Source organism: Ranitomeya imitator, chromosome 4 (assembly GCF_032444005.1).
Source record: "Ranitomeya imitator isolate aRanImi1 chromosome 4, aRanImi1.pri, whole genome shotgun sequence".
Classification (NCBI taxonomy): Eukaryota; Metazoa; Chordata; class Amphibia; order Anura; family Dendrobatidae; genus Ranitomeya; species Ranitomeya imitator.
This window is the reverse complement of record NC_091285.1, coordinates 394,167,136-394,239,224: the sequence shown is the minus strand read 5'-3', so window position 1 is coordinate 394,239,224 and position 72,089 is coordinate 394,167,136.

Sequence of the window (72,089 nt, the reverse complement as noted above, 5' to 3'; positions counted from 1 at the left end):
AACCCTATACATATGCGAGAATTACGCCCCCGCTCAACTTTGGCTGACCCTATATCTCCTACATGCGCCCTAGTTTAGTGTCTCATTTGGACCATCAGATATGCATGACCGTAAAGTTAGATAGGGAATTATAAAAGCCGATATTGACTGAAGGTTAGATTGTGACAGGGTGAAAGACACGGACAAAAACAAAGTGCAAAAAAGTGCTCGTGAATAAAAACAACCTCACTAACTCTGTTCCCTGCTGATAACAAAGCCTGCCTAACTGTGGGGGTTGGAGCCCTACTTGTCAGCGGATTTGGCACCCCCACTCAACGGCGGCTGACCCTTAGAGACCCTATAGATATTAATTTACTCAAACATGTTTCAATGATAAGCTGACATTTGGTAGCCACATCATAAATGTAAGACAGGAAAAAATCAACAGCAATATTCAACCCTAGTTATTGGCTGATATTACACTTGAATGGCGTTTAGAAATCTGCCTCTACTGGTTGTTGAAGGCACCGCCCCCGTATTTAAGCCAATATGTATATAAGGGGACATGTTCTGATTCCATGCAGCATCCACATATCATTGCCTCCTGATGATCCGTAGAAGTGAAACACGTTGAGGTGCAATAATCAGCATATACGATGAGTATCGATCCTCACTCTCTGTTATCATTTATATATATTGTAGCGTGGCTAAAGGTCATGTGATTAATGGAGGTATGTATCACAGAGAAGGCTTGTTGCTGTGATGTGACCCAGAGTGTTTTCTGTAATGCACATAAAGCAATAAGAAATTGTTTAGTATGTTTGGGTCCGGGTTACGGGTAGCTATGAGAGATGGGAGGGTCGGGCTACCCATATACCTCACCCCTGGGTAAGGGGCATAACCATGCCTATCTATGTTTGGTTCAGGACCTGTGGTGATGTCACAACCACATGTCTAATCATGTGATGGGTTCCTGGGTGTGGTTACACCTATGTAAAGAGGTGTGTGTAGCACATGGAGTGTGAGTGTGTTTGGGAGTCTGCAAGAGTGGACAGACTTCCATGTGTCCTGGCTGGACACTGCAGAGTGGCCTGTGTGTTGGACGGTTCCACGTGGGGACAGGCGTCCTGAACAGCACACAGAGACCATGTTTAGGCTGGAGAGCCTACGTGCTAGACATAGCACAGCCTGTGTGCCTACAGGTCTGAGAGAGAGCGGAGCTCTACTATGGACACTGAGGACTTTTCTGTCTGATGTAAGACTGTTTACCCTTGTGTTGCTGACTTAAATGGTTTATGGAGTGAATAAACCTACATGAACGCTGAAGAGAATGTGCCTCCTGTTTCCTCCTATGCATCCGAGCGAGTACAATCCCTACAATTGGTGTTTCGAATGCGGGCAACGATCCAAGGAGCACATGTTGCAGCGATGGCTGGTCTGAGCCAGAAGAGTGGACGGTCTTGACAACCGTGAGTAATACTGACCGGGGTCAGTGAGAACTGCAGTTTATGGATACCTCTGAGGACAAGAGGGATCCGGGAACCTGTGTGGCCGGCAGGTAACAGACAGGTGTCTGTGGTATTCTGACCGGGGTCAGTAAGAATTGTTGTTTATGGGATACCTCTGAGGAGACGGGGGATCCGGGAACCTGTGTGGCCGGCACCAACAGGTAACAGACAGATGTCCGTGTGTACTGACCGGGGTCAGAGTGGAAGAAAACAGAGACAGTGCGTCTGGGCATCTCTGAGGCTGAGGGGTGTCCAGAAATCCGTGAAGTTGCCAACGGGTGATGGTCTGAAAACCGTGTATTGTACTGAACGGGGTCAGTGAAAAAAACTGTTTTGGGCTATGTTAAAGCCGGGTGTGTAACAGACCATAGTCTGTGCTATGCTGACCAGAGGTCACTGAGAGACTGTGTTTTTTTTTCTATAAGCACATGTGCAAGTGCTTGCTGTCCATGTATTTCTTTTTTTTTCTTCTGTGATCGACTTGCTGTGGCTCGGTGGGGCCACGAAGACTGAAGGCGTCTGGCGGTAACTCGGCGGGGTTACGAAGTTTTGCTGTGGATCGGCGGGTCCACGAAGTCCGCGGTGCAGAGCCTTGTGAAGTGCAGTTGCAGCAAAAGAGAAAAAAAAAGACATTGCTGGTTTAGAGTTTGCAGACTCTTAAAGGGCCAGAGTCACATTGGTGTGCTGTGCAAACTGGGGCCTGAGAGTACTGTGGGAAGTCCACAGGGTGTATCCCAGAGTGGGGTGGTGTCCCTAAAAAGTGGGTGGAGTTCCAAAAAACGGAGCGGTGCCCAAATAATTATGGTTGGCCAAAAAGGGTCTGCGCCTCAAAAGGGGGTAGTTGCCCAAAAGGGGGTGGAGTCCCTAAAAGGGGCGGTGGCCCTAAAGGAGAAAATGGTCCACAAGGGGGCGGTAACCCAAAAGGGGTGGAGTCCCTAAAAGGGGCGGTGGCCCTAAAGGAGAAAATGGTCCACAAGGGGGCGGTAACCCAAAAGGGCTAGAGTCAAAAAGGGGGCGGCGACCCAAATAGGGGTGGTTGCCCAAAAAGTGGTGGCGGTGAATGCACTGATGGACTGTTGCCGGGTTCAGTGTTCGAACAGCACATGTTCAGAATATTGTACTGACTTTTCATCTGGCAAGATGACACAGAGCTGTTCTGTAGAAGTCAATGGAGTGTGCGTGACTGGATCTCTGGACTCGGGGAGCCTGGTGAGCGCCACACTCCCTGTCTATCTGATTCCCGGAAGGAAGATGGAAGTCCACTGCGTTTATGGGGTCGCTAGGGATTATCCGGTGTCCAGGGTAATCATTGAGACGCCCACTATTATTGCCAGCCATGATGTACCTGTAGTCCCAGACTTGCCATTCCCTGTTGTAATAGGCCAGGACTTTGAAAGGTTTTGGGACTTGTGGGAGGAAAGGGGAGTGTCTGGTTGCTCAAAAAGGATCCAGAATGACCCTAAGGGAGCCCCACCACAACGGCTCCCTTGGCGGCTGTAGTGATTCCGAGTGGTGAGATGTGTGAAAAGGAGATAGCGACACCTAAGGTCGATAGTCCAGAGTTCTGGGTGACTGGAAGAAAGTGTGGGTCTGACACGTATTTAAATGGGGAATTGCTGTTCCAGGATGACAGGGTGAGAGGGGGTGACTCCTATCCAGACTGTGACTCGAGCACAAAGGGAAAGGAGTGCAGTAAGGAGGAGCCGAGTAAAAATCACAGATCTTCATCACGTCGCGGGGGCCGCAGAAAGGCGGGACAAGTTATACCCTCTGAGAAGAAAGATGATGAGGAAGAGACAGGGTCAGGTGCAGATAACGTTATTGTCCTTGATGAGGGGGTCACTTTATCTCTGACAACCCTAGCACTGAGGTGGTTAGTGACGGGCTGGGGTTAGAACAGACCTGTAGTAGACCCACATCTGCAATGCCCGCAAAGAGTGAAGTGGCTCAGTATGATGAAGTACCTGATGCGGAAGAAACAGGTGGAACTCTGAAGAGGCAGAGTGTGGGTAGGCAAGAGACGCCATCTGAAAATCTAATTAAAGAGGTGATGGTGCGACATGTGCTGGCCAAAAGAGAGCAGGACCATGAGATAGATCTGCTTAAAGAAATAGTTGAGCGAGAAAGGGTCCTGAGAGAGGTGATTGAGCACAGAGTGGGTGAGCTGGAAAAGGAAGTCGCTGAGCTCAGAGGTCACCTGTCAGCATGTCAAACCATAAATAAGGCCGTATTAAAAGATATGGAGGTGCTCAGAGAGGCCCAAGAGAAGAATCAGCAGGAGCTTCTCCAGAGAGAGGATGAGCATCGCTGCTTGGTAGAAGAGCAAGATAAAGTTCTCCAAGAACTCAAGACAAAGGAGACTAATCAACAGCTCCAGAAATCCACAGATGACCAGGAAATTGAACTGTTGCGCTCTCCCGATCTGATCGCGGTTTATGAGAGTAAGCTGGAGAGGCTGACCAAAGAACAGGCCTCCAAGGAGGAAGAAATCCAGCAAGGGAAGTGCCAAGCAGATGGCCGAACAAAGGACATCGAGGTCTTGGAAAACTGCGCTGACGCTAAGGACGAGGAGGTCCAACGATATGACCAAGAAGGTGAGACTTCGATTTTCAAGTGCGTAATAGACGTACCCAAAAACATGCAAGAAGCGTGTGCCAGTGAGGAGGTGCATGAAGTGTTTAAAAAGGCGGTCGACGCGTGTAGGGTGCACTGGGCACCTGAGACCCATCAACTGGTCATACTGTCCACTAAGGAAGTCACAGTGAAGCGGGTGGCTGTCCTGAGAGAGATGCATCTACAATGCCTCCGCACAAAACAAATGATCATGTTGAAGAATAAGGAAGCCGCTGGACGTCTGGAGCTAGCAAGAGAAGCTCAAAGTCGGTTGGGTATTGTAGAAGATGTCGTGCAAGTGCCCAGAGGTCTGGTGGGGAAAGTCATTGGAAGATTTGGCAAGGTGATGCAAGAGATGGTGGATAGGTCCGGTGTTATGAGAGTGAGCATTCCGGCTGATGATGAAGCCCAGGTCGTGGGTGAAGATGGGATGGTTCCATTCCTTGTCATCGGATCCATGGAGAACCTTGGGAATATCCAAATGCTACTGGCGTATCATGTGGCATACCTGAAACAGATAGAGCAGCTAAGACGTGAGAGGGAGCAGATCAATATAGAGCTGCAAGGATTGGCAAACAGGTTGCCACCACCTTCAACTCGTGGTCTAGAGAGGCAAAGAGGTTCTCTAAAGACTGGAAGTCCTCAAGCAGAAGTTAACAGAGGATATAGAGGTAAAGTGAAGAGCTGCTCTCCGAAGAAAGACAATAGGAGAGATCAAGAACCGAGAGCGAACCGAAGGTGGTCAGATGGAAGAGTTAGAAGTAGTGACTTCTCAGTTAGTTCAGGGCTCAGTGACCTAAGTGGGAGATCCTATAGCAGACGAGATGACAAGGGGTCATCGTTGTCAAAGGATGTGATGGAAAGGGATGACGAATGCCGACGAAAGGGTTCAATAACAGGCCCTGACTTAGACAGACGGTTTGACTGTCAGGGACGACTGAGAGGGGTCTCTAGTCGGTTTAGGACAAGTGCCAAGGCATTTGGTGGGAGGTATGTAGCGTGGCTAAAGGTCATGTGATTAATGGAGGTATGTATCACAGAGAAGGCTTGTTGCTGTGATGTGACCCGGAGTGTTTTCTGTAATGCACATAAAGCAATAAGAAATTGTTTAGTATGTTTGGGTCCGGGTTACGGGTAGCTATGAGAGATGGGAGGGTCTGGCTACCCATATACTTACCCCTGGGTAAGGGGCATAACCATGCCTATCTATGTTTGGTTGTCACAAGACTGTTTACCCTTGTGTTGCTGACTTAAATGGTTTATGGAGTGAATAAACCTACATGAACGCTGAAGAGAATGTGCCTCCTGTTTCCTCCTATGCATCCGAGCGAGTACAATCCCTACAATATGTAATATCAGCCAATAACTAGGGCTGAATATTGCTGTTGATTTTTTCCTGTCTTACATTTATGATGTGGCTACCAAATGTGAGCTTATCATTGAAACATGTTTGAGTAAATTAATATCTATAGGGTCTCCAAGGGTCAGCCGCAGTTGAGTGGGGCAGCCATATCCACTGACAAGTAGGGCACCAACCCCCACAGTTAAGGCCCCGTCACACATAGCGAGATCGCTAGCGAGATCGCTGCTGAGTCACAAGTTTTGTGACGCAATAGCGATCTCAGTAGCGATCTCGCTATGTGTGACACGTAGCAGCGATCAGGCCCCTGCTGTGAGATCGCTAGTCGTGTCGGAATGGCCTGGGCCATTTTTTGATCGTTGAGGTCCCGCTGACATCGCTGTGTGACGCCGATTCAGCGATGTCTTCGCTGGTAACCAGGGTAAACATCAGGTTACTAAGCGCAGGGCCGCGCTTAGTAACCCGATGTTTACCCTGGTTACCATCGTTAAAGTAAAAAAAACAAACGCTACATACTTACCTACCGCTGTCTGTCCCCGGCGCTGGGCTTCTCTGCTCTGGCTGTGAGCGCCGGGCAGCCGGAAAGCAGAGCGGTGACGTCACCGCTCTGCTTTCCGGCCGCTGTGCTCACAGCCAGAGCAGAGAAGCCCAGCGCCGGGGACAGACAGCGGTAGGTAAGTATGTAGCGTTTGTTTTTTTTACTTTAACGATGGTAACCAGGGTAAACATCGGGTTACTAAGCGCGGCCCTGCGCTTAGTAACCCGATGTTTACCCTGGTTACCCGGGGACTTCGGCATCGTTGAAGACAGTTTCAACGATGCCGAAGTCTTTCCCCTGATCGTTGGTCGCTGGAGAGCTGTCTGTGTGACAGCTCTCCAGCGACCAAACAGTGACGCTGCAGCGATCCGGATCGTTGTCGGTATCGCTGCAGCGTCGCTAGGTGTGACGGTACCTTTAGGCAGGCTTTGTTATCAGCAGGGAGCAGAGTTAGTGAGGTTGCTTTTACAAGCACTTTTTGGCACTTTGTTTTTGTTCCTGTCTTTCACCCTGTCACAATCTAACCTTCAGTCAATATCGGCTTTTATAATTCCATATCTAACTTTCCGGTCATGCATATCTGATGGTCCAAATGAGACACTAAACTAGGGCGCATGTAGGAGATATAGAGTCAGCAGGATTTCTCAGGTTGCTGTGGTAGGGATTATCTAGACTGCACGGTTGTGTGTTTTTGTTGTTTGTGTAATGTTGTTTGTGGTTGTTACATGGTTTTAAAATAATAATTAAAGGTGGATTTTTATCCAGGTTACCAAAGGTTTACAAGGTTATTTGGTTTTTCTGCTAGAGTTGGGATTTAGTTAAAGGTACAGTTGGAAGAAAGGAGAAGGCCCACTCCTCCACCATGTCTTTTTGCAGGTCGAGGAGTGTGGGTGAAGTGGAGGCCGCCATAACATAGCACAGCAGGGGAGGCTGTGTCAGAGGGTGTCAGCCTTGTTTTGGTGAGGAAGGAAAGATTACAAGAGGTAAAGAGGTCGTGAATCATGAGGAGTTTATTGCAGATGGATTGGGCATTCCAGAGTGATCCAGAGAGAGGGTGTAGGGTGGTGGGTGTCAAGGGCACGGATTTGAGGTGAGCATAATTTCGAGTGTTTATATTGGGTTGGGAGCAATAGAAGGAGGCAATAATGGGAGGTATGAGCTGTTGGGGTCCAGTATTGGGAGATATGTCACCAGCAGTGAGGATAAGCAGTGAGAGACAGAGCAGGTGGGAGAAGGAGAGTGGGCGGCTTGTTTTGTGTTTATTTAGAAGAGATCTGAGGTTGAGGAGCAGGTCAGAGGAGGAGGTCAGGTGGGAGGCAAGAGGGAAGGAGAGATTATACTTGGTTAAAGGGAATGTGACTGGAAGTATTTAAATTGCATATTTGTGGTCACATAACTGCCTGGTCCTTGCACCTGAGATTCCTGACAGCTCACTATGCGCACTGTAAGGATTCACAAGTCTGCAGTCACATTGACTGCAGACTTGAGCCCCCAGAATGGCAAACCCCTTTAAGTCACTTGAGCAAGCGATGCTTAAAAAGTGGTTGGAGGTTACATTGTAGTATTTACTCCCCCAAAATTGTGTGAGTTACAAACCTTACAGTATTCATCTAAATAGAAGCATTATGTCGGCCAGTTTTAGCATGGAATTTCTTTGGCTATGAATGGTGGAAAGGTTCATAAACAGAATAATTTTTCAGCTTTTTTAAGCAATAAAAACACAGTCTGGAAAAAAGATGTATGTGAATGTAGAATAAATGTGCCATTGGAAGTCTGTAGGGTTGATAAAAGTGTTTATTGCCAGCAGTTAAAAGTGCCTATAAACTAAATCTTTACTTTAATTTAAAAACTTTCCCTTGAAATTGTTTACTTCAATTTATGTAGAAGGAAATTACAATCTCACAAAGGTTTCTTTGAATGGCTTGTATAACTATACTAGAAAAATGAAAGTTTTCCAAGCTTTCTGCTACTATTTTCAATTGCTTAGAGGTCACACCATCAACACTTTAGGTCTGTATTTCTTGCAAACTGGTTTGCTGTGTTGATAAGCTTTCTTACAAAAATGATTGTTATTTTAAATCCCAACAGCACAGTAATAATTCAAGTAATGTTGTAAGAAAAAGTTACATCTATTTCAACTACTGATTTAACAATTAGGTGAATAATATAATACACCATTAACCCCTTCCTATACTCCACTGCACCATCCTAATAGTGCATATCAGATTCCATAAGCACATGAAAAAACAGAGCATCTTCTTGGGCTCATGGTCCTGGGGTTCCCTCTAACAGCGCTCACCCCCACTGCTAGCACAGTTTCAGCACTTTGCAGTGACTCAATTAAAGGAAATCTGTCAGCATGTAATCAGAGGACAGCATGCTGTAGGGGTTAACACACTGAATTCAATGATGTGTCACATGTCAAGTTGTTGTATTGTTGTTTACTTTCACTGAAGGTTTTATCACTAGGACATTATCATTGCTGTGACTAGATGGCGCACTAGCACACATCTGACTCTGCCCTTTCCTGCGATAAGAAGCTCACTGTCTATAGACTATGTACATACAGAGCCTGTTGTGGGAGGCGTTAGGTTTCTCAGCTCTGCTGTAATCTAGTAATCTAAATGATACATAGTTGAATTCAGTTTTTTTTTGTCTACAATATGCTGCTCTCAGTTGAGGTAGCAAAAACCTGCTGACAGATTCCATTTAACACCTTACATGCTGAAGTTAATGGTAATCCCCACGTTTGGAGCATGACATAGAGAAATTGTTCCCTTTGTCAATCCATCACTCCATTAGCCATTTGATTTCTATGGCAACCGGAAGCCGAACAATGTCTTCCGAGCCTGTAACAGATCAAACCCTAAAAATCATGCAAGTGGTATGACCTACTACAGGGGTGGGGAACTCCATCCTGCAGGACCTTTTATCCAGCCTCCGGGCAGATTCCTGGGGACCGCAGTGCTTGGGCAAGCTGCAGTATTTACTACTGAATGCTGAGGCGCATGCAATGAAAGATTAAGATCTGACACCAGCAACAGGACATAGTTTGTGGGAGGAGTTAGATCCATTAGATCGTCTGTCAGTATAAAACTAACAGAATGGAAAATGCACTGCACTACATGAGTAGTGCAGAGTATTAACTATGCAATCAAAGGATCACATATTAAAAAACATTTGTGGGACTAATAAATATTATAAAAAAATGTACATTAAAAACAAGCCCTCCAACAGCTTGATAATAAAAAATGAAATAATTATGACTCAGTATTTGATGCAGAAAAAAACACATTTTTTAAAAAAAGTGATTTACTTGAGCAATAGTAGAAAAAGAAAGTTACAAATTTGGTATCACTGTAGTCATATCAACCCTTAGTATAAAACTATAGAATTATTAATCCCACTTTGTGAATGTTCTTGTTTATCCCTGTTAAAAAAGAGGGAATAAATTCTAATCACAAATAACCAAAAAATGTACCAGTGAAACTATAGCATACCCCACAAAAAAATAAGCCCTCATACAATTTTTTCAATGGAAAAATAAATAGTTATGGTGACCAAAAATAAATATTGTTTAAGCAAAAATAGTAAAATATTAAAAAAGCTAAATAAATTTAGCATTGTCTTTATTGTATCAATCTACATAAATAATAATAATAATCTTTATTTTTATATAGCGCTAACTTATTTCGCAGCGCTTTACAGTTTGCACACATTATCATCACTGTCCCCGATGGGGCTCACAATCTAAATTCCCTATCAGTATGTCTTTGGAATGTGGGAGGAAACTGGAGTACCCGGAGGAAACCCACGCAAATACGGAGAGAACATACAAACTCTTTGCAGATGTTGCATACATAAAAAAATGCATGTCAATTACTGTATATGTTCATTCCACTTCCCAAAAAGGGTAATAATAAAATGTGATACAAAAAATCATATGTGATTCAAAATGAAACTATTGGAAATTACATTTCGCCATGCAAAACTATAGCTCCATTAACAGAAAACTATTTCATTTATTACTCTCAAGATACTGAAAAGAAATTATTTTTCTTCAGTGTATTTATTAGTTAATATTAATAAAACATAAATAAAACTACATCAAGTTGGAAACACCGTAATAGTGCTGATCCAGAGGATAAAGTTAACACTTCACTGAACCCTGGCTGGATGACAGCTATGATTGGGTGACAAATGTAGAGGGTTACAAATCATTTAAAAAGGACAGGAAAGACAATAGAGCGGTAACGGATAAATCCAACTTAAGACCTATGCTCAATGACCACATTGTTTGGACCTATGACAATGTAGTCAATATGGGTAATTTACATGGGCATGGCAATAACGTAAGCTACTAATTGGAGTTTGCTATAAGCCACTTAATATATCTAGACAGGTATAGGATGAAATGCTGCAACAAATGGAAAAGTCAGCAAATAATGGGGTTCTAATTATGGGGGATTTTTAACTATCCAGGCATTCAATGGGGCATAAAATCTTCTGGTCGTGCTAAAAGCTGCAAGTTCTTATTCACAATTTTTGGCAATTACCTGCCAATTACATTGGTATGGGTATGTGGTGAGTGGCTGTCTATTTAGTATTTTGCACATGTGTTGCCAACATCTTGCTATTTTGGTTGGTTGCATCCTGTAGTGCATTTGTTCAAAGACCTGGGCAGGTAAGCATTATAAGAGATGGCCTACAAAAATATATTGCAGAGAATAATATAATAGCTAACAACCATCACGGGTTAATAAAAGATAAGTTGTGCCTAACCAACATGTTGGTTTTCTAAGAGGAGGCAAGTTCAAATCTGGATGTTGGTAATGCGGCTGATATATAGAGTGTCATGCGAAAGTATTCGGCTCCCTGGAACTTTGCAACCTTTTCCCACATATCATGCTTCAAACATAAAGATACCAAATGTAAATTTTTGGTGAAGAATCAGCAACAAATGGAACACAATTGTGAAGTTGAACTAAATGTATTGGTTATTTAAAATTTTTGTGGAAATTATAAAACTGAAAAGTGGGGCGTGCAATATTATTCGGCCCCTTTACTTTTAGTGCAGCAAACTCACTCCAGAAGGTCATTGTGGATCTCTGAATGATGCAATGTTGTCCTAAATGCCTAATGATGATAAATATAATCCACCTGTGTGTAATCAAATCTCCGTATAAATGCACCTGCTCTGTGATAGTCTCAGGGTTCTGTTTGAAGCAGAGAGCATCATGAAGGCCAATGAACCCAACAGGCAGGTCCATGATACTGTTGTGGAGAAGTTTAAAGCCGGATTTGGATAGAAAATGATTTCCAAAACTTTAAACATCCCAAGGAGCACTGTGCAAGCGATCATATTGAAATGGAAGGAGTATTATACCACTGCAAATCTACCAATACCCAGCCGTCCCTCTAAACTTTCATCACAAACAAGGAGAAGACTGATCAGATGATCAGAGATGCAGTCAAGTGGCCCATGATCACTCTGGATGAACTGCAGAGATCTACAGCTGAGGTGGGACAGTCTGTCCATAGGACAACAATCAGTCGTACACTGCACAAATCTGGCCTTTATGGAAGAGTGGCAAGAAGAAAGCCATTTCATAAAGATATCCATAAAAAGTGGTGTTTAAAATTTGCAACAAGCCACCTGGGAGACACACCAAACATGTGGAAGAAGGTGCTCTGGTCAGATGAAACCAAAATTGAACTTTTTGGCAACAATGCCAAACGATGTGTTTGGCGCAAATGCAACACAGCTCATCACCCTGAACACACCATCCCCACTGTCAAACATGGTGGTGGTGGCATCATGGTTTGGGCTTGCTTTTCTTCAGCAGGGGTAGGGAAGATGGTTAAAATTGATGGAAGATGGATGGAGCCAAATACAGGACCATTCTTGAAGATAACCTGCAAAAGACCTGAGACTGGGACAGAGATTTGTCTTCCAACAAGACAATGATCCCAAACATAAAACAAAATCTACAATGGAATGGTTCACAAATAAATGTATCCAGGTGTTAGAAATGCCAAGTCAAAGTCCAGACCTCAATCCAATTGAGAGTCTGTGGAAAGAGCTGAAAACTGCTGTTCACAAACGATCTCCATCAAATCTTAATGAGCTTGAGCTGTTTGCCAAGGAAGAATGGGCAAGAATTTCAGTCTCTCGATGTACAAAATTGATAGAGACATACCCCAAGCGACTTGCAGCTGTAATCGTAGCAAAAGGTGGCGCAACAAAGTATTAAGTTAAAAGGGCCAAATAATATTGCACACCCCACTTTTCAGTTTTTGATTTTCCACAAAAATTTTAAATAACCAATAAATTTCGTTCCACTTCACAATTGTGTTCCACTTGTTGTTGATTCTTCATCAAAAATTTACATTTGGTATCTTTATGTTTGAAGCATGATATGTGGGAAAAGGTTGAAAAGTTTCAGGGAGCCGAATACTTTCGCAAGGCACTGTATGTGGACTTTCCAAAGGCATATGATACTGTACTACACAGCAGACTAGTACTGAAGCTCCAGAAGCAGGATCAAGGGGACACTATATGCCCATGGGTAAAAAATTTATTACAGGACAGGAAACAGAGTTGTTGTAATTGCACCTTCTCTAAATGGGATAAAGTCAGCTGGAGGGACCACAAGGAACTGTGCTAGGACCATTTATTTAAATATCTTTACTAATGTGAATGGGATTCAAAATAAAGTGTCATTTGGATGAGATGTTTACATGGGAAAACACTTGGCAGATGAGATTTAATGTTGATAAATGTAGAATAATTCACCATGGTGGACAGAGTTATTGTTAGGGTTGGCAGATCACACTAAATAAAAATAACTAAAATTGAGTTCACAATCCAGGGTCCACCACGCAGAGATGACAACTTTCTGCTAGTGAGTAATGGTGGAAGCATGCGGCGTGCTACCTAGAAAACCCATGGGGTTAAACGTCACCCTGTGTGGACTGAAACTAGTCACCCAACTCTGATAGCCTCTTGGAGGGTTGTATTTAGAGATAAAGCTGCACTTAGATAGAACGGTGCAGCTAGATGCCAAGCTAGTAGATATGGTGCTAGATTTAATCCCCTGTTCACTTCACAGGAGGATGCAGCCCTCACACGGGGCTAGGAGACAGGCAGTGGACACAAATGCAGTGTATGCACACACACGAACACCTCTCTAGAGGTGCCGGAATTCTAAAGGCTAAATACCTGCCCTGAATTCAACTCAACTCCTCTCAGGAGGTGCCAGAATTCTAATGGCTTTACACCGACCCTGAGCACACGCTAACAAGCTCAAACTGCCGTAAAGTTCTACACACATGCATGACATAAATTATCTAAGCACGCCGGCGTGCACTCCAGAGATCCTTTTATACATTCCGCTTAAGTCCAGTCAGACAGGACCTTGCTCGAGGACCAATCCGGATCTGCCACATCACCCAAGCAGCTGACGACCGACCACCAATGAGACATCACCTCCTCACGAGCATGCTCAGTAAAGTGATTTCTGGACTTAGTCTCAAGAGCGTCTGTTTGCTGCTGCTTATTACTGATTACCGTAGTTCTGGCTGGAAGGCCAGCAGTAACCAAGCAAACAGCCCGACTCTGAGCAAGACGCTGAGACTGACTTCTTTGCTGAGCAGCCCCTACTGCAAAGAAGGCTTTGGATCTACCCCGTGCAGAGGGAGAATGCCGTTGCCTAACATTACCCCCACTAGGCTCCTCCCTGGTGACATTCATCAAGCTCAAAAGCCACAATGAGCTGGGGGCACGAATGTGATCAATTGGCTCCCAGGTCCTCCTATCATCTGGCCCATGACCTTTCCAGTCCACCAAAAAGAATTTATTACCATGCACCACCTTGGATCTGACAATGGCATTGACCTCAAGATCTTCTGCGGATGTATCCGAGCTTCCTGCAGGAGTCCCAGTCAACTGAGTCATATAAACGGGTTTTAATAGAGAGACATGGAAGGTGTCAGCGATATTCAGATGTGGAGGAAGGCTGAGGTGATATACTACAGAATTCACCTGTTTCAGGACCTTGAAAGGACCCAAATAGCGAGGAGCAAATTTAGTGGACTCTACACGCAGCCTGATATTCCAAGTAGAGAGCCACATAAACTCGCCAGGGGCAAAGACCGGAGTGGGACGGAGATGCGCATCTGTGGAAACCCTCATCCTCTCCTTAGAGGCCTTAGTGGCATCCTGCATGCAACCCCAGATGTCGTGTGCTTCCACTGCCCAATCCACTACCCTAGGGTCAGAGGATGAGAAGGGCATGGGCACAGGTACCCACGGATGCTGACCGTAATTAAGAAGAAATGGCGTCTGCCCAGCGGAATCAGACATAGAGTTGTTTAAGGCAAACTCTGCCAAGGGCAGCAAAGATGTCCAGTCATCATGTCTGGCTGAGACAAAATGCCATATGCCCTCTCCGCCAGTCCATTCGTCTTGGAATGGTACGCCGAAGGTAGATTGAGCCCTATACTGAGAAGCCGACAAAGCTCCCTCCAGAACTAAGATGTGAACTGAGATGAAAGCAAATAATATGCTTAATAAAAAGCACCGCCAAGGCCCATGCCGAAGGCAAGCGTGAAAGAGGGACCAGATGTACTATTTTGGAAAAATGGTTGGTAACCATAACCACCCAAATAACCCAGTTGTTGCCAGACTTGGGCAAGTCCACAATAAACTCTATTTCAACCATCTCCCAAGGCCTATCTGCCACCGGCTAAAGATATTACAAGCCCACGGGTCTCTGCTGAGAAGACTGATTCCGGGCACATGACACGCAAGCCTGAAAGTAATCCCTTACATCCCGCACCATTTGAGACCACCAATAACTTCTTGCCAACAGCTCAGTGGTCCTTTTGATGCCGAAATGTCCTCCCAACCTGGAGGAGTGAGCCCAAGCGAGGACCTCTGGGTGCAAGTTAGGTGGTACATAGGATTTGCCCAGAGGCACCTGCTCCAGAGACACTGGAGCCGCCGTTCAGAAACTCTCTGATGGAACAATAAGCCACGGCTTGTCTCCCTCCTCAGATGAGACAATGGAACGGGATTGGGCATCGGCACGTAAATTCTTCACCCCGGAGAGAAAGTGAAGAGTAAAGTAAAACCGGGAGAAGAATAAGGACCACCTGGTTTGGCAAGGATTCAGCCCCTGGGCCGTCTGCAAATAAACCAGATTTTTATGGTCAGTAAAGACTTGAAAGGGATACCGGCTCCCTCTAGGAGATGTCTCCACTCAGAGAAGGTTAACTTCATGGTCAGCAACTCTCTGTCCCAGATGGAATAATTCCTCTCCGCCGGTGTGAAGGTCTTTGAAAAGAAGAAACATGGGTATTTCCGACCTTGAGCATCCTTCTGATATGGGACTGCCCCTGCACCGGCGGAAGAGGCATCCACCTACAAAATGAAGGGCTTGTCCACATCAGGCCAATCTAAGCTGGGAGCCCTGGTAAAGTGGGACTTCACAGGAGAAAAAGCCCTGGAGACCTCCTCTGACCACTGTTTAGGGTTAGCTCCCTTCTTGGTGAGGGCTACCAGAGGAGCTACTAGGGTAGAGAAGTGCAGGATGAACTGCCGATAATAGTTGATAAATCCAATAAAGCGCTGCACCGCTTTAAGGGAACACGGCTCTTGCCAGTTCATCACAGCCTCCGGTTTGGCAGGATCCATGGCCAGCCCCTTGGACGAGATAATATACCCAAGAAAAGGCAAAGATTCCTGCTCATCCACACACTTCTCTAATTTAGCGAAAAGGGAACTAGCGCATAGAAGCTCGAAGACTTTACAGACATCTTTTCGGTGGGTATCAATATCTGGAGAGTAAATAAGTATATCATCCAGATATACAACTACCGAGGTGGATAGTAACTCCCGAAAGATGTCATTATTACAAAGTCTTGGAGGATGGCGGGAGTGTTACAGATCCCGAACGGCATTACCAGATACTTATAATGGCCATTTTGAGTGTTAAACGCGGTCTTCCATTCATCCACTTGTAAAATACCCTAGCCCCTCGCTGTCTGTGGGAGAGGACAAAGATGAGTGGAAATGGGTATTTATTTTTGATGGAGATAGCATTTAACCCCCTATAGTCAATGCATGGACAAAGTACCCCGTTCTTCTTCGGAACAAAGAAGAACCCAGCTCCAGCAGGTGACACTTCCTAATAAACCCCCTAGCCAAATTCTCCTTGATATATTGGGACATAGCCTCGGTCTCCTGGAGAGACAGACGATAGACACGACCATGGGGAGGCTCAGAACCTGGAATGCGGCCTATAGGACAGTCATAAGGGGGATGTGGAGGAAGAGTCTCCGTGCCTTTTTTTGGAAAAGACATCTGCATATTGCCAATAATGTTTGGGCAGGGGTGTTAGATCTGTTGTTACCTCAGATGATCCGACCTGAACTTGAGCCCTCAGACATCTTTCCTCAAATGACCTACTCCATCCCAGTATGCTCCCAGTAGCCCAGTCAATATTAGGTGAATGGTGGCATAACCAAGGTATGCCTAATAGTACTTCGTCAATTCCCTCAGGGATGACCAGCAGAGAAGCTATCTCTTGATGTCTTGGAGAAATTTCAAGAAAAACGGGAATGGTCTGATGTGTGATCTGAGAGGATAGTGCGGACCCATTTACCACCCGGATGATGATCAGCTTGAAAAGCATCACTAGAGGTATTGCGTGCTGTTGAGCAAAGGCAGAAGACATATAATTACCCTCAGACCCAGAATCCTTGCAAGCCTCTGTAGGGTGTGTGATCAATCCATAGGACAGTGTGACATTAAAAGGATAGTTTTGAGGACACATCTGATGAATCTAGAGAGCCCCCTCCAATACCCATAAGAGGCAACAATTCTCCCTGACACCTGGGATACCTATGGGCATAATGACCCTCCTGGCCACAAACAAAACAAGTTGGTGGAGAACCTATGGAGCGGGATTTAACCTCCACCCGATAACCCACCATGGGTTTCACCAGTTCGTTAGTCCGAGTCGGAGACCACAAAGGATTGGAAAAATTTGGTGCTAACCGAATCCTTTGTCTACACTGGGCTCGCTGCAATCTTAGTTCAGCATACCAAAGATCGATACAATTGGATATGGATATTAAATCCTCCAGTGTAGCTGGGATCTCCTGGGTGGACAAAGCATCCTTAACTTGTTCTGCTGGACCCCTCCAGAACACCAGAAATAAGACCTTATCTGGCCACTCCAGCTCTGAAGCTATCATCTGGAACCAGATAGAAAACTAGCTGGTCGGAGAAGAGCCCTGAGTCTATGCCAGGAGTAGGAGTGCGGCATCATGTGTAACCTGTGGTCAATGAAAAACTTGTTCCAGGGCGCTCCAAAAATGAGAGGCGCTCCGAACCATCAGGTCCTTACATTCCCATAATGGAGTAGGCCACTCCAATGCCATGTCTGTCAAAAGGGACACCACAAAACCCTCTTTGGCCCATTCAGACGAGAAACATGAACTTAGTAGCTCCAGCTGGATTGAGCACTGATTCATGAATCCCCTGCAAGCCTTGCTATCCCCAGAATACTTATTGGGGAGTGGGAAGTGTGGAAAAAACAACAGGAGTCACAGCTGAAACCCTAGTAGTGGCTTCACTGGCTGCCTGTGCCACTACTGAGGATAGATCCACAGCTGAAGCTGCCCACTCTAAAGCAGACAGCCTGCCCTCCAGGTTCTGGAATTTCCATGGGAGCTTCTGCTCATTCGCCATTACTAGCCAGACCCTGATGCTAAGATACTGTTAGGCTTGGCGGATCGCCATAAATGAAAATAATTTAATAAAGTGTGATTGCAACCTGGGGTCGCAGCCCTCACACAGGACAAGGAGACAAGCAGTGGACACAAATGCAGCGTATGCACACACACGAACTCCTCTCCGGAGGTGCCGGAATTCTAAAGGCTAAATGCCTGCCCCGAATTCAACCTAACTCCTCTCCGGAGGTGCCAGAATTATAACAGCTTTCCGCCAACCCTGAACACATGCTGACAAGTTCACACTGCCGTAAAGTTTCACACAGACACATGACATAAATTATCTTAGTGCACGGTGTACGCTCTGAACCTTTTTATACATTCCGCTTAAGTCCTGTCAGACAGGACCTTGCTCGAGGACCAATACGGAACTGCCACATCACCCAAGCAGCTGACGACCAACCATCAATGAGAGGTTGCTACCTCACGAGCATGCTCAGTAGAGTGATTTCTGGACTTAGCCTCTGGAGCGTCTGTTTGCCACTGCTTATTGCGGATTACCATAGCTTTGTTTGGAAGGTCAGCCATAACCAAGTGAACAGACTAAGTCTGAGCAAGACAATGTTAGGACTGGCGGAACGCACCAAGAGAGATGTAATGGATGCGTTCGCAGTTTGGGGTCCACCGTGCAGGTGAAACCTGCTGCTAGGACATGACAGACGATATGGCGGTACTCATAAGTATACACGTGTGGGTTAAACCTCACCCAGCGTGAAGAAAGCGATCCTGTTACGTCACAGGATCGCGGTACCGCACATAGAGCGCGAGCAAGTGGTCAGCGAACTAGACCCCAACAGGGATAGTAGTCCGATTAGACCCTTGCTGGCACTACACCACAACTGGGTGTGAAAAGTATATACAATAGAGGCACCGAAGTGCAAACTGTGCCGTGCTGGCAGGCACCACTAAGTACCCAGACATGGGTCAGGAAGCGCACACAGGCGCGTGGCGCCGCACTGGCGGTCACAGCAGAGGACGCTGACACGTGTGTGACACGTTGAGTGTTAAGTCGGGCGCTAGATAGCAGCCATACACCATACGCGAACAATCATACAGTAGGGTAGGGGTATTTAAAGGACGACTTGCACTCACAACAAACACACGTATAAAGTTGTACACTAGCGCATGGCCGTGCGGTCATGCGCAGTTTATATAGCTGCAGGACAGGAAGCGGCCACAGAAACTTTGCCCTTCCGAGACCTGCCAAGAGGACCAATAGAATGCGCTGCAGAGTCTGAGCACATGACCCTCGATCTCCAACGGGAGATCTTGCCCTGGGCATGCTCAGTGTGCGCAGACAAAGACTTAGTCCCAGAGAAGTCCACTCGCTGCTGACCAGTATTGGCTTTAAAGGCAGAAGCTGGAGAAGCAGCAGTAACTCTTCTCACAGAGTCAGACTGAGCGAGACGCTGGGATCGACGTCCCTGCTGAGCAGGCTCCACTGCGGCTGGAGGAGAATGGGAGACCGCAGCGGAGACGGATCGAGATTCCCCCTGTGCAGCAGAGGAAACTCGACTCCTAACATGGCCCCCCCCCTCCTTGGGCCTCGCTACGTTCGAAGGCAGCAATGAGCTGTGGGGCCCGAATGTTTTCAGCAGGCTCCCATGACCTGTTCTCTGGACCATAACCCTTCCAATCCACCAGATAGAACTTTTTGCCGCGTACCACCTTACACCCCAAAATAGCGTTCACCTCGTAATCGTCCGTAGACGAACCCGATGTCCCGGCAGATGACTCGGAAAACCGGGACATGTATACGGGTTTCAAGAGGGACACATGAAAGGTGTCGGTGATACCCAAGCGTGGAGGAAGAGCCAGGCGGTAGACCACAGGATTAACCTGTTCGAGAACCTTGAAGGGACCCAAGTAGCGAGGAGCAAACTTAGTGGACTCAACTCGCAGCCTGATGTTACGGGCGGAGAGCCACACCAAGTCGCCAGGGACAAAAGTCGGAGCAGGGCGCCGATGAACATCGGCGGAGGACCTCATTCTCTCCTTGGAGGCCCGAATGGCATCCTGCGTGCGATCCCAAATGTCCCGTGCCTCCACAGCCCAGTCTGCCACCCTGGGATCAGCGGAAGACACAGGCATGGGCACTGGAACACGCGGATGCTGGCCGTAATTTAGGAGGAATGGAGTCTGACCGGTGGAGTCGGCTACGGCATTGTTAAGTGCAAACTCTGCCCACGGTAGCAAGGATGCCCAGTCATCCTGTCTGGCAGAAACAAAATGTCGCAGATATGTGACCAAGGTCTGGTTGGCCCTTTCTACCAACCCATTCGTCTCGGGATGATATGCCGAAGAGAGATTTAACTCAATACTGAGTAAACGACATAGCTCCCTCCAGAATCGAGACGCAAACTGGGGACCCCGGTCACTAACAATTTTGTCTGGCATACCGTGTAAGCGAAAGATATGCTTGATAAACAAGACAGCCAACGCCCGTGCAGATGGTAGCCGTGGAAGAGGCACCAAATGCACCATTTTGGAGAAATGGTCGGTGATCACCCAGATAATGGTGCAATTACGAGACTTGGGTAAGCCCACCACAAAGTCCATCCCGACCATCTCCCAGGGCCTGTCAGCCACGGGCAGAGGGTAAAGCAAACCAGCTGGCCGTTGCCGAGGAGTCTTGTTCCTGGCGCAAGAGACACACGCCCGAACGTACTCCGCGACATCACGAGCCATATGCGGCCACCAGTATGTCCTCGCCAGTAACTCAGATGTCCTTTTAGTACCAAAATGTCCACCCACCCTGGACGAGTGCGCCCAAGAGAGAACCTCCGGCCGCAAACTAGATGGAACAAAAGTCTTGCCCGGGGGCAAAGACTCCAGTGAAACCGGGGCCACGGTTCTCAAACTCTCGGTGGGGACAATAAGCCGAGGCTCCTCCTCCTCCTCCGCAGATGACACAACGGAGCGAGAGAGAGCATCGGCCCGAATGTTCTTCTCCCCAGAAAGGAAATGGAGGGTGAAATGAAACCGGGAGAAGAACAAGGACCATCTGGCCTGGCGAGAATTCAACCGCTGAGCTGTCTGCAGATACACCAAATTTTTGTGATCTGTGAAGACTTGGAAGGGAAAACGTGCTCCCTCCAAGAGATGTCTCCACTCCGAGAAAGCCAACTTCATGGCTAGCAACTCCCTGTCCCCGATGGAATAATTCCTCTCTGCTGGTGCGAAGGTCTTGGAGAAAAAGAAGCAAGGATGCTTCCGACCTTGAGCATCCTTTTGGAAGAGGACTGCTCCAGCACCAACAGAAGAGGCATCCACCTCCATGATAAATGGCTTATCAACATCGGGGCGATGAAGTATGGGAGCGCTAGCGAAGTGTGACTTTATAGAGATAAAGGCCTTGGAGACCTCCTCAGACCACAATTTAGGATTTGCCCCCTTCTTGGTGAGGGCAACCAAGGGAGCTACCAAAGTTGAGAAATGCGGGATGAACTGGCGATAATAATTGATGAACCCCATAAAGCGCTGCACCGCTTTAAGAGAATGAGGTTCCTGCCAGTCCATCACAGCCTGTAGTTTGGCAGGATCCATAGCCAATCCCTGGGCTGAGATGATGTAGCCTAGGAAAGGTAAGGACTCCTGCTCAAACATGCACTTCTCCAACTTGGCATAGAGGGAGTTTGCCCGTAGGAGGTCGAAGACTTTGCAAACATCTCTCCGGTGGGAGTCAATATCTGGAGAGTAGATGAGAATATCATCCAGATAGACTACGACCGAGGTGGAAAGCATATCCCGGAAGATATCGTTCACAAAGTCTTGGAAAACGGCTGGGGCATTACAGAGCCCAAAGGGCATCACCAGATATTCATAGTGCCCATCCCTGGTGTTAAAAGCCGTCTTCCATTCGTCCCCCTCACGGATGCGAATCAGGTTGTAAGCACCCCGCAGATCTAATTTAGTAAATACCCTTGCTCCCCGAAGCCTATCGAACAGTTCAGATATCAAAGGCAAAGGGTATTTATTCTTAACGGTGATGGCGTTAAGACCCCTGTAGTCTATGCATGGACGCAATTCCCCACTCTTCTTCTGCACGAAGAAGAATCCTGCCCCAGCAGGTGACACTGACTTCCTGATGAACCCTCTTGCCAGATTTTCCTGTATGTACTGTGACATTGCCTCCGTCTCCGGGAGAGATAGCGGATAGACTCGACCCCGGGGAGGCTCAGCACCAGGCAAGAGGTCAATAGGACAGTCATAGGGGCGATGGGGCGGAAGGGTCTCCGCCGCCTTTTTGGAGAATACGTCTGCATATGACCAATACTGCTTGGGGAGAGAGGATAGATCTGCGGATACCTCAGTAGTAGCAACCTGAACGCACTCCCTCTGACACCTACCCCCACAAGATTCACCCCAACCCTGAATTCTGCCTGAGGACCACTCGATATGAGGAGAGTGGTACCGTAGCCAAGGTATTCCCAACAGGATCTCATCAATTCCTTCCGGAATGACGAGCAGAGAAATTATCTCCTGATGAGATGGCGACATGGACAGAGTAAAAGGGATGGTCTGGTGTGTTATCTGTGAGGGCAATGTCGACCCATTCACCACTCGCACCGTTACTGGTTGAGCAAGCATAACCAAGGGTATTGCATGACGTTGGGCGAAGGCAGAAGACATAAAGTTGCCCTCCGCCCCAGAATCCACGCAGAGCTCTACCGAGTGGGAAAATGAGCCAATAGTAATTGTCCCCTTAAAGGACAACTTAGAGGCAAACGTCGCCGTGTCTAGTGTACCTCCACCAACTACCACTAGACGCTGACGTTTCCTCGACCGCTGAGGACATCTGGTGGCTAGATGTCCTGACTGCTGGCAAACATGACAGACCCTGAGTGCACAAGCGGTCCGGGACTTAGATCCTGCTTGTGACACCTCCCTGGCCTCATGTGACTCAGGAACCAGGCCTGGAAATTCAAGAGGTTTGGCAAAAGTAGGAGCCAGCCGAAACCTCTGCCTACACTGGGCTCGCTCTAACCTCCGCTCGTTAAAACGGAGGTCAATTCGAGTGGAGACAGTTATTAACTCCTCCAGTGTGGCAGGAATCTCCCTAGTGGCCAGAGCGTCCTTTACGTGGTCAGCCAAGCCCCTCCAAAATATGGGGATAAGAGCTTTATCCGACCAATCCAGCTCAGATGCTAAGGTGCGGAATTGGACGGCAAAATGACTGACCAAGGACTCACCCTGAGTTAATGCCAGCAATTGGAGCGCAGTATCATGGGTGACTTGAGGTCCTAAAAAGACCTGTTTCAGAGCGCTCAGAAACAGCGGAGCACTCTGCACCACATGATCGCCACGCTCCCACAGCGGCGTAGCCCATTCCAACGCCCTGTCCGACAATAGAGACAAAATAAATCCCACCTTAGCCCGCTCTGTGGGAAAACGTGTATCCAGGAGCTCGAGATGAATAGAGCACTGACTCACAAATCCCCTACAAAACTTGCTATTACCAGAAAATTTTTCTGGCAGCGGGAGGTGAGATAATGTCGGAACAGGGGTGGCAATGGACATAGTAGCTGCAGCCACGCTGGCAGCCTGTACAGCTACTGCAGTAACATCCACAGCTGAGGTCGCGCTCTCGAGAGCCGCCAACCTACCCTCCAGCTGCTGGATATGCCGCAGAGATTGCTGTATGTCTGTCATCACTAGCCAGACCCTGGCGCTAGTGTAATGTTAGGACTGGCGGAACGCACCAAGAGAGATGTAATGGATGCGTTCGCAGTCCGGGGTCCACCGTGCAGGTGAAACCTGCTGCTAGGACATGACAGACGATATGGCGGTACTCATAAGTATACACGCGTGGGTTAAACCTCACCCAGCGTGAAGAAAGCGATCCTGTTATGTCACAGGATCGCGGTACCGCACATAGAGCGCGAGCAAGTGGTCAGCGAACTAGACCCCAACAGGGATAGTAGTCCGATTAGACCCTTGCTGGCACTACACCACAACTGGGTGTGAAAAGTATATACAATAGAGGCACCGAAGTGCAAACTGTGCCGTGCTGGCAGGCACCACTAAGTACCCAGACATGGGTCAGGAAGCGCACACAGGCGCGTGGCGCCGCACTGGCGGTCACAGCAGAGGACGCTGACACGTGTGTGACACGTTGAGTGTTAAGTCGGGCGCTAGATAGCAGCCATACACCATACGCGAACAATCATACAGTAGGGTAGGGGTATTTAAAGGACGACTTGCACTCACAACAAACACACGTATAAAGTTGTACACTAGCGCATGGCCGTGCGGTCATGCGCAGTTTATATAGCTGCAGGACAGGAAGCGGCCACAGAAACTTTGCCCTTCCGAGACCTGCCAAGAGGACCAATAGAATGCGCTGCAGAGTCTGAGCACATGACCCTCGATCTCCAACGGGAGATCTTGCCCTGGGCATGCTCAGTGTGCGCAGACAAGGACTTAGTCCCAGAGAAGTCCACTCGCTGCTGACCAGTATTGGCTTTAAAGGCAGAAGCTGGAGAAGCAGCAGTAACTCTTCTCACAGAGTCAGACTGAGCGAGACGCTGGGATCGACGTCCCTGCTGAGCAGGCTCCACTGCGGCTGGAGGAGAATGGGAGACCGCAGCGGAGACGGATCGAGATTCCCCCTGTGCAGCAGAGGAAACTCGACTCCTAACAGACAATGAGGCCAAAATCTTTGCTGAGCAGCCCCTACAGCGGTTGGAGCAGAATGGGAGACCACAGAGGAAGACAAGGCTTGGGATCTAACCCGTGCAGACGGAGAATCCTGATGCCTAACTGTTATCATATTAATGAGCTGACAAGAGTAAGCAAGACTTAGGATGTATAAAAAGAGACAAAATCCTGAGATCCCAAAGTATTGTTACCCCTTTAAAAAATCAATTGAAAGGCCACATCTAGAATATGGGTTCCAGTTTTGGGCTCCACGTTTTAAAAAAGATATTTGGAAGATAGAGTCAGTTCAAAGGCAGGCAACTAGATTATTACAAGTGATGGAAAGTCTTTCCTGTGATGAGAGGTTAGAATAAAGACATCTCAAAAAAGACCTCATTTATATGTATAAATACATGTCTGGTCAATACAAAGGACTGGCATATGACTTATTTCTTCCAAAGACCATACTAAGGACTAGGGGGCACTCATTATGTGTGGAGGGAAGGTGATTCTGGCAGCTAAATAAGAAAGGATTCTTTAAAGGTAAAACTGTCAGACTATGGAATTCCCTACCACAAAAGGTAATCATGGAAGTTGCTATAGCAACATTTTAAAAAGGGCTGGATGATTTTCTCACAACATATGGCATTGTGGGTTTTATGTCTAGTGACTGAGAATGTATAACTGGTGGAAAAATGTTGAACTTGATGGACCTCCACTGATGAGCAAAAGGGTAAAAATGTTTTGAACTGTTGACTTTTAGGCTCCATATCTCACCATCCACTACTACTTTGAAAGTGAGGCTACCATAATATTATAGACAATCATCTTGACTATCTCATACATAAATTTGACTTGCAACTATTTTGCATATGATTAGTTATGCAGATTCATGTCATGTCTCTGCATTGTAATGGTTTTGCTCCTAAAAATCAAAATTTAAATTTTCATTATTTTGCTAGCATTTTGTAAATCCACCTTTATCTTTCAACACTGCCTGAATCCTTCTGGGCATTCTCTCGATCAGATTCACGCAAGTCTCAGTCAAAATTTGATCCCAGCTCTCTTCTAAATGTTCCCAAAGCTGGTGCATTCTGATCTACTCACTAGGGTATGTATACAGCTTTGTCTTGAACTCTACCCACAAGTGTTCAATTGGGTTGAGGTCTGGAGACAAATCCAGCACCTCTACTTCATTGTTATTGAACCATTTCTTGGCCAATCCCAACATATTATTTGAGTCATTGTCCTGCTGGAACACTATGTTGTCCTTTTCATACCCAATGTACTCAAGTGTGCAAAGTAAAGGTACCTTCACACATAACGATATTGTTAACGATATCGTTGCTATTTGTGACGTAGCAACGATATCGTTAATGAAATCGTTATGTGTGACAGCGACCAACGATCAGGCCCCTGCTGGGAGATCGTTGGTCGCTGAATAAAGTCCAGAACTTTATTTTGTCGCTGGACTCCCTGGAGACATCGCTGGATCGGCGTGTGTGACACCGATGTTTACCGATGTTTACCCTGGTTACCATGCTAAAAGTAAAAAAAAACAAACACTACATACTTACCTACAGCTGTCTGTCCTCCAGCGCTGTGCTCTGCACTCCTCCTGTACTGTCTGTGAGCCGGAAAGCAGAGCGGTGACGTCACCGCTCTGCTTTCCGGCTCCCAGACAGTACAGGAGGAGAGCAGAGAAGCAGAGCGCAGCGCTGGAGGACAGACAGCGGTAGGTAAGTATGTACTGTTTGTTTTTTTTTACTTTTAGCATGGTAACCAGGGTAAACATCGGGTTACTAAGCGCGGCCCTGCGCTTAGTTACCCGATGTTTACCCTGGTTACCGGCATCGTTGGTCGCTGGAGAGCGGTCTGTGTGACAGCTCTCCAGCGACCAAACAGCGACGCTGCAGCGATCCGGATTGTTGTCGGTATCGCTGCAGCGTCGCTAAATGTGAAGGGGCCTTAACTCATCTTATAGGATACTCACATATAGCTGAGCATTGAGACCACCACCGATCCTGGTCAAGTATCCAATGCCTTTGGGTGTGAAACAACCCCATATAATCAGGCTTCCTCCAACTTGTCAGTTCTTTGACATGATGCAGTTGGCTGAGAGACCGTTATCGATGAGCTGGATGATGCTGTTTTTCTTTTCTTGGGAAATCTTCATGGCTTCTAATCCATTTGAACCAGTGACCCTTCACTTGGGAATCAACCTAATAGCACACTGAGCTATTAGGGAATGTAAGAACGGGTTGTATTTTGTAGTATACAGTAAGAAAAAGATTTTTCCACCATCAAGAATCTATATAACTAATTATATGCTAAATAGTTGCGAGTCAAATTTATTTGTGAGATATCCAAGATGATTGTCTATAAAATGCTGGTGGTCTCACATTCGATGCAGTAGTAAATGGTGAGATATGGAGCCAGAAGACAGAGATGCCAACATAAAGTGTAGAAATTACAGAGTGCAAAGTATCGGAAGCACAGCAATTTTACCATGGCTGTTTTTATCACAATTTTGCATCAGTGCTTTATAAGCCTTTGATTGCTTGTATACACAGAGGAACAATAGGCTTATCTTAAAAATCTGAATGTGTGTTTTTTTTAGCTTTGGGAATTGAATAATGCATGTATAAACTTTAAGCAATAAACTTTTCAGATTATCATTCATTTCAGTACAGAAATTGACACTTGTTTGGAGCACAGTTGTTATTTTGAAGCCACAGGAAGTGGCTCTTCGAATTTCTAAGAACAGCCCACAGTAATACAGGTATTCAATATGATGAAAGGGCTTTATGTATAGCAACAACTGTATACAAACATGTCTAGATTAGTTTTTATTCATTTTTTTCTTTAAGCATTATAATTCAAAAACACTGAACTCTATTTTTATAATTAAATTCAATTAGAATAAATGAAAGAACTTTTACCGTCCAACCTTCAAATAAATGCATTTGCTAATTGCTATATATGGGAGCTTGCCATCATCCTGAAATATTTCAAAGGATTTTCTTTGTTTTTTTACAAGGTATGTAAATGTCTGTAAATGCTTAAAAATTGTAGCAACTAGAAATGAGCCAATATATTGTAGTGGAATTGAATTCTACACAAATTTGTCAAAAATTCTGCATTTTTCAGAACACTAAAGAGCCCTCAAAATGTGAAAATAAAAAAAAATCCTTTATACCCTTTACCGCTCAATTCTCTGGCCGCCCCACTTCTCACTGTCACCTGTCTGGTCCTTGCCACATATATTTATTGCTGCTCTCATTGAAATGTCTGTCAAGACATTGTGACATTTCTCACACTTGCACAGAATGGTTCTACACAAGCACGCAAAAGGTCATGACATCATGATGTTTACCGTGACCTTACGTGCGCATGCACAGAACCCTCCTAGGTCTCATCAGAGCCAGAGGTCCCAGCCTAGTGTGAGAGGCCCTGAGATTTCAGCACGAGCAGCAGTGATAAGAAGGTTGCATCGAGGGCCACACTGGTGATGTGAGGGGCCTGGAGAGGTGAGCGGTAAGGGAGTATATGGATTTTTAAAATTTTTTACATTTTATATTTATTATTCTCTGGAATCTCTCCAAAAAAGAAAATTAATTTGTGGAAAATAACTTCTCTGTGAATTAAACTTTCCTGGGAAAATCTACGAGAATTCAGATTTTGCCTGATCTGCTGATCTGATCTGGGAAATAATCAGTCCCAAATTTGCTTTTATTTTCCATTAATTAAAGTTGTGCTGGGTATTATTATAGGTCTATTCATACATGATGGTCTTTTGCTGCATATACTTGAAAAAGTGACATTATATTCATAAGAACCATTATAATCATAACATTTTAACATTTACATGGTATCATCTGACCAAAGATATAACATAACTTGCAATAAGTAAGATGGGCCTTAACAAGAAATAGTTATAATTACATTTTGGTGTTGGATAAAATATATACTGTCACAAATTTGGCAAAAAAATTAGAGCACATATATAAGTATGTTCCTGTGAATATAGGTTACTGGAAAAGTGTTGACAATGCCTCGTTTTTATGTGTTTGGAGAATTAACACTAAAATTCAGCATTAAAACCTGTAGTTGTACTAATTGCTAGAATCATTCTGTTTGTTAGAAGAGGTAGGATTAGTGCTCTCATTGCATTTAATAAATCCAGAGACATTAAAGGATTAGCAATGGTATAAGGAATAATAAATAATACACTTGGAAACTAGTATAGTAGCATAATGCAAAAATGACCATGTTGTAATAAGTTTAAGCAAGACTTAGTCTAGATTTGTCAACATGCATAAATCAATTCTGAACTTCATTCTAAGTTTTCTTTTGCCAAGATCATGATTCATCTTTGTAAAATGGTAATGTAGAGTTGGTAGAATCTGGCATTCTATGAGTGTTAAATAGTAAGTAAAACGTGACTTATTCATTCATTAAAGGGGCATTCCAGCCAAAATAAGTAATCACCTATGCACTGGTTAGATTTCTTGAGGAAAGCGTCATTCTGACTCTCACCGATTACCTAAACAGGGAACTTCCATCCTCATTCTCCTCTGAATTTCGTCCAACAGCAAATAAAGATGTTTTCTCCGTACAGTTATTTACAGTGAGCAAATGCCGTCTTTGCCTGCTATGATGAGGCCAATTGCCATTAAAATTCTACAAAACATCCATAACAGTACAAAAGTGAAACACCACCTATGCTTTTCTGGTGCATGTAGAACCCTTAGTCATGCTGCAGGCAACAGAAACGTGTTTGGTGGTTTTTCACTTTTGGACTGTTTTTGAGGAATTTTGTGATGCTTTGTGGAATTTTTCATATGAATGGAAAATTAACCATTCCTCTCTACTTCGCTTACTTGTCTTCCTGCGTGAGCAGTGACGTTGATCTGAGCTCCGGAGAATTACGGACTACTGTGGTGATCTGGCTGCTCCTTCTATTTTTCAATTCCCATTATACCACATGGGGCCTGACCTACAGCCCTTCACTGGCCAAGTGATAAGAAAAGTTAGGAATTGTGCTGCTAAAGTAATGTAATTCATCAATGGGTGACATAAATTGCTTAAGACGTGTGGGCTTATATCTATATACCTTTGCAAAGACTTGTGTATTGCTTCCTCAGTTTGAAATACAGTCATCATACTTTTTTCATACTGGCTGTATCATTAGCTATGAAACAACAAATGCAAAATTATAGACTTTTTACTGGGTAATGTTCCAGGAAGACATTGAGTTAAGTAATATCAAAAGGTCAATTTGGAGGCCAGAAATGGAAAAACAGATAAGAACAATTAGCAGAAATCAAATACAAATGTGATATTTCCTCCTTACAGGTGAACTTTACCAATGTGTTTGCATTTTGTGATACTATTCTTTGGACATATGTTTATCAATTTTTCATTATTTTCTACCTATTAAACATGTATATTATATCAATGTAGTAGAATCTGGGAGAAACAGAAACATGTCAACAAAGAAGTCACCTAAAAAATACATTTATTGATACATATCTGACCAGTAACAGGTATGGGCAATATGAAAATCAGATAAAAAGCAATATCATTGTCATAATTATCCTTTTCTGATTACCCTGCATAAAAGGTCCATTTCCACTGAGCCTATACATACTCATCTGTCTTATTACTGTCCGCTTGGTATCAAATCTGTTTAAAAGGGTCCCCTTTGGACTTGAAGTGTGCGTATCAGTCACTTATCCAGAGGGCCATACAGGAGACTAGGGGCAGTCTTTGTTGTATATTAATAGAGTGCCAACCTCCGCAGACAGGTAGGGTATTTGTCAGGGACCATCTTTAGGGTGGATCTAGTGTGCACTTTTTGTATGGTGTATATAAGTTTGTGTGTTTTTGTCCTTTTTTCAATAAAGTTGTAACTTTTTATCAGTATTTATGAGGTTTCTTATGATAGCTGGTTTCCCATATTACCCCAAGTATATTGGCTTTCCTGAGATCCTAGTTAATGATAAACTTACCTGGGGCAGCCAGTGCCAGGCAGTTGCTGCCAGGGCAAACAGGATCATGGGGTGCATTAAAAGAGGTCTGGATACACATGATGAGAGCATTATACTGCCTCTGTACAAATCCCTAGTTAGACCGCACATGAAGTACTGTGTACAGTTTTGCATAGCAAATAGATAATGGCTGCACTCAATTTTACTGTGCTAAAGCAAGGAAATGTGCGATACATGAAATGTGAATAGCATAATGGCTTGTGAAATCTATGAAAAAAATCATGAGATCCTTAGCACAAGATTTGGCCAAAAATTGTGAGCCCATCCACCAAACGTCAAGGTAATCTCAGATCGGATGGGTACCTGACCTGTCTGCCTAGTGTGAACACTTACCTATGGCTAATAACATGGTAAAGCCTGCATTTATAGGAAGGTCGGAACCAACTGTGTTTGGATGTAATTAAAATCATAGCATGGTGAAGGGTGGGGCGTTCAAGTCAGAAAAAAATAGTACATAATAAATATAGGAAAACTGACTGAACAGCAATCTAGTCTAAACTGGTGCATAACCAAAAAAGTCATATAGCAAATAGATAATGGCTGCACTCAATTTTACTGTGCTAAAGCAAGGAAATGTGTGATACATGAAATGTGAATAGAATAATGGCTTGTGAAATCTATGAAAAAACTCATAAGATGCTTAGCACAAGATTTGGCCAAAAATTGTGAGCCCATCACTGAACAGCAATCTAGTCTGAACTGGTGCATAACCAAAAAAGTCAGGTCAGGTACCTGTTGTGAATTCTGTGGCCAAGCTCCCTCCTGTGGTCGTGAGTGGTACTTCGGCTGGTTCTGTCTATGAGCTTCCTTTGGTGGATGAGAGTGGTACTGCGGCTCCTGAGTTTCCTTCCTCAGGTGTTGAGGTTAAGTCGTTAGGTGCTGCTCTATTTAACTCCACCTAGTGCTTTGATCCTGGCCTCCAGGCAATGTTCTAGTATTGGTCTTGCTTTCTCCTGGATCGTTCCTGTGGCCTGTCTATCCTGCATAAGCTAAGTTTTGCTTGTGTTATTTTTGTTTGCTATTTTTTCTGTCCAGCTTGCTATATTGGTTCTTCTTGCTTGCTGGAAGCTCTGGGACGCAGAGGGAGCACCTCCGTACCGTTAGTCGGTGCGGAGGGTCTTTTTGCCCCCTCTGCGTGGTTGTTTGTAGGGTTTTGTGTTGACCGCAAAGCAATCTTTCCTATCTTCGGTCTGTTCAGTAAGTTGGGCCTCACTTTGCTAAATCTATTTCATCTCTGCGTTTGTATTTTCATCTCAACTCACAGTCATTATATGTGGGGGGCTGCCTTTTCCTTTGGGGTATTTCTCTGAGGCAAGGTAGGCTTATTTTTCTTTCTTAGGGCTAGCTAGTTTCTCAGGCTGTGCTTGAGGCGCATAGGACTGGTCAGGAGCGCTCCACGGCTACCTTTAGTGTGGTTGGATAGGATTAGGGATTGCGGTCAGCAGAGTTCCCACGTCTCAGAGCTCGTCCTATGTTTTTGGTAATTGTCAGGTCACTTTGTGTGCTCTGAACTTCAAGGTCCATTGTGGTTCTAAATTACCTGTTCACAACAGTACTGGAGGCCCAAAGTACTAATGCTTCTCAATAGAGGGAAAAGAGAAGTTCTGAGACCATTTTTTTTTTCTTTGCACTCTGTTCTGTCTTTCTTTTCCCCTTTACATCAGGGTGGTTCAGAACACAGGTGTGGACATGGACATTCAGGGTCTGTCCTCTTTGATGGATAATCTCGCTATAAATGTACAGAATATTAAAGATTTAGTGGTTCAGAATCCTATGTTAGAACCTAAAATTCCTATTCCTGAGTTATTTTCTGGAGATAGAGCTAAGTTTTTGAATTTTAAAAATAATTGTAAACTATTTCTGGCTTTGAAACCCCGCTCCTCTGGTGACCCAGTTCAACAAGTTAAGATCATTATTTCTTTATTACGTGGCGACCCTCAAGACTGGGCATTTTCCCTTGCGCCAGGAGATCCTGCATTATGTAATATTGATGCGTTTTTTCTGGCGCTCGGATTGCTGTACGATTAACCTAATTCAGTGGATCAGGCAGAGAAAAATTTGCTGGCTCTGTGTCAGGGTCAGGATGAGATAGAGATTTATTGTCAGAAGTTTAGAAAGTGGTCCGTGCTCACTCAATGGAATGAATGTGCGCTGGTAGCTATTTTCAGAAAGGGTCTCTCTGAAGCCCTTAAGGATGTCATGGTGGGATTTCCTATGCCTGCTGGTCTGAATGAGTCTATGTCTTTGGCCATTCAGATCGGTCAACGCTTGCGTGAGCGTAAATCTGTGCACCATTTGGCGGTATTATCTGAGCATAAACCTGAGCCTATGCAGTGCGATAGGACTTTGACCAGAGCTGAAAGGCAAGAACACAGACATCAGAATGGGCTGTGTTTCTACTGTGGTGATTCCACTCATGCTATCTCCGATTGTCCTAAGCGCACTAAGCGGTTCGCTAGGTCTGCCACCATTGGTACGGTACAGTCGAAATTTCTTTTGTCCATTACTTTGATCTGCTCTTTGTCTTCCTATTCTGTCATGGCATTTGTGGATTCAGGCGCTGCCCTGAATTTGATGGACTTGGAGTTTGCTAGGTGCTGTGGGTTTGTCTTGGAGCCCTTGCAGTGTCCCATTCCGTTGAGAGGAATTGATGCTACGCCTTTGGCCAAGAATAAGCCTCAGTATTGGACCCAGCTGACCATGTGCATGGCTCCTGCGCACCAGGAGGATATTCACTTTCTGGTGTTGCATGGTCTGCATGATGTGGTCGTGTTGGGGTTGCCATGGCTGCAAGTCCATAACCCAGTATTAGATTGGAAATAAATGTCTGTGTCCAGCTGGGGTTGTCAGGGGGTACATGGTGATGTTCCATTTCTGTCTATCTCATCATCCACCCCTTCTGAGGTCCCAGAGTTCTTGTCTGATTACCGGGATGTATTCGATGAGCCCAAGTCCAATGCCCTACCTCCGCATAGGGATTGTGATTGTGCTATCGATTTGATTCCTGGTAGTAAGTTTCCTAAGGGTCGACTGTTTAATTTATCTGTACCTGAGCACGCCGCTATGCGGAGTTTCGTGAAGGAGTCTTTGGAGAAGGGTCATATTCGCCCGTCATTGTCGCCATTGGGAGCGGGGTTCTTTTTTGTGGCCAAGAAGGATGGTTCGCTGAGACCTTGTATTGATTACCGCCTTCTAAATAAAATTACGGTCAAATTTCAGTACCCCTTGCCGCTGTTGTCTGATTTGTTTGCTCGGATTAAGGGGGCTAGTTGGTTCACCAAGATAGATCTTCGTGGTGAATATAATCTTGTGCGTATTAAACGGGGCGATGAATGGAAAACAGCATTTAATACGCCCGAAGGCCATTTTGAGTACCTGGTTATGCCATTCGGGCTTTCTAATGCTCCATCAGTGTTTCAGTCCTTTATGCATGACATCTTCCGTGAGTACATGGATAAATTCCTGATTATATACTTGGATGATATTTTGGTCTTCTCGGATGATTGGGGGTCTCATGTGAAGCAGGTCAGAATGGTGTTCCAGGTCCTGCGTGCTAATTCTTTGTTTGTGAAGGGGTCAAAGTGCCTCTTTGGTGTTCAGAAGGTTTCATTTTTGGGGTTCATTTTTTCTCCTTCTACTATCGAGATGGACCCTGTTAAAGTTCAGGCCATTTATGATTGGACTCAGCCAACATCTCTGAAGAGTCTGCAGAAGTTCCTGGGCTTTGCTAATTTTTATCGTCGCTTCATCAATAATTTTTCTAGTATTGCTAAACCGTTGACTGATTTAACCAAGAAGGGTGCTGATGTGGTCAATTGGTCTTCTGCTGCTGTGGAAGCTTTTCAGGAGTTGAAGCGTCGTTTTTCTTCTGCCCCTGTGTTGTGCCAACCAGATGTTTCGCTTCCGTTCCAGGTCGAGGTTGATGCTTCTGAAATTGGAGCAGGGGCTGTTTTGTCGCAGAGAAGTTCTGATTGCTCGGTGATTAAACCATGCGCCTTCTTTTCCAGGAAATTTTCGCCTGCTGAGCGAAATTATGATGTTGGCAATCGAGAGTTGCTAGCCATGAAGTGGGCATTCGAGGAGTGGCGTCATTGGCTTGAAGGAGCTAAGCATCGCGTGGTGGTCTTGACTGATCACAAGAACTTGACTTATCTCGAGTCTGCCAAACGGTTGAATCCTAGACAGGCTCGTTGGTCGCTGTTTTTCTCCCATTTTGACTTTGTGGTTTCGTACCTTCCGGGCTCTAAAAATGTGAAGGCGGATGCCCTGTCTAGGAGTTTTGTGCCCGATTCTCCAGGTTTGCCTGAGCCGGCGGGTATTCTCAAAGAGGGGGTAATTTTGTCTGCCATCTCCCCTGATTTGCGGCGGGTGCTGCAAAAATTTCAGGCTAATAGACCTGACCGTTGCCCAGCAGAGAAACTGTTTGTCCCTGATAGGTGGACGAATAAAGTTATCTCTGAGGTTCATTGTTCGGTGTTGGCTGGTCATCCTGGAATCTTTGGTACCAGAGATTTGGTGGCTAGATCCTTTTGGTGGCCGTCTCTGTCGCGGGATGTGCGTTCTTTTGTGCAGTCCTGTGGGATTTGTGCTCGGGCTAAGCCCTGCTGTTCTCGTGCCAGTGGGTTGCTTTTGCCCTTGCCGGTCCCGAAGAGGCCTTGGACACATATCTCTATGGATTTTATTTCGGATCTCCCCGTCTCTCAAAGAATGTCGTTCATTTGGGTGGTTTGTGATCGCTTCTCTAAGATGGTCCATTTGGTGCCCTTGTCTAAATTGCCTTCCTCCTCTGATTTGGTGCCATTGTTTTTCCAGCATGTGGTTCGTTTACATGGCATTCCAGAGAACATCGTTTCTGACAGAGGTTCCCAGTTTGTTTCGAGGTTTTGGCGAGCCTTTTGTGCTAGGATGGGCATTGATTTGTCTTTTTCCTCGGCTTTCCATCCTCAGACAAATGGCCAGACTGAACGAACCAATCAGACCTTGGAAACATATCTGAGATGTTTTGTTTCTGCTGATCAGGATGATTGGGTGTCCTTTTTGCCTTTGGCTGAGTTCGCCCTTAATAATCGGGCCAGCTCGGCTACTTTGGTTTCGCCGTTTTTCTGCAATTCTGGGTTCCACCCTCGTTTCTCTTCAGGGCAGGTTGAGTCTTCGGACTGTCCTGGTGTGGATACTGTGGTGGATAGGTTGCAGCAGATTTGGACTCATGTAGTGGACAATTTGACTTTGTCCCAGGAGAAGGCTCAACGTTTCGCTAACCGCAGGCGCTGTGTGGATCCCCGACTTCGTTTTGGGGATTTGGTTTGGTTGTCATCTCGTTATAATCCTATGAAGGTTTCCTCTCCTAAGTTTAAGCCTCGTTTCATTGGTCCATATAGGATTTCTGAGGTTCTTAATCCTGTGTCTTTTCGTTTGACTCTTCCAGCTTCTTTTTCCATCCATAATGTGTTCCATAGGTCATTGTTGCGGAGATACGTGGCACCTGTGGTTCCATCTATTGATCCTCCTGCTCCGGTTTTGGTTGAAGGGGAGTTGGAGTATATAGTGGAGAAGATTTTGGATTCTCGTGTTTCGAGACGGAAACTCCAGTATCTGGTTAAGTGGAAAGGTTATGGTCAGGAAGATAATTCCTGGGTCTTTGCCTCTGATGTCCATGCTGCCGATCTGGTTCGTGCCTTTCATGTGGCTCATCCTGGTCGGCCTGGGGGCTCTGGTGAGGGTTCGGTGACCCCTCCTCAAGGGGGGGGGTACTGTTGTGAATTCTGTGGCCAAGCTCCCTCTTGTGGTCGTGAGTGGTACTTCGGCTGGTTCTGTCTATGAGCTTCCTTTGGTGGATGAGAGTGGTACTGCGGCTTCTGAGTTTCCTTCCTCAGGTGATGAGGTTAAGTCGTTAGATGCTGCTCTATTTAACTCCACCTAGTGCTTTGATCCTGGCCTCCAGGCAATGTTCTAGTATTGGTCTTGCTTTCTCCTGGATCGTTCCTGTGGCCTGTCTATCCTGCATAAGCTAAGTTTTGCTTGTGTTATTTTTGTTTGCTATTTTTTCTGTCCAGCTTGCTATATTGGTTCTTCTTGCTTGCTGGAAGCTCTGGGACGCAGAGGGAGCACCTCCGTACCGTTAGTCGGTGCGGAGGGTCTTTTTGCCCCCTCTGCGTGGTTGTTTGTAGGGTTTTGTGTTGACCGCAAAGCAATCTTTCCTATCTTCGGTCTGTTCAGTAAGTTGGGCCTCACTTTGCTAAATCTATTTCATCTCTGCGTTTGTATTTTCATCTCAACTCACAGTCATTATATGTGGGGGGCTGCCTTTTCCTTTGGGGTATTTCTCTGAGGCAAGGTAGGCTTATTTTTCTTTCTTAGGGCTAGCTAGTTTCTCAGGCTGTGCTCGAGGCGCATAGGACTGGTCAGGAGCGCTCCACGGCTACCTTTATTGTGGTTGGATAGGATTAGGGATTGCGGTCAGCAGAGTTCCCACGTCTCAGAGCTCGTCCTATGTTTTTGGTAATTGTCAGGTCACTTTGTGTGCTCTGAACTTCAAGGTCCATTGTGGTTCTGAATTACCTGTTCACAACAGGTACCCATGTATCGCACATTTCCTTGCTTTAGCACAGTAAAATTGAGTGCAGTCATTATCTATTTATTTTCTGCCTCTCTTGCACTTTGTTTTACCCAAGAAAATTATTCTGCGTATATAGCATGGGCAGAACACCAGCGTGGTCACACTGAGCACTTTGAGGCACCTCTTGAATTTTCTTATCAAGAGTAGTCAGAACTTCAGGTACCTCATACAGAATTTTGACATTGGATTCTTCTCCATGGCATTCAATGTCCTCCTCCACTAAGTCATCTGACTGCACACTAGTTGTGAGCCCTTCCTTCACCTCTTCACTGGGGCTGCCGTCATCATTAATTTTCTTGGCGCACTCTGGCTCCACCCGATTCACCTCCATGCTGCTGAGTAATGCAGACATCTCGCTGCAGGCAGATGACGCCTTCTCCCTCATTTCTTGGTGTCTGACGCCATTGCTCTGTCTTGCTTTGGATGAGGCTCCCCTTCGCTCACTTTACCATTTCTTCCAGGTGCAGCGTTCTCTCCAGTGAGCATGACCTTTGGAGGGGTGAGCAAATTTTTGCTGTCTGCTGTCTCATGTAGGGCAACTCCTTGATATGTGTCCCATTTTTCCACAAGTCCAACAATCACTTCTGAGCCTGTCTGGTGGGTGCTTCGGTCTAGTTTGCTATCCTCCAGGAGAGGCATACCCCCTCTGTAATCACTCATCATCCCAGGATATAGGATTAGATTCTGGAGCTGCTGCTGGAGTTTCTCATATGTTCCGCAACTCTCCTCTAACTTCTCTTATCTCTTGCCATAAGTTCACCCAGGGTATGGGATTGGACTCCGAGGCAGCAGCAAGGACTTCCTTTAGGCACCCTATTTCTGCCTTCATTTTTCGCATTTCCTGCCGTGTTCAGGGTAGGTACTTCGTGGCTATGGACCATCCCTACCAAGGCTGCGGTCCCCTGCTCCTGTTCCCATATGTGCGCTTCTGCCCCAAGTCATACGTGGCCTAGCACACAGGTGCTCCAGAAAAGCTTGTTTAAGCAGCGCATCTCAAAAGCATGCCACTAGCTGGTTTCACAGAATTTTATCAAGAGGCCCTGTGCCTACGTCATCCCGCTTAGTGATCATAGTGTGAATCTCCTGCAGCGCATGTTAGGTGTCGAGTTCCCGCCACTGTACAGGGGGAATCTCGAACCTTGTCCACTGCGTTCTCCAATTCTCCTCCAGCCACAGGGCAACCTGCTCAGCAGAGACATCGGTCCTAGCGTCTGGCTCAAGCTGATACTGTGCGCTTGGGTACTACTACCTTTACAGGCTCTGCCTTTGTAGCCAGCACTGTTCAGCAGCGAGCAGGCATTTCAGGGACTAACTCCTGCTTTTCCCACACTGAGCATGCCCACGGGACAACCTCCCATTGGAGGTCAGGGGTCACTTGCTCAGGTGCTGTTGCAGTTCCTATTGGACCATTAGGAAGGTATAAAAGGTTTGCATGGCCACCTGTGGATGAACGCCTGTTGATGGATGAAAGCTCCGAATCATTCCCATTCCCTAGTGTTGTTGCCTGCTCGTGAATGGTAGAGCTACCTAGCGCCTGACAGTGCTATCCTGCACAATTGCACAAGTTGCTGAATCCAGTTAGCAGCGACTGCGCAGATAGTGCACTTTCCTGACCCTAGTTAGGGTGGTTAGTGGTGTCCGCCAGAGCGGCACTGCATGCACTCCTGTAGGGTAAATACTTACTTTAGTTGTTTCCCTGGCACCGCAGTAGCGGTGTCGCATGCAGGAGATCTAGAGGGACTCTTACGCTGAGTCTTGGGGCAGAGTTCTGTGTCGCCTTGCTTGTGCTCTCTGTACGTTATCGCAGCCCTGTGACGCAACAGGGTTCACTTCCTTCATACCGGGTGAAGCTAACCCATGTGTATTCTCCCATTATACCTCCATATAGTACATCATTACCAAGCAGCAGGTGTCTTAGCTGAACAGTGGACCCCAAAATGCGACCGCACCTTATATCATCTCTAATTATTATTTGGTGCATTCCCCCAGTCTAACAGCTCATTCATGTATTGGGTCACTGACTCCCCATCCCTTTGAATACGACTAAACATGCGCATGCGCAATTCCCCAATGTCGGTAGGGTCCCCGTGCATCTCCTCTTAGGATTTGTAACACCTTGGTAAAGGTGTTTCGCTCATGCGTGGGCTGGAACATGATGGAGCACCTCGCTTCTCCGTCCAGGGCCATCATGGCAATCTCTGCCTGCATTGCGGGGGTTATGAGGTGCACCCTCAACATACCCTTTACCTGCTCAGTCCAATCCCATAGTAAAGTGTTGCTCCCTGTGAACTTTGAGAGGTTGCCCAGCATTGCCCCAGCGGTATACTGGCCCTGGGGACACCCCCAGCCACTTGGTCTGTCACTTCCATGCCTGTGGACTGCATCTGACTACGCCAAGTGAAAGCAGGTTGTGAGATGCAGTGACAGACAGATGGCAGAGCAAGTGTTAAACAAATCTAATAGTTTTAATTTAACAAAGGTTAACTCCTTGCAGGGAGATGAAAGGTTAGACAGGGGAATAGCAGTACAATTGCGAAGGATATGCAGGGTTAATAAACAAAGTGACAGTAGTTGTGTTGTGCACTTATCATGTCAGGAGTTCTTCAGAATGCAGGTACCACTTGGGGGTTAGTAGCGCTGGCAATACCTGCCATGGTGTTTATCCAAGGAGATTCAGTTGGTAACGGATGTCCCTCTTCGGGCAGCAGCAGTCGGTCTCTGGCACCTTTTGCTGACCCCTAGTCCATGAACATAAGCGGCCGCAGCATGATCAGGATCCCCCGTGGGCAGGAAGATATATGCTGGAAAGGTGGGCTGCAAACGTCAGTCCAGTACCTGGTTCTCTCTTTGCGGCACGTGCGCTGTACTCACAGTCACGAAGCACACAGCACCTTGCTCTCTGCCAGCTACCGGGCGTACTGCACTTCTCTCTCTGCAACCCCCGCTGGTCATGGAGGGAGTACACGGACTTGGTCCGGTGCAGTTCCGATGCTCAAGGGCTGAAGCACTTGTCTCCCTGGGCTGCGCGCTGCCTATGCCCACCAAGACTGTAGCACTGACAATAGTTGGCGCGATGTTTCTCCAATGAGGTACTGTAGACAACGGTCTGACCACAAGGGCAGCAGCAAACAGTCCTGAACTCTGCAATGGCCGGGCTCCTGGCTATTTCCTTGTTACTGCGATGGGCTCTGGCGTCGTCGGATCGGCTGTGTGTTGTTGCGGCCTGGCTGTGCACCCTTCGGAGCATGATGTGCACGCAACTTGCCTCTGTCACCACCGGCGGGCAACTGCCTGATGCTGCACGTGCTTTTACTTTTAACTGCGCCCCCAGCTTCCGGGTCAGGGAACCTGTCCGGGTCTTTTTGCCTTCCCTCGGACAACATGAGACACAACCTCAGCAGTTCCGGTCCTGGTCTGACACAGTTACCTGCAGTCCGGTCTTCCTCCTTACATTGACATAGGTAAAAGGTATCCAAACAGAGATGCATGGTGGGGCCCAATTTGTAGTTAAACAATATAACTCTTTTTGTGCCATAGGATATGTACATCTTCTCCTTGCAAAGAATAAGACTGTAAAACTGAAATGATTTGGAATAACCTCACACATTATTATAAGAGATGTGATTTCAGGTTAACCTTGGCACTATTTGGTAGTCATAAAAAAACACAGTGATACGAGAAAAACTGGTACCCTTAAATAAGTACGGTAGCTGTTATGGCTGAACCCTAGCACTCACACAGGGATGAACAAATCAGGGGAGATGTTAAAACTGCATACCACAGGTGCATATACAGACTAGGCAAATCCCTAATCTGACCCTGATTTGTCCCTACCTGACGGCGGAAGTTGGCACCCTAATATTATGCAATGTCAGCTGACACTGAGTGTCCTTAACTGCACCCTAAACTATACACAGAGTGTAACCCAAAACAACAGAAAATATTGCACACAGACAGAGGGTGAGGTACAGGGACAGGGCTAAAGACATTTTCACACAGTCACATAGGAAAGATGGAAGAAAATAAGAAGAACCAGACATCAAACAGAATACATAGAAAACCTCCCAGTCACCAAGCGTAAAAGAAAGGAAAGGGTACTGGGGAGTAAGACACACAAACAAACCATAGGAAAAGCAACAGAGATTCGTCAGGTAAGATAATCCGTAGCTGAGGAGATGGATCTCCAAACACCATATGTCTTGAATTATAGTCAGCAAAGATGCAGGTGCAAGGTTAGCATAAATAGCTGCTCCAAAGAAGTTATAGGAGAGAACCAAATTGGGAAGTGAGAGACATCTGAATAGAAGCAAACCAAAGAAAGGAAAGATAAGCCAAAAGAACCATCAGCATTTGGACAGAAACCAAACTGGCTGTGGCTCAGCCGAAAGGGAACTTGATCATAGAGGAAGAGGTCACCAGACTGAGTCCCGAAACTGAGGCATCATAGTAGTTACAAGGACCACAACATATTATTTGTTGTTGCAAAATAGAGGGCAACAAATATACTATATAAAGCTGAATGTGTGTGTGTGTGTGTATGTGTATGTGTGTGTGTATGTCCGGGATTGGCATCTGCACCGTCGCAGCTACAGCCACAAAATTTTGCACAGTCACACGTCTGGACCCCGAGAGCGTCATAGGCTACATTGTGAGGTGAAATTTTAACCCCGCGCTTTCCAATTCACCAAACAATTTTGCCCCTATCTACATAATGGGTGTAAGACTCATGCTGGTGTGGTAGATGGAGGCAGGTATATCTCGCCCAGGTGTTTGTCCTATGTGAATTAGGCCACTCAGTATCTTCAGGGTGCTAATGGGTTAATGATTGCAGGAATAAAAGATGACCAGCTGGGTGTTTCCAGTGTCTGCCTGGGGCACACAGATTGCCTGCCTGTGTGAGACAAACGTGAGTGAAGAGCTCTGCTCAAGATCTGTATGATGTTAGCTGGGTGGGAGAAGCCCCCCCAGTTGTTGAGATAGCAACGTATTTGTTTAGTTAGTGCCGGACAGGCTAGGGTTTATTTTTATGTTTTGTTTTTTGTGTTGCTTTCACGTTAATAAATCTGACCTGAGGTCAGCCTGCTCAGAAACCTGCTGTACGCCTCAGATTCAATGCACAAACCACGTGTCCTTTGACCCCAGCAAAGGCGATCCCAGAGTGTTTTGTCACATTGTGGTGGAGAACGCGGGCATACCGTGGCACAGGCGACAGCATGGAAGACGTGGTGAAAGCCTTAGTACAGTCCACTGCCGTACAGCAGCAGGCCACTGCCGCACAGCACGAAGCTAATCGCTTGATGGCCGCACAGCTGAAGGAGTTACTGGACATGACGGTTGCAGACCGCCAACTTCTCCAACAGGTGGCGCAGCGCCTGGTGAGCATGCCTGACGCTGACCCGGAAGCAGAGTCCAGAAGGATCCATGTGAGTCGATACTGGCAAAAGCTGACTGCAGAAGATGACGTCGAGGCATATCTGACAACTTTTGAGCGGACGGCATTGAGAGAGAAGTGGCCGAAGGCACGATGGGCCGATTTGATTGCCCCGTTTCTCTCCGGCGAGGCCCAAAAAGCTTACCATGATTTGGACCCTGAGGTCGCTCAGGACTTTGAGAAGCTGAAAGCTGAGATCCTGGCCCGGCTGGGTGTGACGACGGCTGTCCGTGCACAGAGGGTACATCAGTGGACATACCAGCAAGATAAACCAGCGCGGTCTCAGATGTTCGACCTGATCTACTTGACAAAGAAATGGCTGCAACCCGAGGTACTGACAATACCCGAAATAATTCAGCGGGTTGTCCTGGACAAGTACATGAGAGTACTACCCCCAGCGCTGAAAAGGTGGGTAAGCCAAGGAAATCCCACGACAGCGGATCAACTTGTGGAGTTGGTCGAGCGTTATTCCGTGGCAGAAGGACTTCCCGACGACACCGCCAAACCCCGGACTGTGCCTCCTCCTCGTGGAACCGGTAAGACTGTTCCAGGGACCACGGGTGAAGGAAAATCGCTTAAAACTGTGGGGGAGGAGTCCGGGACTGCTCGCACTCCGAGACCAAGAGTATTGGACGGTGGTCTCAGTAGGGGACCTGTTAGGTGTTTCCGCTGCCATGAGAAGGGTCATGTTTCTGCGAACTGTCCTGTTACCGCTGAACCCATGCAGTGCGACGTTATAGACTCTAGAAAACGCATGTCTTTGGTTACACAGCTAGTGAGTGTGAATGCGGGTCAAAATGATACAGTGAAACACCTGTGTGAATTATCTGTTGATGGGAAAAATGTTGTGGCATTACTAGACTCTGGAAGTGTGGTGACTCTGGTGAAAGCTAGTCTGGTGGCACTTCCGTCTGGTCCGTCTGACAAGTTTTCTGTGACGTGTGTGCATGGTGACACCCGCTCGTACTTAACAGCGGTCATATGGATTTCTACTCCCTATGGGTCAGTGCAGCACAAAGTGGGACTCGTTCCCGCATTGTTACATGATGTAATCCTGGGCAGGGATTTTCCCTATTTCTGGCAGTTGTGGGAGAATCAGTTACTCCTTCACGGTAGCTGTACCCGTGAATCTTCTCCCATGCCATCTGGAGGTCCCGAGTCCCTAGAGGAGACCCCACAGGAAGATGTTGCTGGGGAGGTTAGTGAATCTAACCTTCAGTACCCCTTCTCCGTCATGGCGGGGGAAACAGAGGAAACTGAGGAACCTCAGCGAGAGGCGGAGGCAGACAGCCATCCGGCACCCTGCCTGCCAGATTTGGGAGTCCAGGTGGATGACTTCCACAGCGAGCAAATGAAAGATCCTACCCTGACTCCGGCTAGGAAAAATGTAAAAATGATAGATGGGGTACCCGTAGAACCTGACACTAGGCTAGCGTACCCGTATATGGTTCTTGAAAATGATTTGCTCTACCAGGTAGAAAAAAAAGGGGAAGACACAGTGCAACGGTTAGTGGTACCCAAACCTTATCGGCGGAAGGTACTGGATTTGGCCCACGGACATATAATGGGGGGACATCTGGGGGTACAGAAAACCACAGAAAGGATATTGCATTGTTTTGTGTGGCCTGGAATACATTGTGATGTGCGTAACTATTGTGAGTCCTGTCCAGAGTGCCAAATCGCGGCCCCTAAATCTCAGTTCCGTAGCCCTTTGGTACCCCTTCCTATCATCGGGGTCCCTTTTGAGAGAATTGGGATGGATTTGGTTGGGCCCCTTCCCCGATCCGCACGTGGGCACCAACATATCCTCGTCATCGTGGACTATGCCACTCGTTACCCGGAAGCCGTCCCTTTGCGTAACACAGCTACCAAGACGATCGCCAAGGAATTGGTACAAGTGTTTAGTCGGGTGGGAATTCCAAAACAGATACTCACCGACCAGGGGACTCCCTTTATGTCGAGGGTAATGAAGGAGCTCTGCAGGCTCTTACAAATAGACCCGTTGCGTACGTCTGTCTATCACCCTCAAACAGATGGCCTGGTTGAGCGCTTCAACAAAACCTTAAAACAGATGCTCCGGAAGGCGATAGACAAAGATGGGAAGAACTGGGATTACTTGTTACCCTATTTGCTGTTTGCCATTAGGGAAGTTCCCCAGTCTTCCACAGGATTTTCGCCTTTCGAACTGTTGTACGCCCGTCGTCCCCGGGGACTGCTGGACGTCGCAAAAGAAACCTGGGAAGGTCAAGTCACTCCCTTTAAAACGGTGATCGACCATGTAACACAAATGCAGGATCGTATTGCCGCTGTCATGCCCATTGTTAGGGACCATATGTTACAGGCCCAGGGAGCCCAGAGGCAAAGTTATGATAGAGGCGCTAAGGTCCGTACATTTGCACCCGGCGATAGGGTGTTGGTCCTAATCCCTACGGTGGATAGTAAATTCCTAGCGAAATGGCAGGGCCCATATGAGGTCCGAGAAAGAGTTGGTGAAGTGAACTATAAAGTGTACCAGCCGGGTAAGAGAAAACCGGAACAGATTTATCATGTGAATCTGATAAAATCCTGGAAAGACCGCTCTGCCCTAACGGCGGATCTGCCCCGTCCGGTTTGTTCACCTACTGTACCAGAGGTGCAGGTTGCTGAGACTCTCTCAGAACGACAAAAATCTGAGGTTAAGCAATTTTTGTTACAGAACCGACAGTTTTTCTCCGAAAAACCTGGCCGGACGAAGTTGGTGAAACATGAGATTGTCACAGAGCCTGGCGTCACTGTTCATGTGAAGCCCTACCGGATTCCGGAAGCCCGCCGTGAAGCCGTCTCCCGGGAAGTGATGGCAATGTTGGACTTAGGAGTCATTGAGGAGTCACACAGCGCCTGGTCCAGTCCAATTGTGTTGATACCTAAACCGGATGGCTCCATCCGGTTTTGTAATGACTTTAGGAAACTGAATGCAGTTTCTAAATTTGATGCGTACCCTATGCCCCGGGTCGATGAGTTGATCGACAGGCTTGGTAAAGCCCGATACATTACGACCCTGGATTTAACAAAGGGGTACTGGCAGATTCCTCTGGCCGAGGCGGCCAGAGAGAAGACGGCATTTGCTACACCGGAAGGTCTGTTCCAGTATGTCTATATGCCGTTTGGACTTCACGGAGCTCCCGCAACGTTCCAGAGATTGATGGATCGAGTCTTGAGGCCTCACAGACAGTACGCTTCTGCCTACCTGGATGACATCGTAATTTACAGCATGGACTGGGAAACTCATCTCCAGAAGGTACAAGCCGTGATTGATGACCTGCGAGATGCAGGTTTAACGGCAAACCCCAAGAAATGCCACATCGGGCTTGAAGAAGCCCGATACTTGGGCTACGTGATTGGCCGAGGAGTGGTTAAACCCCAGATCGACAAAATACAGGCAATTCAGGGCTGGCCACAACCAGTGAACAAGAAACAAGTGCAGGCTTTCCTGGGGATTGCCGGCTATTATCGCCGGTTCATACCCAATTTTGCAGCCATGGCTACTCCCTTGACGGATCTTACCAAGGGGAAGGGTTCCGTCATGGTAAAATGGACCTCAGCTGCTGAAGAGGCCTTCCACAGCCTGAAACGGGCTTTGTGCTCTCAGCCCGTACTAGTGACTCCTGATTTCAGCAGCGAGTTTGTGGTACAAACTGATGCCTCTGATACTGGTGTCGGAGCTGTACTTTCCCAGGTGAGGGACGGAGTCGAACACCCGGTCCTCTATCTCAGTCGGAAACTGAATGTACATGAGCAGAGGTATGCCGTGGTTGAAAAAGAGTGCCTAGCCATTAAATGGGCTCTCGACTCCCTCAAGTATTACCTGGCTGGTAGGAAGTTTAGGCTGGTCACAGACCATGCCCCTCTCAAGTGGATGCACCTCCACAAGGACCGTAATAGTCGGGTAACCAGGTGGTTCCTTGCCCTGCAGGCTTACTCTTTTACGGTGGAGCACCGACCTGGGGTGCAGATGGGGAACGCCGATGCCCTATCCCGAGTGCACTGTTTCAAAAGTGTTCTTGCTCGACCGGAGTGGTCTGAGCAAGGGGGGGGGAAATGTAAGACTCATGCTGGTGTGGTAGATGGAGGCAGGTATATCTCGCCCAGGTGTTTGTCCTATGTGAATTAGGCCACTCAGTATCTTCAGGGTGCTAATGGGTTAATGATTGCAGGAATAAAAGATGACCAGCTGGGTGTTTCCAGTGTCTGCCTGGGGCACACAGATTGCCTGCCTGTGTGAGACAAACGTGAGTGAAGAGCTCTGCTCAAGATCTGTATGATGTTAGCTGGGTGGGAGAAGCCCCCCCAGTTGTTGAGATAGCAACGTATTTGTTTAGTTAGTGCCGGACAGGCTAGGGTTTATTTTTATGTTTTGTTTTTTGTGTTGCTTTCACGTTAATAAATCTGACCTGAGGTCAGCCTGCTCAGAAACCTGCTGTACGCCTCAGATTCAATGCACAAACCACGTGTCCTTTGACCCCAGCAAAGGCGATCCCAGAGTGTTTTGTCACATGGGGAAAAAAGTGAAAGGAAAAGTGTTGGAGGCGTCGAAGCTACAGAAACAAAATTTTGCACAGTCACACGTCTGGACCCCGAGAGCGTCATAGGCTATGTTGTGAAGTGAAATTTTAACCCCGCGCTTTCCAATTCACCAAACAATTTTGCCCCTATCTACATAATGGGGAAAAAAGTGAAAGGAAAAGTGTTGGAAGCGTCGCAGCTACAGCAACAAAATTTTGCACGGTCACACGTCTGGACCCTGAGAGCGTCATAGGCTATGTTGTGAGGTGAAATTTTAACCCCGCGCTTTCCAATTCACCAAACAATTTTGCCCCTATCTACATAATGGGGAAAAAGTGAAATGAAAAGTGTTGGAGGCGTTGCAGCTACAGCCACAAAATTTTGCACAGTCACATGTCTGGACCCTGAGAACGTCATAAGCTATGCTGTGAGGTGAAATTTTAACTCCGCGCTTTCCAATTCACCAAACTATTTTTCCCCTATCTACATAATGGGGAAAAGTGAAAGGAAAAGTGTTGGAGGCGAATTGACAGCTGCCAGATGTGAACAAGGGGGACTTAAAGAATGAGAGCGATGGCGCAAAAGAGTATATACCGATCAGTTGCTAAGGTGGGGCCCCGACATGAGATACTCACCACACATGGGGATATGAACACACACACAAAATGCGCCACACACTACCACGTGCTTGAACACATATACCACCCTCAGCACACATTTCACCACACATACACCAACCTCGCCACATAAAAGTCGAAACACAAAAGTCGCCACTCAAAACTCGCCACGCGCAAAACTCGCCACATGCAAAAACTAGGCTCACGCAAAACTCGCCACAAGTGCAAAACTCACCTCATGGAAAACTCGCCACACGCAAAACTTGCACACGCGGAAAAATTGCCATATGCACAAAATTTGCAACACATGCAAAAGTTGCCTCACACAAAACTTGCACATACTCAAAAGGCACCAGACATAAAACTCACCACGCGCAAAACTCGCCATGCGCAAAACTTGCTGCACACAACTTGCTACACTAACCTGTTACATGCAACTCGACACACAAAAAGTTGCTACACGCATGTTGCCACACAAAACTCATCTCACAAAAGTCGCTACATGCATGTCGCCACACACAACTCAACACACACAACTTGACAAACGAAACTCGCCCTAAAACACACACAAGTCTGGTATTAGCCTTCAAAAATAAAAATCTAATTAATAAGCAGACAAACTACAAGAGCAACAAATGAAATGTTAAGTCCTTCTCAGTCCCTGGCTTACTAGAGGTAGGGATCCTGAGTAAATGACACGCAAACAAGGTATTGTGTGATCATATACAGGGGAAGCCCAGGAGCACATCTCTCTCTCTGGGCTTTGCCCTCCCTTTATATAGAAAAGAATTATTCTTTTACAGACATGCGCACAAGCGCTCATATTTCACTATCTCTTACATAAACAATCTATACCAGTCTTTATCAGTAGAAAGTTACATCATCTGGAAGGTGAATGAAAGGCTGCTATTGAAAGAAGGAATGCACACATGATTACTTCCATAAAAGGAAATGTCAAGTCAGCAGAAATGTATCTTGTTGTAAGCGAGATTTCTCAGGAAGAAGACAAGATGGATTTCTTTAGTTCAGTCTGATCTCCACAATTCCCCCCTTTGACATTTTCTTTTATTTATTTTATTACCACAGGGCCAAAGACAAAGCCTTTATTTGGTTTTACACATGTACATGCTTGTATTCAATAAGAGAATCAAATCTAGTATTAATTCTTCCGTTTAACTCTCGCAACCTTTTCTTTGTTTTGCAATAAGTACAGATATTACAAAGGGATAGCAAAATAAGCGCAATAATCAGTATTAGCAAAGGATAACATAAGAGAAGAAGGAAAAAAAAACTTTATACTCTTGCATCTATTACACAAAGTTTATCTGTGCATACTGAGATACTCTTGAGCACAATCTGGAATAGTACGTATATGACTACAATAATCATAACTATATGTATTATGCTCTGCATAATCCCAGCAACCCACCCACCGATTCCTCTGAACCAGTTGGCTGGGTTAAGAAAAGAAAAGGTATCTGACCACCAGCTATCCTTATTCTGGTCATTGTCTTTGTCATACTGATCTCTGAGTCGTTGTACGTCCTTTAATTTAAATGTCATACTCATAGTACTATTCGGGTCTATATAATGACAGCAGGTGGGTCCGATGATTTGACACATACCCCCTTGTGAGGCAGTTAGGTAATCCAATACCAGGGTATGTTGGTTAGTGACTATTATAAGCTGATTCTGTACAGCTATACTAGTGTTTAGTATATCCAATATATCCCAGATCTGATCATCTAGATAATCCGTGGCTCTAACTAATTTATCCCACATCTGTGTTAACATAGAATAAATAAAAATGGTACTAGCAATTTTGTTAGGAATTCCCATTTGTACTATATGTGGCCTCCCCGAGGGATGTGGTGAGTTATCTGCAGCTCTTTTATACAGTGTGTGCTTGGGCACGGCTTGCATATTCACTTGGTTATTTGAAATTATGAATGTAGCCGGGGTTAGGCGTCCTAATGTACAAGTACCCTTTATACCTACGGGAAGCCATTTATATGCTCCTTCTCCGCATATCCAAAATGTACCTTCAGGCAGATCCCATAGAGCTGAGTGCTGCAATACCAATCTGTGAGCCAAGTCCACAAATCTAGATACATTCTGAAGCATACACCAAGAGGGTTTTTGTCCCAAGGGGCTACAGTACCCGGCTGCGGGATTCCCACATACAGGCATTCCTTTGATATACTCATCGGATTTATTACAAACCAGGTTCCCCAGCTTACTTGTACAACTGTTTGCATCACCTTGGGGGAACAATTTAGAATGTTTCCATTTTCTATTATGTATGTATCTTTCCAATACTACAGGTTTGAAAGCATCAGAGGGGGGGACGGTTGTACTGAAACTAAGCTGTAGATTTTCTGTGGGGACCTGTCCTAAATTAGTTAATCCAGTCTTATTTCTAGGTACCCATTTTCCTCCCCTAAATGCTAAATATTGTAGATGTGTGTTACTCCCTGAGAGATTACCCTGCCACCAAGGAAATTCTACCCATCCCACAATTGGTATGGCGATTGTAGTATTCCACAGCCTAGCATTACCAATTTGGTTGTTGGCCAGGTTGTCTGAACAATTAGGCCAAGCGAATATTTCTTCTGCTAATATGGGAACTGCTAGAAAAGGTATACTTGTGGCTGATACCGGCGAATGGGTACAGATCCAACAATCTGTCAGGGTTTGTGTATTGTTTAACAAGTCATGCACTAATTTTCTATGATGTTGTACGAATCTATTGTTCAAAGGGGCTAGAGAATTCAGTCTATCCCACGCCTCCGTTGAGGTTATCATTATTAACATCAATATCATGAGTTTATACTGCTTTTCTTGCAATGGCTTGCATGTATCCATGATGCCTTTCCTTCAAGCTTGACTGATGTAGGTGTTGTCAACAGGACTTGGAAGGGTCCGTCAAACCTTGGTTCTAGAGCCTTTCTGGTGTGTCTTTTTACATAGACTTGATCACCTGGTTCCAACTTGTGACTTCCTTCTGTGTTGTCAGGATCTGGAAGGGAAGCAAAAACTTGTGCATGCACCTTAGTTAATTGTTTCTGAAGATTTTGCACATAAGAAGTCAATGACTCAATATTTAACACAAGTTGCTGTGGAAAATAACATCCTAAATTGGCAGTCCTGCCAAACAAAATTTCATATGGAGACAGTTTAGTCTTACCCCTTGGGGTATTGCGTATTGAGTAAAGGGCCAGTGGAAGGCATTCTGTCCAAGGCTTTCCTGTTTCAGCCATGGCTTTCTGTATTTTTAATTTTAAAGTTCCATTCATGCGTTCCACCTTACCAGAACTTTGAGGATGGTACGGAGTGTGTAACTGACTTTCAACACCCAACATTTTCAGTACATTTTGAAATATTTCTCCAGTGAAATGAGTACCCCTATCTGACTCGATCACTTCAGGGAGACCGTAACGGGGTATCAGTTCGGCAACTAGCTTTACAGCAGTGTTTTTAGCTGAAGCCTTCCGAACTGGATAGGCCTCTGGCCACCCCGAGAACATGTCCACACATACCAACACATACTCATACCCATTACTTTTTGGCAGCTGGATAAAGTCTATTTGTAATCGCTGAAACGGGTAGAGAGGTCGGACGTGGTGCTTCATAGGGGTCTTTGTTGTCTGTCCGGGATTATGTGCCAGGCATATAGCGCATGCAGCACAATAGTCTCTTGCATAGTTGCCAAAACCTGGAGCCAACCAGACTTGCTTTGCCAGTAGTGTCATTGCATTTGCAGACACATGAGTAGGGTGGTGCAGTCCACCAACTACAATCGGATACCAGGCTCTAGGTAGACATATTAGTCCATCTTTCTTCCAAATTCCCGCTTGTTCTTCTGCCCCTTCCTTTTTCCACCTGTCCCTCTCCTCTTCTCCTGCATCTTCCTGTGCTTGTCTCAGTCTATCTTCAGTATTTTCTGTGGGGTTTACAGTATGAACCTGTTGTAAGGGTTTGACAGCTGCTGCTTTGGCTGCTTTATCAGCCCTATCATTTCCCCTAGATTCCCTAGTGTCGAGTCTCACATGTGCAGCTACCTTGATTACTGCTACTTCTTTTGTTTCTTGTGCAGCCTCTAAGATCTGTTTGATCAGAGAAGCATGTTTTACAGGTTGTCCTGACGCTGTCATGTAACCTCTAGCTCTCCAGATTACTCCAAAATCAAACACAATGCCATGTGCATACCTAGAATCAGTGTATATATTAGCTGTCTGGTTCTCAGCTATTTTAAGAGCTTCAATCAATGCTATTAGTTCTGCTTCTTGTGCAGACTGTTTCGGTGGAAGTGGTTCTGCTTTGAGAGTTTCAGATTCTGACACAACTGCATACCCTGTATGGAAGTTACCTGTGTCATCTGCAAACCTACTACCATCTATAAACAGCTCTAAATCTGGATTTTGAAGTGGTGTTTCGGATACATTGGGTAAGCCTACCGTTTCTTGTAAAATGAGCTCTGTACAATCATGTGTGTCTGTAGGGAAAAAATTTGCGTGTGGATCAGTGTCCTTATTCCCCCCTTCAGACTCGAGAGGTAGCAGTGTAGCTATATTGAGAGTCTGAAGCCTAGCAAATGTGATAGTAGAGGGGAGCAACAAAGAACACTGTAGCCGCAAATGTCTGGCCATGGAAATGTGTTTTGGTTGGACCTGGTTTAATATCCCATAAACATCATGTGTAGTTTGAACTGTGAGTGGATACTCTAGGACAATTTCTGATGCTTTGTCCAACAATAGTGAGACAGCAACAACTACACGTACACAGGTTGGCGCTGCTCTAGCTACGGGATCTAACCTTGCTGAAAGATATGCAATTGGTCTTTGTTTCCCTGCATGCTTCTGGGTAAGAACTCCTGTAGCATGGGAATCAACTTCTGCAGCCATAAGCTGAAACGGTTTGGTGTAGTCTGGTAGCCCTAACGCTGGAGCTGAAACAAGGGCATCTTTTAATTGTTGGAACGAAATCTGACCTTCTTTTGTCAACAAATAAGGTTCACTTTTTACACAGTCATACAGTGGTTGCATTAGTTGACTGGCATGTATAATCCATTGTCTACAATGAGACACTATTCCTTAAAATGCTCGTAGCTGTTTATGATTTCTAGGCTCATTCATCTGTCTTATTGCTTCAGTTCTTTGTGGTGTAAGATGCTTTTTACCTTGAGAAATGCAATGACCTAGAAAGACCACTTTGGTCTGACAAACTTGTAGCTTTTGTCTATTCACTTTACACCCTTCTTTTTCTAAAAAACATAGTAAACTCACAGTGGACCTTTCTGCAGTTTCTAGATCTGGGCAGCAAAGTAGTAGGTCATCCACATACTGCAAAATTACTACCTGTGGTTCGGGTTCAAACCTCTGAAGGACTGTTTGTAGGGCATTTGAATAAAGAGTAGGGGAGTGTATCATTCCCTGTGGAAGGCGTGTCCACGCCAACTGTTTGCCCTTAAATGTAAATGCAAACAAATGCCAACTATCTTGGTGTAAAGGAACCGAGAAAAATGCATTTGAAAGATCTATTACAGTAAATACTTGAGAACTGGCTGGTATCTGTGATAGTAACGTATGAGGATTGGGTACAACTGGGGTGATTGGATCTAGAACTTTGTTTATTTCTCTTAAATCATGTACCATACGATATTTGGGCATAGAACTCTTATCAAGAGTTCTCTTTTTGACTGGATACAGAGGAGTGTTAGCAGGTGATTGTATCTCTACCAAAACTCCTTTCTCTTTATATCCCTCTATCTGTTTTGTAATCGCTAGTTCCTGCTGGGCACTCACAGGGTATTGTCTGAGCTGTGGGAGAACAGTTCCTGGTTGCACAGATAGTTTTACAGGAGAGATATGCAATAGTCCCACATCGGTGTCACCCTGTGCCCACAGTGTTTCTGGGACCATTGAGAGGTCTAGATCTGTGGTGTACTCTTTTTCTTCAGCATAATCCTCAAAAGCCTGAATTCTAACATATTGTTCTAATGTTTCTGCATCATCAGGGATAGTCAGTATAACTGTGCCATCTTCCCTAAAATTGATGTTAGCTTCTAATTTCTTTAGGACATCAGTTCCTAACAAACATGTTGGGTCACCTCTGGCATACAAAAATCTGGATGCAAAACATTTAGGTCCTAATGAGACCTCTAGGGGCACAGTATATGGCAGTGTTCGAATTACCCCATCATAACCCTCAGCAAAAGTTGTTTGTTCTGAAATATCTTCCGGATTCGGAAGAAAATCTTGATTCAAAATTGAGGAAGTTGCACCTGTATCTATCAAAAATGGAATATCTCTCCCCCCCACATTCACCTGTATCATAGGTCTTCTAGCTGGTAGGGAAGTTTGTAACACATCGAGTCAATCTGAATCTGGTATGGGACCATCTATGATGGTAGATTTCTGCTGGTTGTCCGTTTGGGGAGGGTTATTTCTGGGAACAAATTTGCCTGACTTTATATCTGCCAACTTCTTCCTGCACTCTCTTTGGAAATGACCTGGCTTTTTACAGTAGTGGCAAGGAAAGTTGTGTCTCACTCTTCCTCCTGTATTAGCTTGTGCTATTCTAACAGGCTTACGATTCTCTCTCATATCCATGACTATTCCTAAACATCGTTGTTTCACAATATTTGGTTGTTCAATTGTTCTCCAATCTGGAGTAGAGGATTTAAATTTTTCTCTGATTTTCGGATCTAGCCCCTCTATTAATTGTTTTGTAAAAAGTCTCCTTACTGAAGCATCAGTCAAATCCAATCCTTCATCCCTAAAGCTATTTTCTAATTCTTGACTATATTCTTCAATACTTTGCCCAAATTTCTGCATAATCACACCCGTAGATCCCCTTTCCCTCTGTTTTTCTCTCATGAAAATTATTAATGCCTCTGTGAACTGGGTACCTGATGCTTCTGTCTGTAAGGCACCCCCTTCTGCCACTGGTCTATTGGGCTGTAGGTGTGTCAATAATTCCTGAAAAAGTCCGGGGGACATTTTCATTCTACATAATTCTTCCCCGTCCGCCCAGACCCCAGCATGAGTCTGCATGATTTGTTGTATGTATTGTGCAAATCGGATGGGATATTGAGTGGGATCAGGCGCATTATGCAGGAGGGACATACCTTCAGCAGGGGACCAAGGAAAATACTGTCGGGTCTGGTGATATCTAGTTCCCATTACCCCGTCAGCACCAGGTTCCCTAAAGGGTCTTGGTACTACCCTAACAGGGGCAAGTACAGCGCCATGTCTAGGTGTACCACAGACTAGGCAATCATTTCTCCAATCTGGATTTTGTTGTCCACAGTGTGAACATACCCATCCTCCTACCCCACCAAGATTGGGATACAAGGCTGGAAATTGTTTTCCTCCTTCTGCTCCTCCAGATGGTACAAATGATTGGGCTTTTGGATCTAGGTAAGGTGGTGGGATTATGTCACAACTTTTTCCCTTCCCCATAATCCATTTGGAAGTGTCTGGATCATACTTCCAATTCTCCTCTTTAGCTGTTTTTGAGACCTCTATCATACAGTGTATGATTTCTTCCCACCCATTGTCTTTGATAATTCCACCTCGTTCTTTACTCAGTTTTTCCCATTCTGTACTGAACATAAGTGCTTCTGAAATTCCCAATTTTTCTCTTACCCTTCTAATCTGACTTCTGACTGTCTTCCCACATCTTTCCTGTATGATATCTGCTGCTTCCACTTGTCCTAAGACGGTTTTTGTCTGTTTATTTCCCATTTTTCTTTTTTTTTTTTTCTTTCAATATTAGCTATTTCTACCCCAGGTGACGTTTGGACAATCACTTATCCTAGGTGATGTCTCGTTGCCTTCTCTCCTAGGGAGCTAAAATATTGAAGGGCTGATCTGCTCCATTCTTTCTAATGTGCAGAATGTACTTAAGTGCTATTATGCACGCAAACAGACCCAGCAACACCATACAGATCACAAAACTTTCTGTGTCAGTTAGCATACTTGTCCCAGGCTCATGGACCCGCGTCCTGGGCTCATTCTATCAAACCTTATCCAGAAATGAAGGAGGTTAAGCACTTAAATGAGAGTCAAGCATGGGCGGAGGTCTCCCCGAAAGGACGCAACCACATGACCCAGTTAGGCTGACTTCCGTGTATAAGGCTTATACCCCAACTATTTCGGCTTATTTTTCTACGCACTTTTGCTCTTCTTTCACAACATACCACAACCTTCACACTGTTCACACACTGCCAGGGACAGGACTCATAAATCTATACAATATAGTAACCCGAGTTTTATAGGTATCTACTCACTACTAGACTAACCCAGCGTGACACGGCTCATAGAGATCTTTCGGATAATACAAGGCAGATAAAAGAGAACTAATAATGTCTCTTACCTGGCCAGGTTTTTCAGTTCATTTGCCGTCCATTATCCCAGATCTCCGTTGTCCGTATCTGCAGGTGAATCTCGAGCAAATACTCTCATCTCGGGTCCCTGTTCGGTGCGCCAAAGAAATGTTAAGTCCTTCTCAGTCCCTGGCTTACTAGAGGTAGGGATCCTGAGTAAATGACACGCAAACAAGGTATTGTGTGATCATATACAGGGGAAGCCCAGGAGCACATCTCTCTCTCTGGGCTTTGCCCTCCCTTTATATAGAAAAGAATTATTCTTTTACAGACATGCGCACAAGCGCTCATATTTCACTATCTCTTACATAAACAATCTATACCAGTCTTTATCAGTAGAAAGTTACATCATCTGGAAGGTGAATGAAAGGCTGCTATTGAAAGAAGGAATGCACACATGATTACTTCCATAAAAGGAAATGTCAAGTCAGCAGAAATGTATCTTGTTGTAAGCGAGATTTCTCAGGAAGAAGACAAGATGGATTTCTTTAGTTCAGTCTGATCTCCACAGTACCATATAGGAAAGACAGCAGCTGTCAGTCACATGACCTGTCTATTATGTGTATGTGTGAGCTAATATATACTGCCTGGGGGAGGGCTTCCTGTTGGCTGGGGATATATCAGGCTGCCAATTTATCTTACAAATACTGAGGTAAAAATACTGAGCAAATAACGTGTTAACGAGGTCTAATACAGGAGATCACACAGGTATATACTATATACAGGGGAGATGACACACAGATATATACTATATACAGGAGAGATAACACACAGGTATATACTATATAGAGGAGGAGATGACATACAGGTACATACTATATACAGGAGGAGATGACATACAGGTATATACTAAATGCAGGAGGAGATGACACACAGGTATATACTATATACAGGAGCAGATTACCTACAGGTATATACTATATACAGGAGGAGATGACATACAGGTATATACTATATATAGGAGGAGATGACATACTGGTATATACTATATATAGGAGGAGATGACATACAGGTATATACTATATACAGGGGAGATGACACACAGCAGGTATATACTATATACAGGGGAGATGACATACAGGTATATACTATATACAGGAGATGACATACAGGTGTATACTATATATAAGGGAGATGACAAACATGTATATACTGAGGTGAAAATGAGAGGTGTGAGGTGAAAATGAAAAGGTGTGAGTGCAAAATGAGAGGAGTGAGGGAAAATAGTGTAGTGATCGGAAAATGACAGATGTGAGGTCGAAATGACAAGTGTTAAAGGGGAATGAGAGGAGTGAGGGAGAAAATGAGAGATGTGAGGGGGAAAATTAAAGATGTGATTGGGAAAATGAGAGGCGTGATGGGAAAATAAGAGAAGTGACGTGCTTTAACTAACCACAGATATTTACTATGCCCAGGCAACGCCGGGCTCTTCAGCTAGTTACCTAATAAACTAATACCTATAGACCAATTTCTCATACTTAATACCATATTGTGTTCTTCCATTTTGCACTCATTATTATTTGTTAGTAAATTACAGGAACTGCATTCAGAATGCAAAGCCTAGAGAATTACCTGAAATAGACATCCATTTAGCATTCTTCCATTTTGCTATTTCCTGTGGTGTTCAGAACCTACAGTGAATGTGAGTATGTTAAAGCTTTGCATTTGAGAGACTAGAGTAAACAAATTTACAGCTTTTGTATGTTTTATTACACTAGGTGCTCAATTTTTATGAATATAATAATTTGCCTTGAGTTTTGTTTATTAGAGCAACTTCAATGTACTATTAAATCAAAACTCTTTTTATCAAAGTATCACATCTGATGAGATAGGGTCACGAATATTTCTACCTAGAGGGTATTTATCAATCTAATCCTTCCAGAAAAACAATTTATTTTGACAAAGTTTCAATATATTTGACAAGTATTACTTTATTTTCCATATCATTTTTTACTTTTAAAGTTCTACATTCTAACATGTTTTATTTAGTTTAAGGTTAAATGAAAAAAAATCACACGTTTCAGTCTTAATATGTGTATGGTATGTGAGCTAGTCTGCAGACAGTAGAACCATATGAATTTAGTTGTGTCTTGTTGTGAAACCATGACATTTAAAACAAGCAAAAAGGTGCTACCCTCAGAGTCTCACAATAAACTGTAAAATTTCAGATGACATATTTTAAAATGAATATGTTGTTAAAAAATGACTGTTTAAATCAAGTTTTTATGTGAAATTAATTTTATTTTTCATATCACTTTGTCTTTATTAATTGCAATTTTTATACTAATCACTTGGCCTAATATTAACCCCTTTATGATTTTTGTCGTAATAATACGTCCCTGTGCCCTGGGCCTATCTGACCAGGGATGTATTATTATGACATCCCTATCGCCTACGCACACGGGCTGTGCGTGGGCGATCGCCGCTGGGTGTCAGCTGATTCTGACAGCTGACACGCCGCACTAAGTGCCAGAAGCGGTCACACACCGCTCCTGGCACTTTAACCCCCTAAATGCTGTGATTGAAAGTGATTTGAGCATGCCAGGAGCCTGCAGAGGGCTGACAGCCCATCTACCTTTGGATTGGAGACACCACGGCGTGATGTAGGGTCCCGATTATTACCATGGTTACCCGATGTTGTCATGGTGACATCCAGGTCACCAGAGCTAGAAAACTTGCTGATCATGCGCAGTGCATGATCAGCACTTTGTCAGTGCAGAGCTGACAGTTTGCATAGCATAGGGATACTGCTGCATCCCCATGCTGTAGAAGCGATCAGCCTACAAAAAATGATTATCACATATTGGAACAAAGTAAAAAAAAGTAAAACATTTTTTTAAATAATTGTAAAAATATTTTAAAAATATCAAAAATAATAAAAAAATCAAAACATTGTATCTATAAATAAATATTTAAATGAAAAAAAATATATAAACAATAAAAGTACACATATTTGGTATCACCACATCCGCCATGACCTGACCTATAAAACTCTCCCACTAGTTCACCCTTTTTTTTAACACCATATAAAAACAAGGCAAAAACAAAGCTTTATCATCATACTGCCGTACAAAAAATGGAATGAAACGTGATAAAAAATGCAAATTTAAATAAACATGATACTGCTGAAAACATCATCTTGTCATGCAAAAAACAAGCCACCATACATCTCCATCAGCAAAAAAAATAAAAAAGTTATAGATCTCAGAATAAAGCATTGCAAAAATAATTATTTTGTCTATAAAATGGTTTTTATTTTGTAAAAGTGCCAAAACATAAAAAAGACAAATGAGGTATCACTGTAATCATACTGGCTCGGGGAATAAAACTGCCTTATCAATTTTTGCCAGACACGGAACGGCATAAACCCTCATCCCCCCCCCCAAAAAAAAAATTCTGACCTGCTGGTTTTAATTCATTCTGCCTCCCAAAAATCAGAATAGAAAGTGATCAAAAAATGTCATGTGCCTGAAAACGGCACCAATAAAAACGTCAACTAGTCCCACAAAAAAAAAGCTATCACATGATTCTGTGGGCCAAAATATGGAAAAATTATAGCTCTCAAAACAGTGATGCAAAAACTATTTTTCGCAATAAAAAGCATCTTTTAGTGTGTGACAGCAGCCAAATATAAAAACCCGATAAAAATTTAGTATCGGTTGTAATAGCACCGACCCAAAGAATAAAGTCGCCTAATCACTTATACTGCACAAACAAAGGCGTAAAAAATAAATAAAACCAATTTTTCACCTGCTGTTGATTTGTTCATTCTGCATCCCAAAGATTTCAGTAAGGCTCGGCGCACATTTATTCTGTGCCTGTGGTGAGCGCTAACACTGAGGTTTCTGTATAAATCTCTGAAATATGTGATTCAGACGGAACCTCTGGAAGAAGATTCCCTATAATGAGGCAGATTGAGGCACTGTGAATGCTGTCTCACCTGTGATCCAACAGTGTCTGTCTTTTTAGGATTAATTAAAAGTTCTGTCAGCTACAGTTTTGTGCTCTTCTGAAAAGAAGGACACTGCTGAACAGAGGTCAGACGGCGTCCAGAGTAACTCTGCTACCTCATTACAGTGAATGGATCTCTCGGGGGTTTCACTTGAATCACTTCACTCAGAGATTTAGATAGAAACCCCAAAGTAAGTGGTTAGTATAGAGCACCGGATAAATGTGACCCCAAACGTTATGTAAAATATTCCGAATAAAAGCTTCAAATCAATCCACAAAAAAAAGTCCCCACTCAGATGTGTCATCTGTTAATGGAAATATAGGGGGCTTTTACGTTATTGGTAGTAAAAGGTTCTGGAAAAGCAAAATAACTCCTCACCCGCCAAAAGAAATTCAGCAAATTCTGCGATCTCAAATCCAAGTGCCCCTTCCCTTCAGAGCCCCACAGTGCACTTAAACCACATAATGCATCCTTGTTTAGAATTTCTTTTTTGTAAATTCTTTATTTATGAATAAACGCTGAAGCAGAGACAAATAACACATAGTTTTAGCAAATATACTGGAAATCAGTAATGGAATTTTCAGTGACTACGTTGTTAGAATGTGGAAAGCGGGAAAACATAGTGGAAAAGGGGAGAGGGAAAACAGAGTAGTAAATTAGGGATGGGGGCATTGAAGGATGGGGAAGGGAGAGAGAGAGCAAGGGAAAAATCTAAGGGAGGGATAGGAGGGTTTAAACTAGTACAACATGAAATGGTACCATAAATTAAGTCATAGCTAATAACAAGTAAATTCTGCGAAAGTACAACCAGTCATAACTAAAAACATCATGGGCATACATTGAGAAGCGAAAGTGAATTAAGTATAACCGTTTGCTCGTAACTCTTTCCAGGGGTCCAGATCTTTACATACAGATCATGACTGTTCGTTTCCCAACTGGATAATTCTTCGAGCCTCGAGATTTGGTCGACTTTGGAAAACCACTCAGCCATGGTTGAAGGGGAAACATCTTTCCAATGTAGTGTGATTAAATGTTTGGCGGCACTTATTAGTAGTGGTAAAAGTCTATGCTTCTTAGGTCTGAAATTAATCCTTCTTTAGAATTTCTGAAGTGATGAGAGCCTGCCTAACTTACGGGTGCATGCCTCCAGAAGCACGGGCTGGGCAAAATGTACTGGTGACTGCAATGTACTGGCCACTACAGTGTATTGCTCACTACAATGGAAGTTTGCAATTTTTACTCTGCAACATTCATTGCTTCTTTTTTCTGGAAAATATTCATAGAGTCAAAATCGTCACTACACCTGTAGATAAATTCCCAAAGGGGTATAATTTCCAAAATGGGGTCACTTGATGGGAAATTCTGCTCTTCTAGCAATTATTGGCTTTGTATATGGAGCCCGCAAACTGTTCTAGGAAAATTTGTGCTCCAGGAGGCAAATAGAGCTCCATTCTTACCGAGTCTTTGTGTATGGCTAAGTAGTACTGTACAGCCACTTATGGGGCATTGCCATGTTCAGCAGCAATTGTGGGACAATTTTTTTGTGCCATTTTTACACACTTCTTGTGTGAAAATTTAAAATCTTGGGCTAAAACAAAATTTGGGTGATACAAATATAGTTATTTTTAGTTCACTGCCCATTGGTATACATATCTGTGACACACCTGTGGTGTCAATATGATCATTGCACCCCTAAATAAATTAATTGAATGGCGTGGTTTGTAAAATGGGGTCACATATGGGAACATTGGCTGCTCTGGCACTCATGGGCTCTCCTAGTTCGTCATGGCACTGTGGCACCCAAGGGTCCTGGTCGTTGCAGTGGTATTGCTTTCCTCCCGGGGAGAGTGATGTTGCGTTTGGAGGCAAGGAAGGATAACTGCATCCAGGTATCACAAATATGCAACACATTTCACACTCCAGGCCACCAGGGGGAGCTTCTGCTCCTATTTATTAGGTCACACCCCATATATATAACTGGTAGTCTGTAGGGAAAGTTAGTCAGTTCCAGACAGAAGTTAGTTGCTGGCTGAGCTCAGCTCAGTTAGTTCCAGACCAGAGTCTGAGGAGGACAGAGGGTCAATGTAGCAGTGCATGCCCTCAGAGCAACAGCTCCCAGAAAGAGACATTGAATGGCAGAATTGTATTGCAGTGAGCGTGAAGGAAGTTGAAGCAAAGGAGAGGAAACCAGAAGGGGACCAGCCCCGCTCAGGCTGCCTCCTTCTGAGGCGCAGAATCCTGGTAGCAGGAACACCGAGGGAGTAAGGACCTCTATTTCTATTTCAGAGACCGGTAGGACAGCTAATTGCAGGTTACCTGTCCACACCTACACCCAGGAGGCATGGTGACACCCACGGAGCCGGGTTATCTAAGAGACCCTATAAACAGGCTCAAGTCACCAGTCATACGGGTTTTGTCCTATATGGGGGACAGAGAGAGCGAAACGCCACATCTGTGAGACCCTTATGTGAAGCCATAGGCAGTAACGGACTACACCACCACAGCGCAAGGGAAGGCTACTGATTTCCACCTGGACAAGGGAACTCTGGACTTGCCTCCAAACCGGTCGGACTCTGCCTGCCCTGTGATCTGGTGCTCTGGACTGTGGATGCTGAAGTCTTCAGTAAAAGGTAAAGAGACTGCATCCTTGTGTCCTCGTTCTTCTCTGCGCCTCTCACCATACCACCATCTACACACTGGGAAGCCCTGGGGATATACTTCACCTGTGGGAAGGTATACTATCTAGCTGCCATAACATCACCTCAACGGACCCCTTAAAGCAGTGTCAGTCACTCTGACCGAATACCACAGGTGGCGTCATGAACATAAACTCTATCCCTTTTATACGGACGTCCCAGGGCCACGGACCAGGTCAGCCACCTTGACATCCCCCTGTGAACCACAGGACCCGGTACCGAGTACCCCCTTGCCATGACGGAGTGCTCCAGCACCTTCAAACCATAATAGTAAAATCTGGCGCTCCTTGCCATGTGAGCTTTTCACTGTGTCTGAAAAATATTTCCTCATTACATGTAGGGTATTGGTGCACTAAGGAAAAAATGGACATCAGTTTGTTGTGAAACAAATCCTATTAGTCCTTAGAAAAATTAAAAACTTGGAGCAGATACATTTTAGTGATGAAAATGTTATTTATTCTTTCTTCACCACTCAGTGGTATAAAATTCTGTGTCAATATGATCATTGCACCACGAGATGAATTCATTGAGGAGTGTAGTTTTTAAAATTAGATCACATATAGGGGGTTTCCTTTCTGACATCTTAGAGGCTCTGCCAATGTGACATGGCACCTTCAATTCATTCCAGTAAAATCTGAACTGCAATATGGCACCTCTACCCTTCTGAGCTTTGTACTGTGCCTGAAAAATAGCATTTCCCCACATATGGGGTATGGGCGTACTGAGGAGAAATTGCACAACAAACTGTATGGTACAATTTCTCCTGCTATCCTTATGAAAATGCAAAATTTGGGGCCAAAATAACATTTTTGTGGGGAAAATGTGATTTTTTATTTTCACGGTTATAAACTTCTGTGAAGCGCCTAGGGGTTCAAGATGCTCACCAAACATCAAAATTCAATTCTTGAGTGGTCTAGTTTCCACTTGTGAGGGTTTTTCACTGTTAAGGCACATCAGGGGCTCTCCAAATGGGATATGATGTCCCCTAATGATTCCAGGAAATCTTACATTCAAAAAGTCAAATGACACTGCTTCCTTTCTGAGCCCTGCCGTGCGCCCAAACAGTAGTTTTCTCACTCATATTGGGTATCGTCCTACTCAGAAGAAATTGCACAACAAATTATATAGTGTAATTTTTCCTGTTACTCTAATAAAAATGCAATATTTTGTGCTAAAAACATAATTGTGGGTGAAAAAAATTATTTTTGTTTTTACAGCTCAACATTATAAACTTCTGTGAAGCACCTGAGGATTCAATGTGTTCACCACACATCTAGATCAGATCCCTGAGGGGTCTACTTTCCAAAATGATGTCACTTGGGGGAGTTTAATTGCTTAGGCACATCAGGGGCTCTCCTAATGTGACATGGCATCCGCTAATTGTTCTAGTAAATTTTGCATTCAAAAAGGTTTTCTCCCTCATATGGAGTATTGGCATGCTCAGGAGAAATTGCACAACAAATTTTGGGGTCCATTTTTTCCTGTTACCCTTGTCAAAATAAAACAAATTGGATCCGAAGTCAATATTTTATGAAAAAAAAATTAAATGTTACCGTATATACTCGAGTATGAGCTGACCCGAGTATAAGCCAAGACCCCTAATTTTGCCACAAAAAACTGGGAAAACTTATTGACTCAAGTATAAGCCTAGGGTGAGAAATGCAGCAGCTACTGGTAAATTTCAAAAATAAAAATAGATACCAATAAAAGTAAAATTGATTGAAACATCAGTAGGTTAAGTGTTTTTGAATATCCATATTGAATTAGGAGCCCTATATAATGCTCCATACAGTTCATGATGGGCCCCATAAGATGCTCCATATTAAAATATGCCCCATATAATGCTGCATAAAAGGTTAATGATGGCTCCGTAAGATGCTCCATAGAATATTATGCCCCATATAATGCTGCACAAAGGTTGATATCCCCATAAGATGCTCCATAGAATATCATGCCCCATATAATGCTGCACAAAGGTTAATGGCCTCATAAGGTGCTCCACAGAATAATATGCCCCATATAATGCTCCATAAAGGTTGATGGCCCCATAAGATGCTCCATAGAATATTATGCCCCATGTAATGCTGCACAAAGGTTGATGGCCCCATAAGATGGTCTGTAGAATAATATGCCCCATATGCTGCTGCGTTTAAAAAAAAAAAAGACATACTCACCTCTCGTCGCTGAGAGTCTGGTGCCAGTGTCCTGAGCCAGTGGGGACAATGGTGCGCTATTGTGGTGAGGTGCAAAAGTCGCTGCTGGCTCAGGACACCGGCACTTGCGACATTCACCTGTCCCCGTTCCACCACCGTGCACCGCTGTGTCTTCCGCGTCTTTGCAGTGACTGTTCACAGTACGGCTCACCCTCCACCGTGATATTCACCCCCTCCTGGTGTGGCCCCTCCTTCTCTGATGGTCTCTGACGCTGGCAGCTTGTTCCTGTGTCCTATGGGAGTGGAGTCACGTCCATTTTCATTACTTTAATGAGCGGTACTACGTGACCGCTCAACACAGGAACAAGCTGCCAGCACCAGAGACCATCGTAGAAGCAGGGAAGTGCAGAGACCGCGCTGGGAGCAGGTAAGTATGATGTGACAGCTGTCACTCCTGCCGCTCCCCCTCCCCTGCCGACTCCTTGGTAAAATGACTCAAGTGTAAGCCAAGAGGGGCACTTTTAGCCTAAAAAATGGGCTGAAAATCTTGGCTTATACTCGAGTATATACGGTAATTAATTTATTTTCTTTCAAAAAATTCAAGTGAAGCACCTAAAGGGTTAATAAACTTATTGAATGTGGTTTTGAGCACCTTGAGGGGTGCAGTTTTTAGAATAGTGTTACTTTTGGGTATCTTTTATCATATAGACCCCTTAAAGTGACTTCAAATGCGAGGTAAATGGTTTTGTAAATTTTGCTGGAAAAATGAAAAATCGATGGTCAACTTTTAATCCTTACAACTTCCTAACAAAAAAAATTTGGCTCCAAAATTGTGGCGATGTAAAGTAGACTTGTGAAAAATGTTATTTATTAACTATTTTGTGTGACATATCGCTGAAATTTAAGGGCATGAAAATTCAAATTTGGAAAATTGAAAAATTTTCAAAAATTTTGCAAAATTTCCATTTTTTCACAAATAAACGCAAGTCATTCTGAATACATTTTACCATTATCATGAAGTATAATATGTCTTGAAAAAAACATTCTCAAAATCAACGGGATCCCATGAAGCGTTCTAGAGTTATTACCTCATAAAGTGACAGTGGTCAGAATTGTAAAAATTTGCCCAGTCTTTAACGTGCAAACCACCTTCATGGACAAAGGGGTTAAACGAATTCTTCCTGTTTGGCACATCATCATTAAAAACAGTAGAGTGATTCAAACCCTACTGGGCTATATTGAATTGTTTACTGAGCATGCCAAAGTTACTTTTAATGGTGTTGGAGGACTTGAGTTATGATTATCACTTATTGTGAATGATGGGCCATGTGTTATCTACTTCATATAAAAATATTTAGAATTGAGAGTCCTCAGTGGTTGATACCTTTTAATAGCTAACTGAAAAGATGGCAACAAATTGCAAGCTTTGGAGACTACTCCGGTCCCTTCATAAGGCATAGACTAATAGAAATTCTGAAGAATCACATATTTATGCACAACACAGCACAGAAAAATGCCATAGATAAGACAGGTGACATGAAGCAGAACTGCCATTGTGTGAGTGATATTTAGTTATGTCCATACATATTGGAACAGTTCATAGATAAGGAGTGTAAATGTTTTATTGTCCTCTGATTGTGGTCTGGTTCTATGCTATGATTCCCCCATACGGTCTGAGGAGCAAATTCCTTAATCGATGTAAAAAAAGACATAAATCCATGAGACACATTCATTCCTGTGCTGAGTGTGCCAAAGGTCATCATCAGTTTATACTCCCAGACTCTTCTGTCTCTCTGAGATTAGAAGTTACCTTTTAACCCCTTCCCGACCCATGACGCCACGTAGGCGTCATGAAAGTCGGTGCCAATCCGACCCATGACGCCTATGCGGCGTCATGGAAAGATCGCGTCTCTGCAGGCCGGGTGAAAGGGTTAACTCCCATTTCACCCGATCTGCAGGGACAGGGGGAGTGGTAGTTTAGCCCAGGGGGGGTGGCTTCACCCCCTCGTGGCTACGATCGCTCTGTATGGCTGTTGAAAGTGAAACTGCCAATCAGAGCGATTTGTAATATTTCACCTATTATAACTGGTGAAATATTACAATCCAGCCATGGCTGATGCTGAAATATCATCGGCCATGGCTGGAAATACTAATGTGCCCCCACCCCACCCCACCGATCGCCCCCCCAGCCCCCTGATCTGGCCGGTACACTGCTCCGGCTCCCCTCCGTCCTGTGCTCCGCTCCCCCCCGTGCTCTTGTCCGCTCCCCCCGTGCTCCAATCACCCCCCCGTGCTCCAATCACCCCCCCTGCACTCCGATCCACCCCCCCCGGTGCTCCGTTCCACCCACCCGTGCTCCATTCCAGCCCCCCCGTGCTCCGTTCCACGCCCCCGTGCTCCGTTCCACCCCTCCCGCGCTCCGATTCCCCCCCCGTGCTCTGATCCCCCCCCCGTGGTCCCCCCCACCCCATCATACTTACCGATCCAGCCGGGGTCCCGTCCGTCTTCTCCCTGGGCGCCGCCATCTTCCAAAATGGCGGGCGCATGCGCAGTGCGCCCGCCGAATTTGCCGGCCGGCAGATTCGTTCCAAAGTGCATTTTGATCACTGAGATATAATCTATCTCAGTGATCAAAATAAAAAAAATAATAAATGACCCCCCCCCTTTGTCACCCCCATAGGTAGGGACAATAAAAAAATAAAGAATTTTTTTTTTTCCACTAATGTTAGAATAGGGTTAGGGTTAGGGGTAGGGGTAGGGTTAGGGGTAGGGTTAGGGTTAGGGTTAGGGGTAGGGTTAGGGTTAGGGGTAGGGTTAGGGTTAGGGGTAGGGTTAGGGTTAGGGTTAGGGGTAGGGTTAGGGCTAGGGTTAGTGTTTCGGTATGTGCACACGTATTCTGGTCCTCTGCGGATTTTTCCGCTGCGGATTTGATAAATCCACAGTGCTAAACCGCTGCGGATTTATGGCGGATTTACCGCATTTTTTTCTGCGCATTTCACTGCGGTTTTACAACTGCGATTTTCTATTGGAGCAGTTGTAAAACCGCTGCGGAATCCGCACAAAGAAGTGACATGCTGCGGAATGTAAACCGCTGCGTTTCCGTGCAGTTTTTCCGCAGCATGTGTACAGTGATTTTTGTTTCCCATAGGTTTACATTGAACTGTAAACTCATGGGAAACTGCTGCGGATCCGCAGCGTTTTCCGCAGCGTGTGCACATACCTTTAGAATTAGGCTATGTGCCCACGGTGCGGATTTGGCTGCGGATTCGCAGCAGTGTTCCATCAGGTTTACAGTACCATGTAAACATATGAAAAACCAAATCCGCTGTGCCCATGGTGCGGAAAATACCACGCGGAAACGCTGCGTTGTATTTTCCGCAGCATGTCAATTCTTTGTGCGGATTCCGCAGCGTTTTACACCTGTTCCTCAATAGGAATCCGCAGGTGAAATCCGCACAAAAAACACTGGAAATCCGCGGAAAATCCGCAGGTAAAACGCAGTGCCTTTTACCCGCGGATTTTTCAAAAATGGTGCGGAAATATCTCACACGAATCCGCAACGTGGGCACTTAGGGTTAGGGTTGGAATTAGGGTTGTGGTAAGGGTTAGGGGTGTGTTGGGGTTAGGGGTGTGTTGGGGTTAGGGTTGTGATTAGGGTTATGGCTACAGTTGGGATTAGGGTTAGGGGTGTGTTGGAGTTAGAATTGAGGGGTTTCCACTGTTTAGGCACATCAGGGGTCTCCAAACGCAACATGGCGCCACCATTGATTCCAGCCAATCTCGTATTCAAAAAGTCAAATGGTGCTCCCTCACTTCCGAGCCCTGAAGTGTGCCCAAACAGTGGTTTACCCCCACATATGGGGTACCAGCATACTCAAGACAAACTGCGCAACAATTACTGGGGTCCAATTTCTCCTGTTACCCTTGTGAATCTAAAAAAATGCTTGCTAAAACATAATTTTTGAGGAAAGAAAAATGATTTTTTATTTTCACGGCTCTGCGTTGTAAACGTCTGTGAAGCACTTGGGGGTTCAAAGTGCTCACAACATATCTAGATAAGTTCCTTGGGGGGTCTAGTTTCTAAAATGGGGTCACTTGTGGGGGTTTCTACTGTTTAGGCACACCAGGGGCTCTGCAAACGCAACGTGACACCCGTAGACCATTCCATCAAAGTCTGCATTTCAAAAGTCACTACTTCCCTTCTGAGCCCCGACGTGTGCCCAAACAGTGGTTTACCCCCACTCATGGGGTATCAGCGTACTCAGGAGAAACTGGACAACAACTTTTGGGGTCCAATTTCTCCTGTAACCCTTGGGAAAATAAAAAATTCTGGGCTAAATAATTATTTTTGGAGAAAGAAAACGTATTTATTATTTTCATGGCTCTGCATTATAAACTTCTATGAAGCACTTGGGGGTTCAAAGTGCTCACCACACATCTAGATAAGTTCCTTTCGGGGTCTAGTTTCCAAAATGGGGTCACTTGTGGGGGGTTTCTACTGTTTAGGCACATCAGGGGCTCTGCAAACGCAACGTGACGCCCACAGAGCATTCCATCAAAGTCTGCATTTCAAAACGTCACTACTTCAATTCCAAGCCCCGGCATGTGCCCCAACAGTAGTTTACCCCCACATATGGGGTATCACCGTACTCAGGAGAAACTGGACAACAAATATTGGGGTCAAATTTCTCCTGTTACCCTTGGGAAAATTAAAAAATTCTGGGCTAAATAATTATTTTTGAGGAAAGAAAACGTATTTATTATTTTCACGGCTCTGCATTATAAACTTCTATGAAGCGCTTGGGGGTTCAAAGTGCTCACCACACATCTAGATAAGTTCCTTTGGGGGTCTAGTTTCCAAAATGGGGTCACTTGTGGGGGGTTTCTACTGTTAAGCCACATCAGGGGCTCTGCAAACGCAACGTGACGCCCACAGAGCATTCCATCAAAGTCTGCATTTCAAAACGTCACTACTTCACTTCCGAGCCTCGGCATGTGCCCAAACAGTGGTTTACCCCCACATATGGGGTATCAGCGTACTCAGGAGAAACTGGACAACAACTTTTGGGGTTCAATTTCTTCTGTAACCCTTGGGAAAATAAAAAATTCTGGGCTAAATAATTATTTTTGAGGAAAGAAAACGTATTTATTATTTTCACGGCTCTGCATTATGAACTTCTATGAAGCACTTGGGGGTTCAAAGTGCTCACCACACATCTAGATAAGTTCCTTTGGGGGTCTAGTTTCCAAAATGGGGTCACTTGTGGGGGGTTTCTACTGTTAAGCCACATCAGGGGCTCTGCAAACGCAACGTGACGCCCACAGAGCATTCCATCAAAGTCTGCATTTCAAAACGTCACTACTTCATTTCCGAGCCCCGGCATGTGCCCAAACAGTGATTTACCCCCACATATGGGGTATCAGCGTACTCAGGAGAAACTGGACAACAACTTTTGGGGTCAAATTTCTCCTGTTACCCTTGGGAAAATAAAAAATTGCAGGCTAAAAGATCATTTTTGAGAAAATAATTTTTTTTTTTGTTTTCATGGCTCTGCGTTATAAACTTCTGTGAAGCACTTGGGGGTTCAAAGTCCTCACCACACATCTAGATTAGTTCCTTTGGGGGTCCAGTTTCCAAAATGGTGTCATTTCTGGGGGATCTCCAATGTTTAGGCACACAGGGGCTCTCCAAACGTGACATGGTGTCCGCTAATGATTGGAGCTAATTTTCCATTTAAAAAGCCAAATGGCGTGCCATCCCTTCCGAGCCCTGCCGTGCGCCCAAACAGTGGTTTACCCCCACATATGGGGTATCAGCATACTCAGGACAAACTGGACAACAATATTTGGGGTCCAATTTCTCCTATTATCCTTGGCAAAATAGGAAATTCCAGGCTAAAAAATCATTTTTGAGGAAAGAAAAATTATTTTTTATTTTCATGGCTCTGCATTATAAACTTCTGTGAAGCACCTGGGGGTTTAAAGTGCTCAATATGCATCTAGATAAGTTCCTTGGGGGGTCTAGTTTCCAAAATGGGGTCACTTGTGGCGGAGCTCCAATGTTTAGGCACACAGGGGCTCAGGGCTGCCACTAGAAAATTCGGGGCCCCATACTGGCAAAATTTTCGGGGCCCCCTTGAGACTCCGCCCAGGCTCCACCCCAGCCCCGCCTCCAGGCTCCACCCCTCGAACTGTCCACAGTCCCACCGCCATCTCTTGGAAAATCTCCACTTCTCACCTATCACACATTGACAGTTCCCATCACCAGATCGCACATATAGCCGGCAGCTTTTGTTTTGGCCAAAAGATTTTTTAAGCCGCCACCAGAACACGGTTGACACTTTTGGCCGGGCCCTACTCTGCTGTAACCTATTAAATATTTGTTAAAATATGCAATACAATTTAGGTATATTTTTATTTATTTTTCAATTTTTAAAATGACCTATAATACTACATACGAGGAACAAATACCACAGCACTATGACCAGATGACATATTACCACCACAGTGACCGAATAATATCAAATACAAGGAACAAATACCACAACACCATGACCAGACCGCATATTACCACCACAGTGATCGAATAATATAAAATACAAGGAACAAATACCACCACATCATGACCAGACCACATCATGACCAGACCACATATTACCACCAATGACTGAATACTACAATACTGATCAGTAATAAAAAAAAAAAAAACAATACTATCACCATCAGTGCCATTAGACACAGGAGATCTGTAATTAGTAAGCAGTGTCTGTGTACAGGTAATACAGTGATCACCGGTGACATTATACACAGGAGCTCTGTATATAGTATACAGTGTATAGTGTCAGTGTATAGTTAACACTGACTCACCAGTGACGTCTCTAGGTGAAGTCCTTCATCTTTCATCCAGCACAGACCGCCATCATTTCTTCCAGCCAGGACTTGTCTCTGCAGGAAATAACACAGTTATCTCGAGTTCCACTTGCAGAACACATTACTTAATTTTCACAGCCTCTACATTACACCACATAAAGAAGGTGACATAGTATCACTCTGCACAGTAACAGGACCTCCCCCCATTTAAAACAGTATACTCAAAAAATAAAATAAATGCATCACTGCAATAATAATATCCCTTAATTAGCCCCTATGGTAATATTCGCCATCCTAGCCCCCGTGTGTCTCATTCCAGGCTCCAGCCATATGT